We start from the raw sequence: 72,089 nt of genomic DNA on the forward strand, positions 1-72,089 counted from the left end.
TAACACACACGCATATTCCCGTGGAAAATTTTCCTGGAACAGGTCATTAATAACACACTCCTTGCTGTCTGCGGTCCAGAATGTGACTGGAATATATGGTGGTAGACTAGGACCAGTGCCTGCCTTGGACTAGGGGAAAGGGAAGAGGTTGTGGCAATGGCAGACTCAAGGCAAAATTCAGTGAGAAAAACCTTCAAAAGAGACGATCTTATTTCTATCTCATTTTCTCCACTTCTGAAATATATATGAGGATCCTTCTCCAAACCCATGGTTTCCTTAAGAATTTTAGTTTATTTTATTCATTTTTATGATCTCAAATAATTAGTTTTTTCTGACCTCACATTAACTCCTTATAACGAGACACCGCTGATGTCTACTCTTGAAAAAGAATGAAAATCCTTGCTATGACCTTCTTCCCAATTATCTCTTTGGCAATTTGTTCATAGTAGGGTGACAGACCACCCCACCCTGCTCAGGACTGAGAGATTTCCTGGGATACAGGACTTTTAGTGCTAAAAACCAGATAGTCCGAGGCAAACCAGGATGGTTGATCACCTTAGTTCACAACAGTACATAATTTTATCCAGTTGCAATCACTGCACAATGTAATCTTTTTATACTTAAATTTATATCATAAATATGTTTCTTTACTGGTATATAATTTTCTTAAGTATTATTTTTAGTTGCAACTTAGCACTTCACTGAATCAATATAGAATAATTCACCCTTCCTCTATAAATGGATACTTAGCGTATTTCCTTTTTTTCTTTTTGCAAATCACTTTTATAGCTGCAGAAACCATGAGCAAGAAAGAAACATATTTCCTGTTCTCATTATTCAAAATGTGGTTTCACACATTAGGCCTTGTCAAAGTCCACGAATAGGAAGTACTGGCACTTGTTAAAAACCAGGGAATTCATTTTTATTACACTTTGAGAAGAGCAAAATCCAATACACAGAAATGGTAGCTTGGATTTGATTTGTTTTAAATTCTTGGTACATAACCTAAAACACAAATCGGAAATTTTCCTAAGTCTGTAAACCTTAAAGGGGTTTCCTTTCATTCAAAACCTGGTTATATGTTCTGAGCTAAAGAGGACCAAGCAATATAAAATGAATATGGAAGAATCATATGGTGGCAAAGTCAAAGCTAAGCTAGGATTTTCCCATGGAGTCATGTTTGCCCCTTGCTCACCTCTTCCCTTGGTGACTTACTGTAAGAAAATTACTCTTACCTAGTATGCATCCTGCTGCAAGGGAGAACAAAAATCCTAAAGTAAGACACAAACTCATCATTGGGAAATCATTAATTCAATCATCCAAAAGTACTTACTGATCCCAGCCTACCGGTAAGCAAAAATAAGCAAAGTCCTCTCATTTTAGAGCTTACTATCTGGTTGGAAAGACAGACATTAGTAATATATCCATCAGGCACCTACTGTGGGTATGGCATCCTGTTAAGTACAGAGGGTATACCTAAATACAAGAAAAAACCCCTGCCCTCAAAAATCTTACTGCCTAACTAGAGGTGATAAAAACCATATGTGTTAAAAGATAAGCAGTAGGGATCCAAGAAAATTCAATGGGAAAAGAATAATCTTTCAAAAAACTGTGGTGGCAAAACTGGGTAGCCACATGCAAAAAAGAATGAAATTGGACACTTACCTCATATCACATACAAAAGTTAACTCAAAATGGATCAGAGGCCTAAATATAAGAGCTAAAACTACAAAACTCTTAGAAGAAAACATAGGTATAAACTTCATAACCTTGGGTTAGGCAATGGTTTCTTAGGTATGACAACAAAAGCATAAACAAATTAAAAAGTGAACATCATCAAAATTAAAAACTTTTGTGCTTCAAAGGGCACTGTAAAGAAAGTGAAAACAACCTACAAAAGGGGAGAAAATATCTGCAAATTATATATCTGATAAGGGTCTAGTATCCAGAACGTATAAAGAAGGCTTACAGCTCAGCAATAAAAAGACAAATAACACATTTAAACTTGGGCAAAGGATTTGAATATATACTTGTCCAAAGAAAATAAACAAATGGTCAATAAGCATATGAAAAGACGCTCATCACTAGTCACTAGGGAAATGCAAATCAAAACCACAATGAGATATGACTTCACACCCATGGGGATGCTTATAATCAAAAAGAAAGTAACAAGCTTGGTGAGGATTTGGAAAAATTAGAACCCTCATACATTGCTAGTGGTAATGTAAAATGGTGTAGCTGCTTTGAAAAACTGTCTGGCAGTTCCTCAAAAAGCTAAACATAGAGTTACTATAAGGTAAGGCTCATTCTAGCATCAACTTTTTAAAAAATGTCTTAAAAGTACTTATGATTGTTTTTTCTTCTCTTCAAATGTAATACATGCTAGCAACTACACTTCATTAGGGCAGGGGTTGTACCCATCTCTATTTTCTCTTTTATTTATTTATTTTTCAGTGGGCTTTATTTTTCAGAGCAGTTTTAGGTTCATAGCAAAATCGAACAGAAGGTACACAGATTTTCCATTAACCCCCTGTGCCCACACACACACCATTATCAACATCCCCTGCCAGAGTGGAACATTTGTTACAACTGATGAACCTAAACTGACACATCATAATCACCCAAAGTCCATAGATTACATTAGGGTTTACTCTTGGTGTTGTACATTCTTTGGGTTTTGACAAATGTATAAATGCATAATGACATGCACCCACCAATTATAATATCACACAGAATAAATAGTTCACTGCACTAAAAATCCTCTATGTTCTGCCTACTCATCCTTCCTTCCCTCAACCCCTGGCCACCACTGATCTTTTTCCTGTCTCCATAGTTTTGTCTTTTCCAGAACTGTCATATAATTGAAATCATACAGGATTTCTTTTCAGTGCTGAATAGTATTCCATTGTCTGGATGTACCACTGTTTATGTATCCATTCACCTACTGAAGGCCATCTTGGTTGTAACCAAGTTTTAGCAATTACGAATAAAGCTGCTATAAACAAACAAACAAAAAAAAGGTAAGGCTCAGTAGTCCACTACTAGGTATATACCTATGAAAAGTGAAAACACAGGATCACACACAAACTTTTATACAAATGTTCATAGGAGCGTTATTCATAATAGGCAAAAAGTGGAAACAATCCAGAAGTCTATCAACTGATGAATAGATAAAGAAAATGTGGTATATCCATATAATGAAACATTCTTCAGCCATGAAAGGAATGATGTACCGGTACATGTCATAACATACATGAGCCTTAAAAATATCATTTTAAGTACAAGAAGTCAGATATAAGAAACTATATATTATATGATTCCATTTATATGAAATGCCCATAATAGGTAAATCCATAAAAACAAAAAATAGATATAGGCAGGAGACGGGGGGGCAGGAGAAACAGAAAGTGACTGTTAATTAGGTTTCCTTTGGCATGATGAAAATATTCTGTAATTATATAATGGTGCAATGATGGTTGCATAATTTTGTGAATATATTAAAAAAACTTTAAGGGCTTCCCTGGTGGCGCAGTGGTTGAGAATCTGCCTGCTAATGCAGGGGACACGGGTTCGAGCCCTGGTCTGGGAAGATCCCACATGCTGCAGAGCAACTAGGCCCGTGAGCCACAACTACTGAGCCTGCGCGTCTGGAGCCTGTGCTCCGCAACAAGAGAGGCCGCGATAGTGAGAGGCCCGCACACCACGATGAAGAGTGGCCCCTGCTTGCTACAACTAGAGAAAGCCCTCGCACAGAAACGAAGAACCAACACAGCCAAAAATAATTATTTAATAATTTTTTTAAAAAAGTAACAAATGTTCAAGTACAATTGGTGTCTTTAAAAAAAAAAACTTTAAAAGATGTGTGAATTATATTCCAATAAAAATAATTTAAAAAGAGATGATAAGTGACATAAGATAGCCAGGAAGGACTAAATATCAGTAAAAGGCTCTAATGCCTAGCACAAAATAATTGCTCCATAATATTATAGGAACGAGCTCAATGAAGGCTAGGATATTACAAGGAAATATCATGGAATAGAAGGGATTTGAGTTGAATCTTAGAGAATAAGTAGAAATTATATAATAAGAGAAAAAGAACATTCCAGGTAGGAGGAACAATACCTATACAGGATGAAACAGAAACATTCTAGTTGTGTTCACAGCCAATCAGAATAGCCTAGATGGATCATGGTTAAATCAGGGTGTAATTAACTTAAGGCAACAGACAAAGGCTGGAACCACACTATGCAGGGTCTTAAATGCCCATGGCATCTGGACTTTAATCCATAAGCATTAGAGAATCATTGGAGGTGAACTGAGTAGGGAAGAAAGAAATTACAATTAATAGTTTAGAAAACTAGTGAGACAGTAGGAGTAAACAAGGAACTAGACCTGAATTAAAGACTAGAAGTAAAGGTGGGGGGCTATATTTTAGACATTTGGGGGTAGAAAGGACTTAATAAATGTGAAGGAATTTATTAGATATAAGGAGTGACAAAGAGGAAGAAATCAAAACATCTCTCAGCTTTGGGTTTGGATGATGGGAAGTAGGAAGGGCATTAGATGGTGACGATGCTAAGAGAGAGATAGGAAGCTGAGAAAGGAGAAGCATGGGAATTGGATCATGAGCTCAGAAGGGAGCAGTTCTATGATTTCACATCATAGATTGAAGATTCATTATGATATGCATTGCAAATCGTTGGCAATGCAAGCTTGAAAATCAGATGAGAGAACAGGATTGAAAGAACATGGCACTGCATGAGGAATTCACCTAAAATTGGTTAAGTTATGGGAATGAATGAGAGTTCCCAGGGGAGAGTGACACCTTGTAAGGAATGCTCACATCTGGCTGTCTGAGAAAGTGAAATTAGTGAAGATGAAATTGAGGATGTCAAAGAAAGTAGGAAAGGGATTTAAGAGAACGTCCTGTTTTGGAAGCTAAGGAAGGACAAGCATCTCAAAGGGCCAGGAGGAAGCAGAGCAGTGTTGTTGAGAAATCCTAAAGAACAGGGATTGAATAGAGCTCACTGGATACAGCTATCAGGTTGTCACTAGCGGTATTAGGGGAAACAATTTTAGAAAGGTATTAAGATGAGAAGAAAGACTACAATTCACTGAAAATTGAATATGACATGAAAACATTTAAGCTGTGAGAGAAGATTCTGCTTTGGGAATGTTTGGTTGTAAAAGATGGTAGAGAGATGACCGATGGTTTGAGAAACAGGGCAAGAAATAACCTAGAACAGTGTGTGGTCTAAAACCTGCAGACACAGATAGGCACAGGGTACTTTCATTTAACAAATTCAAATATTTATTGCACTTGGAACTGGTTCTAAGTGATGAGGATATAAGCAGTGAACAACACAGACAAAAATTCCTGCCTTTATCGAATTTATATCATTAAATTTCATTAATGCATTAATATGCTGTCACTGGTGAGCAGTCAAGAGGATATTGGAAAGTTTGGACACTACTTTTCACTGAAGAGCTAGGGTTCAGGTGTTTCACTGCCAACTTATTGACATTCTAACAACTTACTGACAACTGTTTGTGGCTTTTACAGTGTTTTTGATCTTCAAAACAATATTTCCTCAGCTTTGATAGGAACAACCAGAACAGCCAATACGGTAGAAACAAATTTGTGGGCTGCAGCATCAGACAGGAGTAGTATTACTCCAGGAACCAGGTGAGATCAAGGAAGGGAGAAGTAACTGGCCCCCTAAAATGTCAAAAAGCACTCATAGCATAACTATTGGGCACCATTTTTCATCAGCTTCTGCAGGGAAAGGGCTGCCCAGGGATCTATCAACAACTCTCTGTGCTTTTATCTGTGCAGGAAATGAAACTTAAAGTTACACTTTTGCATTTTTTCAGGAAACAGCTGGAGTGAATCTACGTTTATGACAGGAACAATCCAAGTCAAAAGATGGTAAAAAACGTCATTAAAACTTATTCAATGAAGCAGACACATAACTTTTCTTTCTTTTAAGAAAACATGAATTTTAAAAAACTCTCATGTGATTCGAATGTGAAGCAGTTTGAGGCCCACTATTCTAAATTCCTTCTATGGAATCCAAATAAGATTTTAAGAAAATAGGTAACTAGTTATCACTTTAAATAACTTCTGAGAGATTGGTTCAAGATGGCGGAGTAGAAGGACATGCTCTCACTCCCTCTTGCGGGAGTGCCGATATCACAACTAACTGCTGAACAATCATTGACAGGAAGACACTGGAACTCACCAAAAAAAATACCCCACATCCAAAGACAAAGGAGAAGCCACAATGAGATGGTAGGAGGGGCGCAATAACAATAAAATCAAACCCCAAAACTGCTGGGTGGGTGACTCACAAACTGGAGAACACTTATACCACAGAAGTGCACCCACTGGAGGGAAGGTTCTGAGCCCCACGTCAGGCTTCCCAACCCAGGGGTCCGGCAACAGGAGGAGCAATTCCTAGAGAATCAGACTTTGAAGGCTAGTGGGATTTAATTGCAGGACGTCGACAAGACTGGGGGAAACAGAGACTCCACTCTTGGAAGGCACACACAAAGTAGTGTGCACATCAGGACCAAGGGGAAGGAGCAGTGACCCCAGGGGAGACTGAACCAGACCTACCTGCTAGTGTTGGAGGGTCTCCTGCAGAGGCAGGGGGTGGCTGTGTCTCACCGTGAGGACAAGGACACTGGCAGCAGAAGTTCTGGGAAGTACGCCTTGGCGTGAGCCCTCCCAGAGTCCACCATTAGCCCCACCAAAGAGCCCGGGTAGGCTCCAGTGTTGGGTCACCTCAGGCCAAACAACCAACAGGGAGGGAACTCAGCCCCACCCATCAGCAGACAAGCAGATTAAAGATTTACTGAACTCTGCCCACCACAGCAACAGCCAGCTCTACCCACCACCAGTCCCTCCCATCAGGAAGCTTGCACAAGCCTCTTAGATAGCATCATCCACTAGAGGGCAGACAGCAGAAGCAAGAACTACAATCTTGCAGCCTGTGGAACAAAAACCACATTCACAGAAAGATAGACAAGATGAAAAGGCAGAGGGCTATGTACCACATGAAGTAACAAGATAAAACCCCAGGAAAACAACTAAATGAAGTGGAGATAGGCAACACTCCAGAAAGAGAATTCAGAATACTGATAGTGAAGATATCCAGGATCTCGGAAAAAGAATGGAGGCAAAGATCGAGAAGATGCAAGAAATGTTTAACAAAGACCTAGAAGAATTAAAGAACAAACAAACAGAGATGAACAATACAATAACCGAAATGAAAAATACACTAGAAGGAATCAATAGCAGAATAACTGAGGCAGAAGAACAGGTGACCTGGAAGACAGAATGGTGGAATTCACTGCTGTGGAACAGAATAAAGAAAAAAGAATGGGGCTTCCCTGGTGGCGCAGTGGTTGAGAGTCTACCTGCCAATGCAGGGGACACGGGTTCGAGCCCTGGTCTGGGAAGATCCCACATGCCGCGGAGCAACTGGGCCCGTGAGCCACAATTACTGAGCCTACGCGTCTGGAGCCTGTGCTCCGCAACAAGAGAGGCCGTGATGGTGAGAGGCCCGTGCACCGCGATGAAGAGTGGTCCCCACTTGCCACAACTAGAGAAAGCCCTTGCACAGAAACGAAGACCCAACACAGTCATAAATAAATAAATAAAAGAACAAAAAAAAAAAAAGAAAAAAGAATGAAAAGAAATGAAGACAGCCTAAGAGACCTCTGGGACAACATTAAACACAACAACATTTGCATTATAGGGGTCCCAGAAGGAGAAGAGAGAGAGAAAGGACCAGAGGAAATATTTGAAGAGATTATAGTCGAAAACTTCCCTAACATGGGAAAGGAAATAGCCACCCAAGTCCAGGAAGCGCAGAGAGTCCCATACAGGATAAACCCAAGGACAAACATGCCGAGACACATAGTAATCAAACTAGCAAAAATTAAAGACAAAGAAAAATTATTGAAAGCAGCAAGGGAAAAACAACAAATAACATACAAGGGAACTCCCATAAGGTTAACAGCTGATTTCTCAGCAGAAACTCTACAAGCCAGAAGGGAGTGGCACGACATATTTCAAGTGATGAAAGGGAAGAACCTACAACCAAGATTACTCTGCCCGGCAAGGATCTCATTCAGATTTGATGGAGAAATCAAAAGCTTTACAGACAAGCAAAAGCTGAGAGAATTCAGCACCACCAAACCAGCTCTACAACAAATGCTAAAGGAACTTCTCTAAGTGGGAAACACAAGAGAAGAAAAGGACCTACAAAAACAAACCCAAAACAATTAAGAAAATGGTCATAGGAACATAGGAACATACATATCGATAATTACCTTAAACGTGAATGGATTAAATGCTCCAATCAAAAGACACAGGCTCACTGAATGGATACAAAAACAAGACCCATGTATATGCTGTCCACAAGAGACCCACTTCAGACCTAGGGACACAGACTGAAAGTGAGGGGATGGAAAAAGATATTCCATGCAAATGGAAATCAAAAGAAAGCTGGAGTAGCAATACTCATATCAGATAAAATAGACTTTAAAATAAAGAATGTTACATGAGACAAGGAAGGACACTACATAATGATCAAGGGATCAATCCAAGAAGAAGATATAACGATTATAAATATATATGCACCCAACAGAGGAGCACCACAATACATAAGGCAACTGCTAACAGCTATAAAAGAGGAAATCGACAGTAACATAATAATAGTGGGGGACTTTAACACCTCACTTACACCAATGGACAGATCATCCAAACAGAAAATAAGGAAACATAAGCTTTAAATGACACAATAGACCAGATAGATTTAATTGATATTTATAGGACATTCCATCCAAAAACAGCAGATTACACTTTCTTCTCAAGTGCGCATGGAACATTCTCCAGGCTAGATCACATCTTGGGTCACAAATCAAGCCTCAGTAAATTTAGGAAAACTGAAATCATATCAAGCATCTTTTCTGACCACAACGCTATGAGATTAGAAATCAATTACAGGGAAAAAACCGTAAAAAACACAAACACATGGAGGCTAAACAATACGTTACTAAATAACCAAGAGATCACTGAAGAAATCAAAGAGGAAATCAAAAAATACCTAGAAACAAATGACAGTGAAACCACGACAACCCAAAACCTATGGGATGCAGCAAAAGCAGTTCTAAGAGGGAAGTTTATAGCAATACAATCCTACCTCAAGAAACAACAAACATCTCAAATAAACAATCTAACCTTACACCTAAAGGAACTAGAGGAAGAAGAACAAACTAAACCCAAAGTTAGTAGAAGGAAAGGAATCATAAAGATCAGAGAAGAAATAAATGAAATAGAAACAAAGAAAACAATAGCAAAGATCAATAAAACTAAAAGCTGGTTCTTTGAGAAGATAAACAAAATTGATAAACCATCAGCCAGACTCATCAAGCAAAAGAGGGAGAGGACTCAAATCAATAAAATTAGAAATGAAAAAGGAGAAGTTACAACAGACACCGCAGAAATACAAAGTATCCTAAGAGACTACTACAAGCAACTCTATGCCAATAAAATGGACAACCTGGAAGAAATGGAGAAATTTACTTAATCTAGAGGGTGTCATACAGAGTGACATAAGTCAGAAAGAGAAAAACAAATATCATATATTAACGCATATATGTAGAACCTAGAAAAATGGTACAGATGAACCAGTTTGCAGGGCAGAAATTGAGACACAGATGTAGAGAACAAACGTATGGACACCAAGGGGGGAAAGTGGTGGGGGGATGATGGTATGATAAATTAGGAGATTGGGATTGACATATATACATTAATATGTATAAAATGGATAACTAATAAGAACCTGCTGTATAAAAAAATAAATAAAATTCAAAAAAAATAAAATAAAAAATAAATACCTTCTGAAATATACTTTTGAATTGTAAAAACACTGAAGAATTTTGAAGACATGACAGAGAAAAAGAAACGACAAAAAACTCCTTCAAATGGCCTTTTCTGACTGCCCAACTTCACCTTGTTCTCTGGACACTCCCTCCCACTTCATCTTAATTCTCTGCCTGGCACTCACTTATCACAATCTGATGTTTCTATCATTTATTTGATTGTTTGCTTCTCCTGCTTAGAATACAAGTTCCTGAGAGTTGGTACTTGTCTATTGTGCTTACCACTAAGACTGCAGCACCTAAAAGACTATGACACATAGTAGGTCCTCAAACAACACTTATTAAATGATGATGGTTAAAAATCAGTTCTGTTTATGGTTACTTACATTCATACTAATCAACAGACATATTCTTTTCTCTACATAACATTTATAATGGGTTTTGTGTATGTATTTTTAGCTTTCCATATTCTCATTTTCATGATTGCATAATAGTCCATCATGAGAAATACCAAAATTACCCATTTACCCTGTTGGTGAACTATCTCTACCTATTTGATTCTGACTGTATATACCTACCTACCTATCTACATATCTGTCTGTCTTTTCATTTATCAATTAAAATATGAACATTCAGTTTTATTCTTTCTATCCCTTTATTAAAGTTTACATTAGAAGTCAGTGAAATATACTGAATCAAAGGGATTCCAATAATTTATTTTCATGTGTGACAGTTTTTTCTATATAGTTTTTAGTTAAGATATACAGTCCCCCTAAAAAGACAGGTGTGCCCTGTTCACTAAATTTCGAATAATTTTAATAAATTACCACTCTCTCTTTCACACCCTCCTCAATTCATTAAACACAAAATTGTGTCATCTTGATAAGTTCTTATTGCTAGTGAATAGAATAGCATTCTCATACAATAAATGAATTTCTTTTTATTTTCTGTTCATATTTGCTGCCCTCTAAAATATGATTTACCTTTGTTTATGCTTTTACTAAATTAATAATATCAAATATTCAAAACACAGTAGAAATGCAAGACATACCAAACCACAAAACCCAGACAGAGTAGAAAGAAGTTGCTTTCCTGTCTTCCTTCCTTCCTCCCTCCCTCCCTTCCTTCCTTCATTTCTTTCTTTCTTTGCATTTCTTTGGTTTTATTTTTTGGAGGGGGCACCTTTAGAGAAGGTGGATGCTGTAATTTCTGAAGCAATGAAATAAAGTGAATCCCTTTGAAGAGGTAATTTCATAAAGACAGTAGAGTTGGTGAAGACACAATGAAGTTAGATGAAGTCAGAGAAGATACACTGAGTTAAAGAGAATATGATTATAATATTATTGGAGAAAAACAAGAAGATGAACAGGCAAAATTCAACAACAGTCTACAGCATTATGTAAGAGGAAGACACCGAATATGGGGAATAACCTTGTTGAGCCAAGCTACCTTCCATAATAGGAGAAATGAGAGGTGCTCTTTTTGTGATCATATGTGGATATTCAACCAAGCATAAAATTAGGGGCCCATAAGAGATTTACAGGCAATCCGAGGTGAAGATGGAAGCAAAAGGGGGACTTCCCTGGCGGTTCAGTGGTTAAGACTCCATGCTTCCACTGCAGGGGACACGGGTTCGATCTCTGGTCAAAAGGAGGTAAAATCAAAGACTAGATGAGATATCCAGAGGCAAATGACCCCACCCTGCATAGGTCTTGGTGCAAAGCAGTCCGAGTAATGAATCACTGAAGTCTACATTTCCACCAGCAGGGTGGAAACGAGGACAAAGAACAAGGAGACAGCAACGGTAAGAAAGAGCAATGCTCTGCTCTAACCAAAACTCCTCAGTATAAGGCATCTCCATGTGGAACCATGCCTACATGTCAGAGGACTGAAACAAGAGGAAACTGATCGATATTAATACTAAAAACAGATTGGTTTAAATAAGGGGAAGAGAAACTAATTTTTGTTAAATATACACCATCTGACAGGCATTAGGGTAGAAGCATTATACTCAGTAAATTGTTTATTCTTCACCTCAACCTAGTTGAGGTGGGTGTGATTTCATTTTACAGATGAAAAAAAAAAAAAAAAACAGAGTTTAAAGAAACATCACTTCCCAGAGTCACATGGCTAGTAAGAGCAGGGTGGGATCAAACTTCAGCCTAACCCCGAATTCCTCATCCTTTCTCCTATTGAATCTTTTAAGACTAAAAAGGAAAATCTCTGCCTTCCATCTAAAGATACACCATTTTATATCAATTCTATAATTCATTTTTTTTTCCACATTATAACATCTCTGAAATCTCATGGTATCATAGGTTAAGTGGCAGCGTTCTTCTTCCTTAGTGTTATATAAAATAGTGGTGCATCCTACCAACAAAGATGTGACAGATTCAGTGAAACACTTAGACATATGACTGGCTCTTGATAGAAGTTCTGGCAGAGATATTTTTTAAAATAATAAAGTTTTTAGATTTGAATATTCACTCTTGGATGGACAGCAGGCATCAGGAATATAAAATTTCCAAGAGGTGGCTCCTTTGTTTAGCTTAAATAAATGATGGCTGTGTCTCAGAAATATTCTACCTTCCAACACGACAAAAATCATTTTTTAAGGAAGCACTTTTGCTTTGCTTGTCTGAAAAATATGAACATTATATGACATACTGTACCCACAAAAAGAATTTCTCATTAATAATGCAAAAGCTAAGGTGTGTTTGGGGGTGTCTTGTAAAATTAGAGAAGGATCATGGAGAAAAAAAACTCAGGGACTCTGAGAGATTAGGCCCATAATGCACCTCCTTCACCTCTTACTCCAGAAAGCAATAACTTTGGGGGAGAAGAGGAAGAGAACAGGATGTCCATCTGGTGATGGAGACTGGGGCAGGCCAGTCCTATGTTCCCCACTCCCCCACCTCTGCTTGCTAATGTCAGGATGGGGTCAGGCTCCAGTTTTCCCACGCACAACCCCCAGTGTGCATATAAAAGGTAACCACCAAACATGACCAGGGTGCGCATCCTTTCTGATATGTGGGACCCAGATCTGGGGAAGAGTCAATGAGTGACCACGAAGACACCATTAATGAATGGCCCATGTTTTAGTGGCCCACAGTATTGGCCAAAATTAAACTCTCATGCTGCTACTTTTTTTGAAAAATTTAAGTATAACTGACCTACAACACTATATTAGTTCCAGGTGTACAACATAATAATTCAATATTTTTATACATTACAGAATGATCACACAATAAGTCTAGTTACCATCTGTCACTTCACAAGGTTATTACAGTATTACTGACTATATTCCCCATGCTGTACATTTCATCCCCATGACTCATTTATTTCATAACTGGAAGTTTGTAACTCTTAATCTCTCTCACCTATTTTACTCATCCCCCCACCCAACTCCCCTCTGGCAACCACCTGTTTGTTCTCTATATCTATGATTCAATTTCTGTTTTGTTATGTTTGTTCATTTGTTTTGTTTCTTAGATTCCACATATAAGCAAAATCATATGGTATTTGTCTTTCTCTGCTTGACTTATTTCACTTGGAATAATACCCTTTAGGTCCATCCATGTTGTCTCAAATGGCAAGATTTCATTCTGTTTTATGGCTAATATTCCATTGTGTATACATGCCACATCTTCTTTATCCTTTCATCCATCAGTCAACACTTAGGTTCCTTCCATCTCTTGGCTATTGTAGCTAATGCTGCAATGAACATAGGGTGCACAAATCTTTTCAAATTAGTGTTTTTGTTTTCTTTGGAAAAATATCCAGAGGTGGAATTGCTGGATCATATGGTAGTTCTACTTTTAATTTTTTGAGGAATCTACATACTGTTTTCCATACTGGCTGTACCAATTTACATCCCCATCAACAAAGCATGAAGATTCCCTTTTCTCCACATCCTCACTAACACTCATAACTTGTAGTTTTGAGAAGAGCCATTCTCAGAGGTCTGAGATATCTCATTGTAGTTTTTACTTGTATTTCCTTGATGATTAGTGACATTAAGCATCTTTTCCTGTGTCTGTTCGCATTTTGTATGTCTTCTTTGGGAAAATGTCTCTTTAAGTCCTCGGCTCATTTTTCAATCGGGTTGTTTGTTTTCTGATGTTGAGTTGTAAGAGTTTTTGTATATTTGGGGTATTAACCCCTTATCAGATACATTGTTTGCAAATCTGTTCTCCCATTTCGTAGGCTGCCTTTGTATTTTGTTGATAGTTTCCTTCACTGTGCAAAAGCTTTTTAGTCTGATGTAGTACCATTTGTTTATTTTTGCTTTTATCTTTCTTGCCTGAGGAGACATACTCAAAAAAATATTGCTAAGACCATGTCAAAGAATATACTGCCTATTTTCTTCTAGGAGTTTTATGGTTTCAGATCTTACATTTAAGTCTAATCCATTTTGAGTTTATTTTTGAATATGGTGTGAAAAGGTAATTTGATTTTTTTGCAGGTAGCTGTACAGCTTCCCAACACCATTTACTGAAGGGGCGGTCTTTTCCCCTCTGTATTATTTATTCTTGCCTCCCTTGTTGTAGATTAATTGACCATAAATGTGTGGGTTTATTTCTGAGCTCTCTATTCTGCTCCACTGATCTATGTGTCTGGCTTTGTGCCAGTACCATACTGCTTGGATTACTGTAGCTTTGAGGTATAGGTTAAAGTTAGGGAGCATGATACATCCTGCTTTGTTCTTTCTCAAGATCGTTTTGGCTATTCAGGGTATTTTGTGTATCCATACAAATTTTAGAATTATTTGCTCTAGGTCTGTAAAAAATGCCATTGGTATTTTGATAGGGATTCAGGGTGCTACTTTTATTTTTTTTACTTTTTTTAACATCTTTATTGGAGTATAATTGCTCTACAATGGCGTATTAGTTTCTGCTGTATAACAAAGTGAATCAGCTATAGGTATACATGTATCCCCATGTCTCCTCCTTCTTGTGTCTCCATCACACCCTCCCTATCCCACCCCTCTAGCTGGACACAAAGCACCGAGCTGATCTCCCTGTGGATGAGGCTCCTTCCCACTAGCTATCTGTTTTGCACTAGGTAGTGTATATATGTCCATGCCACTCTCACGTTGTCCTAGCTTACCCTTCCCCCTCCCCGTGTCCTCAACTGCATTCTCTACGTCTGCATCTTTATTCCTGTCCTGCCCCTAGGTTCTTCAGAACTTTTATTTTCGATTCCATATATATGTATTAGCATACGGTATTTGTTTTTCTCTCTCTGACTTACTTCACTCTGTATGACAGTCTCTAGGTCCATCCACCTCACTACAAATAACTCAGTTTCATTTCTTTTTATGGCTGAGCAACATTCCATTGTATATATGTACCACATCTTCTTTACCTACTAATCTGTCGATGGACATTTAGGTTGCTTCCATGTCCTGGCTATTGTAAATAAAGCTGCAGTGAACATTGTGGTACATGACTCTTCTTGAATTATGGTTTTCTCAGGGTACATGCCTGGTAGTGGGATTGCTGGATCGTATGGTAGTTCTATTTTTAGTTTTTTAAGGAACCTCCATACTGTTCTCCATAGTGGCTATATCAATTTACATTCCCACTAACAGTGCAAGAGGGTTTCCTTTTCTCCACACCCTCTCCACCATTTACTGTTTGTAGATTTTTTGATGATGGCCAGTTTGACTGGTGTAAGGTGATACCTCATTGTAGTTTTGATTTGCATTTCTCTAATGATTAGGGATGTTGAGCATCCTTTCATGTGTTTGCTGGCAAACTGTATATGTTCTTTGGAGAAATGTCTATTTAGGTCTTCTGCCCGTTTTTGGATTGGGTTGTTTGTTTTATTGATATTGAGCTGCATGAGCTGCTTGTATATTTTGGAGATTAATCCTTTGTCTTTTCTTCACTTGCAAATATTTTCTCCCACTCTAAGGGTTGTCTTTTCATCTTCTTTATGGTTTCCTCTGCTGTGCAAAAGCTTTTAAGTTTCATTGGGTCCCATTTGTTTATTTTTGTTTTTATTTCCCTTACTCTAGGAGGTGGGTCAAAAAGGATCTTACTGTGATTTATGTCATGGAGTGTTCTTCCGATGTTTTCCTCTAAGAGTTTTATAGTGTCTGGCCTTATATTTAGGTTTTTAATCCATTTTGAGTTTATTTTTGTGTATGAGGTTAGGGAGTGTTCTAATTTCATTCTTTTACATGTAGCTGTCCAGTTTTCCCAGCACCACTTATTAAAGAGGCTGTCTTTTCTCCATTGTATACTCGTCTCCTTTATCAAAGACAAGGTGACCATATGTGCGTGGGTTTATCTCTGGGCTTTCTACCCTGTTCCATTGATCTATATTTCTGTTTTTGTGCCAGTACCATACTGTCTTGATTACTGTAGCTTTGTAGTATAGTCTGAAGTCTGGGAGCCTGATTCCTCTAGCTCAATTTTTCTTTCTCAAGATTGCTTTGGCTATTTGGGGTCTTTTGTGTTTCCATACAAATTGTGAAATTTTTTGTTCTAGTTCTGTGAAAAATGCCAGTGGTAGTTTGATAGGGATTGCATTGAATCTGCAGAGTGCTTTGGGTCATATAGCTATTTTCACAATGTTGATTCCTCCAATCCAAGACCATGGTATATCTCTCCATCTGTTTGTATCATCTTTAATTTCTTTCATCAGTGTCTTATAGTTTTCTGAGAATAGGTCTTTTACCTCCTTAGGTAGGTTTATTCCTAGGTATTTTATTCTTTTTGTTGCAATGGTAAATGGGAGTGTTTCTTTAATTTCTCCTTCAGATTTTTCATCATTAGTGTTTAGGAATGCAAGAGATTTCTGTGCATTAATTTTGTAACCTGCTACTTTACCAAATCCATTGATTAGCTCTAGTAGTTTTCTGGTAGCATCTTTAGGATTCTCAATGTATAGTATCATGTCATCTGCAAACAGTGACAGTTTTACTTCTTCTTTTCCGATTTGGATTCCTTTTATTTCTTTCTCGTCTCTGACTGCTGTGGCTAAAACTTACAAAACTGTGTTGAATAATAGTGGTGAGAGTGGCAACCTTGTCTTGTTCCTGATCTTAGTGGAAATGGTTTCAGTTTTTCACCATTGAGAACGATGTTGGCTGTGGGTTTTTCATACATGGCCTTTATTATGTTGAGGTAAGTTTCCTCTATGCCTACTTTCTGGAGGGTTTTTATCATAAATTGGTGTTGAATTCTGTCAAAAGCTTTTTCTGCATCTATTGAGATGATCATGTTTTTTCTCCTTCAATTTGATAATATGGTTTATCACATTGATTGATTTCCATATACTGAAGAATGCTTGCATTCCTGGGATAAACCCCACTTGATTATCGTGTATGATCCTTTTAATGTGCTGCTGGATTCTGTTTGCTAGTATTCTGTTGAGGACTTTCGCATCTATGTTCATCAGTGATATTGGCCTGTAGTTTTCCTTTTTTGTGCCATCTTTTTCTGGTTTTGGTATCAGGGTGATGGTGGCCTCATAGAATGACTTTGGGAGTGTTCCTCCCTCTGCTATATTTTGGAAAAGTTTGAGAAGGATAGGTGTTAGCTCTTCTCTAAATATTTGATAGAATTCGCCTGTAGCCATGTGGTCCGGGGCTTTTGTTTGTTGCCAGATTGTTAATCATAGCTTCAATTTCAGTGCTTGTGATTGGTCTGTTTATATTTCCTATTTCTTCCTGGTTCAGTCTCAGGAGGTTGTGCATTTCTAAGAATTTGACCATTTCTTCCAGGTTGTCCACTTTATTGGCATAAAGTTGGTTGTAGTAATCTCTCATGATCCTTTGTATTTCTGCAGTGTCAGTTGTTACTTCTTTTTCATTTCTAATTCTGTTGATCTGAGTCTCCTCCCTTTTTTTTTTTTTGATGAGTCTGGCTAATGGTTTATCAATTTTATCTTCCCAAAGAACCAGCTTTTAGTTTTATTGATCTTTGCTATTGTTTCCTTCATTTCTTTTTCATTTATTTCGGATCTGACCTTTATGATTTCTTTCCTTTGCTAACTTCGGGGTTTTCTTGTTCTTCTTTCTCTAATTGCTTTAGGTGTAAGGTTAGGTTGTTTATTTGAGATGTTCCTTGTTTCTTCAGGTAGGATTGTATTACTATAAATTTCCCTCTTAGAACTGCTTTTGCTGCATCCCATAGGTTTTGGGTCATCGTGTTTTCTTTGTCATTTATTTCTAGGTATTTTTTGATTTCCTCTTTGATTTCTTCAGTGATCTCTTGGTCATTTAGTAGTGTATTGTTTAGCCTCCATGTGTTTGTATTTTTTACAGATTTTTTCCTGTAATTGATATCTAGTCTCATAGTGCTGTTGTTGGAAAAGATACTTGATATGATTTCAATTTTCTTAAATTTACCAAGGCTTGATTTGTGACCCAAGATATAATCTATCCTGGAGAATGTTCCATGAGCACCTGAGAAGAAAGTGTATTCTGTTGTTTTTGGATGGAATGTCCTATAAATATCAATTAAGTCCATCTTGTTTAATGTGTCATTTAAAGCTTGTGTTTCCTTATTTATCTTCATTTTGGATGATCTGTCCATTGGTGAAAGTGTGGTGTTAAAGCCCCCTACTATGATTGTGTTACTGTCGATTTCCCCTTTTATGGCTGTTGCATTTGCCTTATGTACTGAGGTGCTCCTATGTTAGGTGCATAAATATTTACAATTGTTATATCTTCTTCTTGGATTGATCCTTTGATCATTATATAGTGTCCTTCTTTGTCTCTTGTAATAGTCTTTGTTTTAAAGTGTATTTTGTCTGATATGAGAATTGCTACTCCAGCTTTCTTTTGATTTCCATTTGCATGGAATATCTTTTTCCATCCCCTCACTTTCAGTCTGTATGTGTCCCTAGGTCTGAAGTGGGTCTCTTGTAGACAGCATATATATGGGTCTTGTTTTTGTATCCATTCCGCCAGTGTATGTCTTTTGGTTGTAGCATTTAATCCATTTACATTTAAGGTAATTATTGATATGTATGTTCTATTACCATTTTTTAAATTGTTTTGGGTTATTGTAGGTCTTTTCCTTCTCTTGTGTTTTCCCTAGAGAAGTTCCTTTAGCATTTGTTGTAAAGCTGGTTTGGTGGTGCTGAATTTTAGCTTTTGCTTGTCTGTAAAGGTTTTAATTTCTCCATCGAATCTGAATGAGATCCTTGCTGGGTAATCTTGGTTGTGGGTTTTCTCCCTTTCATCAGTTTATATATGTCCTACCACACCGTTCTGGCTTGCAGAGTCTCTGCTGAAAGATCAGCTGTTAACCTTATGGGGATTCCCTTGTGTGTTATTTGCTGCTTTTCCCTTTCTGCTTTTAATATTTTTTCTTTGTATTTAATTTTTGATAGTTTGATTAATATGGGTCTTGGTGTGTTTCTCCTTGGATTTATCCTGTATGGGACTCTCTGTGCTTCCTGGACTTGATCGACTCTTTCCTTTCCCATATTAGGGAAGTTTTCAACTATAATCTCTTCAAATATTTTCTCAGTCCTTTTCTTTTTCTGTTCTTCTTCTGGGACCCCTATAATTCGAACGTTGGTTATTTAATGTTGTGCCAGAGGTCTCTGTGACTGTCCTCAATTCTTTTCATTCTTTTTTCTTTATTCTGCTCTATGGTAGTTATTTCCACTATTTTATCTTCCAGGTCACTTATCTGTTCTTCGGCCTCAGTTATTCTGCTATTGATTCCTTCTGGAGAATGTTTAATTTCATTTATTGTGCTGTTCATCATTGTTTGTTTGCTCTTTACTTCTTCTAGGTCCTTGTTAAACGTTTCTTGTATTTTCTCCATTCTATTTCCAAGATTTTGGATCATGTTTACTATCATTACTCTGAATTCTTTTTCAGGTAGAATGCCTGTTTCCTCTTCATTTGTTTGGTCTGGTGGGTTTTTACCTTGCTCCTTCATCTGCTGCATATTTATCTGTCTTCTCGTTTTGTTTAACTTACTGTGTTTGGGGTCTCCTTTTCACAGGCTGCAGGTTCGTAGTTCCCGTTGTTTTTGGTGTCTGCCCCCAGTGCGTAAGGTTGGTTCAGTGGGTTGTGTAGGTTTCCTGGTGGAAGGGACTGCTACCTGTGTTCTGGTGGATGAGACTGTATCTTGTCTTTCTGGTGGGCAGGACTGCATCCGGTGGTGTGTTTTGGAGTGTCTGTGAACTTATTTTGATTTTAGGCAGCCTCTCTGCTAATGGGTGGGTTGTGTTCCTGTCTTGCTAGTTGTTTGGCATGGGGTGTCCAGAAGTGTAGTTTGCTGGTCGTGGAGTGGAGCTGGGTCTTATCGTTGAGATGGAGATCTCTGGGAGAGCTTTCTCCATTTGATATTATGTGGTACCGGGAAGTCTCTGGTGGACCAGTGTCCTGAACTCGGCTCTCCCACCTAAGAGGCTCAGGCCTGACACCCAGCCGGAGCACCAAGACCCTGTCAGCCACATGGCTTGGAAGAAAAGGGAAAAAGGAAAAGAAAGAAAAATAAATAAATAAATAAAATAAAGTTATCAAAATAAAAAAAAATTATTAAAAAAATAAAAAGTAATAATTAAAAGAAAGAAAGAAGAGAGCAACCAAACCAATAAACCAATTCATCAATGATATCATGTGCTAAAAACTATACTAAAAACAAAAAGAAAAATGGACAGACAGCACCCTAGGACAAATGGTAAAAGCAAAGCTATATAGAGAAAATCACACAAAGAAGCATACACATACACACTCAGAAAAAGAGAAAGGGGGAAAATATATATATATGTATATATATATATACGTATATATATATATATATATATATATATATATATATATATATATATATATGTATATATATATATATAAAGGAAGATAGCAACGAAATCAATAAACAAGTCTACCAATGATAATAAGCTCTAAATACTAAACTAAGATAAACATAAAACCAGAAACAAATTAGATGCAGAAAGCAAACTCCAAGTCCACAGTTGCTCCCGAAGTCCACTGCCTCAATTTTGGGATGATTTTACTCAGGTATTCCACAGGTGCCAGGTACATCAAGTTAACTGTGGGGATTTAATCCCCTGCTCTTGAGGCTGCTGGGAGAAATTTCCCTTTCTTTTCTTTGTTCGCACAGCTCTTGGGGTTCAGCTTTGGATTTGGCCCCGCCTCTGCGTGTAGGTCACCTGAGGGCATCTGTTCTTTGCTCAGACAGGACAGGGTTAAAGTAGCAGCTAATTAGGGGCTCTCACTCACTCAGGCTGGGGGGAGGACCGGGTATGGAATGAGGGGTGAGCCTCCGGCGGCAGAGGCCGGCATGACGTTGCAACAGCCTGAGGTGTGCCGTGTGTTCTCCTGGGGAAGTTGTCCCTGGATCACAGGACCCTGGCAGTGGTGGGCTGCACAGGCTCCCGGGAGGGGAGGTGTGGATAGTGACCTGTGCTTGCACACAGGCTTCTTGGTGGCTGCAGTAGCAGCCTTAGCGTTTCACTCTGGTCTCTGGTGTCCACACTGATAGCCACAGCTCATGCCTGTCTCTGGAGCTTGTTTAGGCGGTGCTCTGAATCTCCTCTCCTCGTGCAGCAGGGTGCTACTTTTAAACTGAAGGTTGTTTCTTAGCCCCAGAGACCCCACAGACCCTCTCATCTCAGAGGAAGTCCTGCTCAAAGGCAGGTTCAAGGATGGCATCTTCTATGAAGCCTTTCCCCATCAAGCACTTTAAATTCTTATCTCATGGATTAAATATTGTAATAACTTGTATTTCTTTGACTTTCATTCACTGATTCTTTCATCAGGATATGAGGTTTTAGAAGGTAAAAAACATTTTTTACTCACCTCAACATCCCCAGTTTCCTGCTCAATTAATATATTTTTTTAATAGGAACAACCATTAAGGAGAACAGTATGGAGGTTCCTTAAAAAACTAAAAATAGAGCCACCATATGATCCAGCAATCCCACTCCTGGGTATATATCTGGACAAAAGTATAATTCATAAAGATACATGTTCCCCAATGTTCATTGCAGCACTATTTACAATAGCCAGGACATGGAAGCAACTTAAATGTCCATCGACAGAGGAATGGATAAAGAAGATGTGGTACATATACACAGTGGAATATTACTCAGCCATAAAAAAGAATGAAATAATGCCATTTGCAGCAATGTGGATGGACCTAGAGATTGTCATAGTGTGTGAAGTAAGTCAGACAGAGAAAGACAAATATCGTATGATATCACTTATATGTGGAATCTAAAAAAATGATACAAATGAACTTATTTAAAAAACAGTAGTCACAGATGCAAAAAAACCAACTTATGTTTACCGTGGGGGAAGGGAGGGAGATAAATTGGGAGATTGGGATTGACAGATATACACTACTATATATAAAATAGATAACTAATAAGGACTTACTGTATGGCACAGGGAACTCTACTCAATACTCTGTAATGACCTATATGGGAAAAGAATTTAAAAAAGAGTGGATATATGTATATGTATAACTGATTCACTTTGCTGTATAGCTGAAACTAATGCAACATTGTAAATCAACTATACTGCAATAAAAATTTTAAAATAAAAATATGTTTTTTAAGTAATTATGTTAGACTTTATTCTTTAAGAACTTCTTGAAATTGTCTCTGACACAATTTCCATCAGCAACACTGACTTCGCAAGGTACTCGGATTAGAACAAAAGTAAACATGTCTTTATCTTCTACACAACTTTACTTTCCTCCAAATATTCCAGAGATCAGTACCCAGCCCTTCAGCTTTCATTCTTTTGGCTCAAACTTTCTGAGAGGGGAGAGGTAGTTCAAATCCCCATTTGTAGGGAATCCTCTTCTCTGTATCTTCTAATGTCCTGTCCCCCACACCAGCTGGTGAGTCCCATTTGTGTCTTCTATATGTCAAGCATTCTCCTCCAATGAACAGTAATCCTGACCCAGTCTCTCCATGACGATTCTGCCACTGCTCTGGGATTCTGCACTTGCCCTTTTTCCCACGGCCACTTAACCTGAGCCTTGACGATACTTTCCCCACATCTAAGCAACTAAGGAAAGTTTTTTGAGTCTTTCCCATGTGTCAAACACTATACTTTTTTACATACATATTTGCATGTCCCCTTCACAATAACCCTTTCTTTGGCATAGATACTGCTATTTCCTCATTTCAAACACAAGTTGACTAAAGCACGGAGAAGTTAACTAATCTGCCCAGGGTCATGTGTAGCAAGAGGCAGAGTAGGAATCTGAACCAGCATGTCTGCATTATATTCCATCATGTTGTTAACCTCTACAGGCTCTAACTTCCCTTTCTCTTTTTCAAACACCATCTTTAATCCTTACATTTACAACCTCACATCCACCTAGGTTTGTTTTGTTGTTATTTTTACTTTTTATTTTGAAATGAATTTAGATTCACACAGAAGTTGCTAAAATAGTACAAAAGCTCCTGGGTACCCTTCTCTCAGCTTCCCCGATGTTCATATCTTACATAATCATAATACAATTACCAAAACCAGGAAATTAACATTTGTATAGTATTGTACAATTAACTAAACCTTAGAACTTATTTGGATTTTATCTGCTTTTACAGTACATACACTTGAGTGTGTGTATATTGATCACATGTATAGATTCATGTAATGACCACCACAATCAGAACTCAGAACAATTCTACTATCCCAAAAAATACTCCCTTGAGACTACAGAACGCTTCCATAACGACAAAGAAACTCCCTTGTATTATCCCCTCATAGTTGCACCCCCACATCTGACCTCTGGCAATAACCATTATATATTTTGTCATTTTAAGAATAGTTAATAGATGAAATTATACAGTGTGTAGCCTTCTGAGATTGGCTTTTTTCATTCAACATAATACCCTTGCAATCTATCAGTGTCGTATGTACCAACAGTTTGTTACTTTTTATTGTTGTGTAGTATCCCACTGAATGAGTACACAGTATTTTTTTTGTTGTGTTTTGTTTTTGAATTTTATTTATTTTTTTATACAGCAGGTTCTTATTAGTCATCAATTTTATACACATCAGTGTATATATGTCAATCCCAATCTCCCAATTCATCACACCACCACCCCCACCCCCCACTGCTTTCCCCCCTTGGTGTCCATACATTTGTTCTCTACATCTGTGTCTCAACTTCTGCCCTGCAAACCGGTTCATCTGTACCATTTTGCTGGGATCCACATACATGCGTTAAAATACGATATTTGTTTTTCTCTTTCTGACTTACTTCACTCTGTATGACAGTCTCTAGATCCATCCATGTCTCAACAAATGACTCAATTTCATTCCTTTTTATGGTTTAGTAATAGTCCATTGTATATATGTACCACATCTTCTTTATCCATTTGTCTGTCCATGGGCATTTAGGTTGCTTCCGTGACCTGGCTATTGTAAATAGTGCTGCAATGAACATTGGGGTGCATGTCTCTTTTTGAATTATGGTTTTCTCAGGGTATATGACCGGTAGTGAGATTGCTGGGTCGTATGGTAGTTCTATTTTTAGTTTTTTAAGGAACCTCCATACTGTTCTCCATAGTGGCTGTATCAGTTTACATTCCCACCAACAGTGCAAGAGGGTTCCCTTTTCTCCACACCCTCTCCAGCAATTATTGCTTGTAGATTTCTTGATGATGGCCATTCTGACTGGTGTGAGAAGATATTTCATTGTAGTTTTGATTTGCATTTCTCTAATGATTACTGATGTTGAGCATTCTTTCATGCGTCTGTTGGCAATCTGTATATCTTCTTTGGAGAAATCTCTGTTTAGGTCTTCTGCCCATTTTTGGATTGGGTTGTCTGTTTTTTTAATATTGAGCTGCATGAGCTGCTTTTAAATTTTGGAGATTAATCCTTTGTCAGTTGCTTCATTTGCAAATATTTTCTCCCATTCTGAGGGTTGTCTTTTCGTCCTGTTTATGGTTTCCTTTGCTGTGAAAAGCTTTGAAGTTTCATTAGGTCCCATTTGTTTATTTTTGTTTTTATTTCCATTTCTCTAGGAGGTGGGTCAAAAAGGACCTTGCAGTGATTTATGACATAGTGTTCTGCCTATGTTTTCCGCTAAGAGTTTTATACTGTCTGACCTTACATTTAGGTCTTTAATCCATTTTGAGTTTATTTTTGTGTATGGTGTTAGGGAGTGTTCTAATTTCATTCTTTTACATGTAGCTGTCCAGTTTTCCCAGCACCACTTATTGAAGAGGCTGTCTTTTCTCCACTGTATATTCTTGCCTCCTTGATCAAAGATAAGGTGACCATATGTGCGTGGGTTTATCTCTGGGCTTTCTATCCTGTTCCATTGATCTATATTTCTGTTTCTGTGCCAGTACCATACTGTCTTGATTACTGTAGCTTTGTAGTATAGTCTGAAGTCTGGGAGCCTGATTTCTCCAGCTCCGTTTTTCTTTCTCAAGATTGCTTTGGCTATTCGGGGTCTTTTGTGTTTCCATACAAATTGTGAAATTTTTTGTTCTAGTTCTGTGAAAAATGCCAGTGGTAGTTTGATAGGGATTGCATTGAATTTGTAGATTGCTTTGGGTAGTACAGTCATTTTCACAATGTTGATTCTTCCAATTCAAGAACATGGTATATCTCTCCATCTGTTGGTATCATCTTTAATTTCTTTCATCAGTGTCTTATAATTTTCTGCATACAGGTCTTTTGTCTCCCTAGGTAGGTTTATTCCTAGGTATTTTATTCTTTTTGTTGCAATGGTAAATGGGAGTGTTTCCTTAATTTCTCTTTCAGATTTTTCATCATTAGTGTATAGGAGTGCAAGAGATTTCTGTGCATTAATTTTGTATCCTGCAACTTTACCAAATTCATTGATTAACTCTACTAGTTTTCTGGTGGCACTTTTAGGATTCTCTATTTATAGTATCATGTCATCTGCAAAGAGTGACAGTTTTACTTCTTCTTTTCCAATTTGTATTCCTTTTATTTCTTTTTCTTCTCTGATTGCCATGGCTAGGACTTCCAAAACTATGTTGAATAAGAGTGGGGAGAGTGGACATCCTTGTCTTGTTCCTGATCTTAGAGGAAATGCTTTCAGGTTTTCACCATTGAGAATGATGTTTGCTGTGGGTTTATCGTATATGGCCTTTATTATGTTGAGGTAGGTTCCGTCTATGCCCACTTTCTGGAGAGTTTTTACCATAAGTGGGTGTTGAATTTTGTCAAAAGCTTTTTCTGCATCTATTGAGATGATCATATGGTTTTTATTCTTCAATTTGTTAATATGGTGTATCACATTGATTGATTTGCATGTATTGAAGAATCCTTGCATCCCTGGGATAAATCCCACTTGATTATGGTGTATGATCCTTTTAATGTGTTGTTGGATTGTGTTTGCTAGTATTTTGTTGAGGATTTTTGCATCTATATTCATCAGTGATATTGGTCTGTAATTTTCTTTGTTTGTAGTATCTTTGTCTGGTTTTGGTATCAGGGTGATGGTGGCCTCGTAGAATGAGTTTGGGAGTATTCTTTCCTCTGCAATTTTTTGGAAGAGTTTGAGAAGGATGGTGTTATCTTTTCTCTAAATGTTTGATAGAATTCACCTGTGAAGCCATCTGGTCCTGGACTTTTGTTTGTTGGAATATGTTTAATCACAGTTTCAATGTTATTACTTGTGATTGGTCTGTTCATATTTTCTATTTCTTCCTGTTTCAGTCTTGGAAGGTTATACCTTTCTAAGAATTTGTCCATTTCTTCCAGGTTGTCCATTTTATTAGTATAGAGTTGCTTGTAGTAGTCTCTTAGGATGCTTTGTATTACTGTGGTGTCCATTGTAACTTCTCCTTCGCTTCTAATTTTATTGATTTGAGTCCTCTTCCTCTTTTTCTTGATGAGTCTAGCTAAAGGTTTATCAATGTTGTTTATATTCTCAAAGAATCAGCTTTTAGTTTTATTGATCTTTGCTACTGTTTTCTTTGTTTCTATTTCATTTATTTCTGCTCTGATCTTTATGATTTCTTTTCTTCTGCTAACTTTGGATTTTGCTTGTTCTTCTTTCTCTAGTTCTTTTAGGTGTAAGGTTAGATTTTTATTTGAGATTTTTCTTGTTTCTTGAGGTAGCACTGTATTGCTATAAACTTCCCTCTTAGTACTGCTTTTGCTGCATCCCATAGATTTTTGATAATCGTGTTTTCGTTGTCATTTCTCTCTAAGTTTTTTTGTCTTCCTCTTTGACTTCTTCAGTGATCTCTTGGTACTTTAGTAACATATTGTGTACCCTCCATGTGTTTCTGTTTTTTACGTTGTTTTCCCTGTAATTTATTTGTAATTTATCTCATAGCATTGTGTCAGAAAAGCTGCTTGATATGATTTCAATTGTCTTAAATTTACCAAGGCTTGATTTGTGACCCAAGATGTGATATACTCTGGAGACTGTTCCTTGTGCACTTGAGAAGAAAATGTAATCTGCTGTTTTCTGATGGAATGTCCTATAAATGTCAATTAAATCCATCTAATCTATTGTGTTTCCTTATTAATTTTCTGTCTGGATGATCTCTCCATTGGTGTCAGTGAGGTGCTAAAGTCCCCCACTATTATTGTGTTACTGTGGAGGTCCTCTTTTATAGCTGTTAGCATTTGCCTTATGTATTGAGGTGTTCCTATGTTGGGTGCATATATAATTGTTATATCTTCTTCTTGGATTGATCTCATGATCATTACACAGTGTCCTTCTTGTCTCTTGTAACATTATTTTAAGTCTATTTTATCTGATATGAGTATTCTTACTCCAGCTTTCTTTTGATTTCTATTTGCATGGAATACCTTTTTCCATCCACTCACTTTCAGTCTGTATGTGTCCCTAGGTCTGAAGTGGGTCTCTTGTAGACAGCATATAGACGGGTCTTGTTTTTGTATCCATTGAGCAAACCTGAGTCTTTTGCTTGGAGCATTTAATCCATTCACATTTAAGGTAATTATCAATATGTATGTTCCTATTATCAGTTTCTTAATTGTTTTGAGTTACTTTTTGTAGGTCCTTTTCTTCTCTTGTTTTTCCCACTTAGAGAAGTTCGTTTAGCATCTGCTGTAGAGCTGGTTTGGTGCTGCTGAATTCTCTTAGCTTTAGCTTTTCTGTAAAGCTTTTGATTTCTCTGTCGAATCTGAATGAAATCCTTGCTGGGTAGAGTAATCTTGATCGTAGGTTCTTCCCTTTCATCACTTTAAATATATTGTGACACTCCCTTCTGGCTTGTAGAGTTTCTGCTGAGAAATCAGCTGTTAACCTTATGGGAGGTCCCCTGTATGTTATTTGTCGTTTTTTCCCTTGTTGCTTTTAATAATTTTTCTTTGCCTTTAATTTTTGTCAATTTGATTACTATGTGTCTCAGTGTGTTTCTACTTGGGTTTATCCTGCCCAGGACTCTCTGCGCTTCCTGAACTTGGGTGGCTATTTCCTTTCCCATGTTAGGGAAGTTTTTGACTATAATCTCTTCAAATATTTTCCCGGGTCCTTTCTCTCTCCCTTCTCCTTTGGGGACCCCAATAATGTGAATGTTGGTGCATTTAATGTTGTCCCAGAGGTCTCTTAGGCAGTATTCATTTCTTTTCATTGTTTTTTCTTTATTCTGTTCTGCGGCAGTGAATTGTACCATTCTGTCTTCCAGGTCACTTATCCATTCTTCTGCTTCAGTTATTCTGCTATTGATTCCTTCTAGTGTATTTTTCCTTTCAGTTGTTGTATTGTTCATCTCTGTTTGTTTGTTCTTTAATTCTTCTAGGTGTTTGTTCTTTAATTCTTCTAGGTCTTTGTTAAACATTTCTTGCCGCTTCTCGATCTTTGCCTCCATTCTTTTTCTGAGGTCCTGGATCATCTTCACTATCATTATTCTGAATTCTTTTTTTGGAAGGTTGCCTATCTCCACTTCATTTTGTTGTTTTTCTGAGGTTTTATCTTGTTCCTTAATCTGGTACATAGCCCTCTGCCTTTTCATTTTGTCTGTCTCTCTGTGAATGTGGTTTTCATTCCACAGGCTGCAGGACTGTAGCTCCTCTTGCTTCTGCTGTCTGCCCTCTGGTGAGTGAGGCTACCTAAGAGGCTTGTGCAAGCTTCCTGATGGGAGGGACGGGTGGTGGGTAGAGCTGGCTGTTGTTCTGGTGGGTAGAGCTCACTAAAACTTTAATCTGCTTGTCTGCTGATGGGTGGGGCTGAATTCCCTCCCTGTTGGTTGTTTGGCCTGAGGCGACCCAGCACTGGAGGCTACAGACTCTTTGGTAGGGCTAATGGCAGACTTCAGGAGGGCTCACGCCAAGGAGAACTTCCCAGAACTTCTGCTGCCAGCGTCCTTGTCCCCACGGTGAGCCACAGCCACCCCCTGTCTCTGCAGGAGACCCTCCAACACTAGCAAATAGGTCTTGTTCAGTCTCCTATGGGGTCACTGCTCCTTCCCCCTAGGTCCTGATGTGAACACTACTTTGTGTGTGCCCTCCAAGAGTGGAGTCTCTGTTTTCCCCAGTCCTGTCAAAGTCCTGCAATCAAATCCCACTAGGCTTCAAAGTCTGATTCTCTGGGAACTGCCCCTCCCATTGCTGGACCTCCAGGTTGGGAAACCTGATGTGGAGCTCAGAACCTTCATTCCAGTGGGTGGACTTCTGTGGTATAAGTGTTCTCCAGTTTGTGCATCAGCCACCCAGCAGTTATGGGATTTGATTTTATTGTGATTGTGCCCCTCCTACCATCTCACTGCAGCTTCTCCTTTGTCTTTGGATGTGGGGTATCTTTTTTGGTGAGTTCCAGTGTCTTTCTGTAGACGACTGTTCAGCAGTTAGTTGTGATTCTGGTGCTCTCACAAGAGGGAGTGAGCACATGTCCTTCTACTCCACCACCTTGAACCAATCTCCTAGTTTTTAATAATTGTTATCTACATTATCATAATAATAATAGTCACTACTATTAAATACCCCTTGTTTAATTGGAAGTTCATTATCTACTGATAAAACGTCCATACTTTCTCTGCAGATCCTTCCAGTCACAGGTCATATAATTGCAATCCCAAACCTGCAGGTTACCACCATGGGTATAACTTTCTCTCAGCTAGTTGTGAGGATCACAAAAGGTGGGGAACATAATTTTCTAGAACACTTACAGTTACTGGTAGCCCTTATTTCCAAACTCTAAACTCTGAATAATGAGCTCCATAGTGGCTTAAGAAAGAAGCTCTCTTCCGTTATAAAAATGAATCATTATATTTCAAAAATTAATGTTTAATTAGTAACATTAGTCACTTTTCTGTAAAGCTCAGTTTTACGAACATGCTCCTAAACTAATGATGCAAAAGAGATTACAAAATGATACTCCAGCCCCTGCCTTCTTACAAGCTATAGGGTGGCTGAAGAAATAAGAATCAAAATAATACATGGTACAGTCACATCACTATTGGCGCCAACCACACAGTTATAAGACCAGGAAGGAGAGAGAACAATGCAGAGGTCTTATTAGCAAGATTCACTGCATGGAGCTGGGTCTGGAAGGTCACCAGAAGAGAGGTCATTCTGGGCTTAAAAAAACACCATTCATAGAGTGTTCTGCCTATGTTTTCCTCTAAGAGTTTTATCGTGTCTGGCCTTACATTTAGGTCTTTAATCCATTTTGAGTTTATTTTTGTGTATGGTGTTAGGCAGTGTTCTAATTTCATTCTTTTACATGTAGCTGTCTAGTTTTCCCAGCACCACTTATTGAAGAGGCTGTCTTTTCTCCATTGTATACTCTTGCCTCCTTTATCAAAGACAAGGTGACCATAGGTGTGTGGGCTTTATCTCTGGGCTTTCTACCCTGTTCCATTGATCTATATTTCTGTTTTCGTGCCATCACAGCAAGATCCTTTTTGACCCACCTCCTAGAGAAATGGAAACATAAACAAATGGGACCTAATGAAACTTAAAAGCTTTTGCACAGCAAAGGAAACCATAAGCAAGACAAAAAGACAACCCTCAGAATGGGAGAAAATATTTGCAAATGAAGCAACTGACAAAGCATTAATCTCCAAAATTTACAAGCAGCTCATGCAGCTCAATAGCAAAAAAAACAAACAACCCAATCCAAAAATGGGCAGAAGACCTAAATAAACATTTCTCCAAAGAAGATATATAGATTGTCAACAAACACATGAAAGGACGCTCAACATCATTAATCATTAGAGAAATGCAAATCAAAACTACAATGAGGTATCACCTCACACCAATCAAAATGGCCATCATCAAAAAAATCTACAAACAATAAATACTTGAGAGGGTGTGGAGAAAAGGGAACCCTCTTGCACTGTTGGTGGGAATGTAAATTGATACAGCCACTATGGAGAACAGTATGGAGGTTCCTTAAAAAACTAAAAATAGAACTACCATACGACCCAGCAATCCCACTACTGGGCATATACCCTGAGAAAACCATAATTCTAAAAGAGTCATGTACCACAATGTTCACTGCAGTTCTATTTACAATAGCCTGGACATGGAAGCAACCTAAGTGTCCATTGACAGATGAATGGAAGAAGGAAATGTGGCACATATATACAATGGAATATTACTCAGCCATAAAAAGAAACAAAATTGAGTTATTTGTAGTGAGGTGGATGGACCTAGAGTCTGCCATACAAAGGGAAGTTAGTCAGAAAGAGAAAAACAAATACCGTAGGCTAACACATATATATGGAGTCTAAAAAAAAAAAAAAAAGGTTCTGAAGAACCTAGGGGCAGGACAGGAATAAATACGCAGACGTAGAGAATGGACTTGAGGACACGGGGAGGGGGAAGGGTAAGCTGGGACGAAGTGAGAGAGTGGCATGGACATATATACACTACCAAATGTAAAATAGATAGCTAGTGGGAAGCAGCCGCATAGCACAGGGAGATCAGCTCTGTGCTTTGTGACCACCTAGAGGGGTGGGATAGGGAGGGTGGGAGGGAGATGCAAGAGGGAGGTGATATGGGGATATATGTATTTGTATAGCTGATTCACTTTGTTATACAACAAAAACTAACACAACATTGTAAAGTAATTATACCCAATAAAGATGTTAAATAAATTAATTAATTTAATTAAATGCAAAAAAAACCCCACCATTCATTTTACCATTCTCCTTCTGCTGCCTGGATAACATGAATCACATCAATCATGAGTTACCATGATTCTGTGGTCTTTCTAAAACAAAGCTGAGTTCGTGTTTTCTAAATTACCTTCAGCCTTTGAGCAGTATTATTGCCTGAAATTGTCACTTTCTAAAGCTCAAAGCGTTAATAAATCTTCAGTATCTTTTTTGTCCATTTTACATAAGGGAAAAAAAACATGGAAGGGGAATCTGTATTCACCATAACTTGTTCAACATACATTTAATGAGTCTACCACATCTGAGACACTACAGAACACAGGGTGGGGGTGGGGACAGACATCAGCCCTGCCCCAAGGATCTCTGCCCACAAGACATTTATTTGTATCTGTGAAACAGGACTGAAAATAAATAATTGGAATGTAACAGGACACTTCCAAAAAATGGAATAGCATGCCACTGTTAAAAATGTAATGTACAGCACAGGGAACCCAGTCAATATTTTATAATAACTTTGTATGGAGTGAAATCTATACAAATGTCAAATTACTATGTTGTACACCTGAAACCAATATACTACTGTAAGTCAACTATACTTCAATTAAAAAAAGAATTATAATAAATATTTATTGACATGAAAAAGGTGTTTAAAAGACATTAAGCTAAACAACATGATCCTAATTTGCTGATTTTCAAAATCATATGTCTCCATGTGAAATACATATTGACATACAAACGTTTAAAAATCTAAATAAAAGGGCTTCCCTGGTGGTGCAGTGGTTGAGAGTCTGCCTGCCAATGCAGGGGACACGGGTTTGAGCCCTGGTCTGGGAAGATCCCACATGCCGCGGAGCAACTAGGCCCATGAGCCACAACTACTGAGCCTGCACGTCTGGAGCCTGTGCTCCGCAACAAGAGAGGTCGCGACAGTGAGAGGCCCGCGCACTGCGATGAAGAGTGGCCCTCACTCGCCGCAACTAGAGAAAGCCCACGCACAGAAACGAAGACCCAACACAGCCATAAATAAATAAATAAATAAATAAATTAATTTTTTAAAAAAAATCTAAATAAAAATATTACCATTGAGTTGTGGCACTACGGATGCTTTTTTTTTCTTTCTCTTGTTTTTTTATTATCTATATTTTCCAATTTTGTTTAGTTAACATATAGGGCATTAAAAGGCAATAGGATGCTGCACTAATGAATATCAAAAAGTGCAAAGAGGTTGGAGAAAATGAGCACTTAAGGGTTTGGGGGTTTCAGAAAAGGCTTCCCAGTACAAAGGAGAGGAAAGTGTGAAAGCACAGCATGTTCCAAAATTTACAAATGGGCCTATGTATCCACTTAGGGTAGAAGAGTCAATGGTAAAAGGACTTTGGAATTAAATAAAGATAGGAGACAGGTTGGTTTGAAACAAGGAAGTTTAAAAGTACTAATAATTTCCAAGTTAAGTATCTCAGACCACCTCAGAGCTTGGAGAACAGAAAGACAGAAAGCAGAGAGGTGCCAAAGGAACGGAGTGAGTTCACTGACACTTCTTTACCTATTTCTTCACTCAAATCAATGGGCATCAACGGTGGGGCTGGTCTACCTGCGTGGGTTCTCTGCAGCGTTCCACTTTCCAGGCTGGAGAAATGGTGCCAACTCTTGACTCTCTGTTGGGCGAGTAGATAAGAAACCATAAGAGGGATGAAGCAGGAAAGAAATGAAACAAGGGAGGAAAGAAAACCAGGAGAGGAATGAAAGAGAATGGCAGGTACTATAAAACAGGTAAGAGATACTTCAAGAAAAAACAATCAAAAGTTAATGCTAAAAAAGGTGACAGGAGGTTCAAATGTATGCCATTCCATGAAGATTAATCAAGGAGGGAGCAACGTCCCGCTGGGAGCAAGTGACGATGATGTGCAGATCACCCAACGACACAGCACCAGCAGAAAAACTGCAGCACTTCGTTTTGTAATACATTTTAATTAAGGTGCTTTTTTTTAATGGCAAAAACAAAAACAGGTGGGGAAAATCACTCATTTTGACTAGGTCAGTATTGTTATTTGCAGATATACTGGGTGATACTGTGGAAATGATTTGGTATTATGTTTCACTATATGCTACAATGTCTTCTCACAGATAGTAGTCATCTTCACCCTATAATGTTAAAAGTGGTATTAGTGTGGAAGGGAGGTAGAAAGAAACTAGAAAAAAGTAAATTTTTCCAACTTTTATTTGAAATTATCTAATCAGAGCAACTTGCTGAGCTTTTGTCTTATTGCTAACAGTCCTGCCTTTTTATACCATTGGACCTTCTGTTTTTTGCTGTGTTCCTTGTGCTTAAAAATAAATATATTTGCTCTAATTTTTAGGTGGAAAAAAAGGCAACCCAACAGTAAATATTTTACCAAAGTTTAAGAGAAAAATTGTACTAAACCAGTAGGTGGAATCTAAGAAAAGAGCTTATTCAATGGTTTTCCTTCTCTTCTATCATTTACAGGATTATCCTCATTTCAACTGAATAATTGCTTAGTTATTCCCCCAAGCATTTTTCCCTCCCTTTGTACCAAACTATATAGCCATTAAGGCTGTTTACACCTTAAGTCACTTTGGCATAAACTAAAAGAATTGAGACTGGCTCAGCTCCTTAATCCTTTTTATAAAACCAGAACTTGACCCAGGAAAAAAATGCATCTGAGACCAGTGTAATCTTTATAAAACTATTAATAATTTGGGTTCTATATGGAACTCATAGGCCTTGGTCTAGGAACTTAAACAGCAGATATGAAGTTTAAAAATGCTGATAAATAGATGACAAGTCTAGAGTTTTCTTATCAAATTATTCAATGAGACAAAAAAATTACAGTGATCAATCACCAAAAAAGGAGGTAATGAGATCACATACATGTAGAAATAGTTGGTTTCTTTTATTTTTGGCCACACCATGTGGCTTGTGGGATCTTAGTTCCCCGACGAGGGATGGAACCTGTGCCCCCTGCACTAGAAGCGTGGAGTCATAACCACTAGATCGCCAGGGAATTCCTGAAACAGTTTGTTTTAATACTTTTAAAAAAAACTCAAGAAAATTCTTCTTCTGGTTAATTATTGTACTGTGAGTCCCCACCTCCTATCTCCTTGATCTTGGCATTGACCTTTTGAAGTTCAATTTCTATGATAAACTTTCCATATGGCACATCCATTGTTTAAAGAGGGATAGAAGACTTTTGGCTCTAATAATAGAATGACAGTTACCTTTTCTCAAGCTCTTGCCAACAGTGCTGGGCACTGTTCCAACAGCTTCACAGGAATTAGGATTATCTGATTTTCCCACCAGCCCCTTTGAACGGCATCATTAACCTCACTTTACAGTTGCGTCACAGGGACTAACAGGGATCTAGTTAAAAAGTTAAGTTCCCAGAGTTAGTGAAGTAGCAGATTAGGAGAGTTTGAACACTAACTGGCCACAGGAACCAGATCCATGGGATATAAAAACTTCATATTCTCAAATGTCACTTGAGAGCTACAGTGAGTCACTCCAAGAATCACAGCTGTGGAACTGATTATTTTTCCATGTTTAAATAACCATCTGCAGATTAAAATGTTTCCACTTTGAAAAAGTAGTCCCTTTGGCATCAGATGTTTCCAAAATGTGTTTTCTGCCTTTATAGTGAGTGTTCAACCTTTTTCAATTGTATCCAGCATCTGAGCAGCTTAGGGTAAGGGTTATGAGTATAGGTTCTGGATTTAATTATCTCACTGTGAAATGGGGATGATGTTAGTACCTACCTCATGGGTGTTTGTAAAAACTTAGAGAGATAATATATCTCACCTATTTAACACAGCAATAATAATACAGCCAACCCGTGCAGTTGTAACAGGTACAATTCTAAAAACTTTACATGGAATAACTCTTTAATACTCAAAGTGACCCTATAAGGAGTATATTCTTATTATCCTCATTGTACAGACAAGAAACTAAGGCAGAGAGTGGTTAACAAACCTGCCAAAGACAGAGCTGGTGTTGGAGCCAGAATGCTAACCCCAAGCTCATGCTCGTAACCGTGACACTAGACAGCCCTCACTGTACCTACGGTAAGCGCTTAATGAAATGCTAGCTCTCTGGACAGCTTACCTGAGGCTCGCTGGGCAGAGGCCTTGCTAACTTAATTACTGAATCACCGAGAAGTCAGTCTGGTTTATAAAGTCCTCTCCACAGCAGCAGAAACCAGTAGTTTTGTTTGCTGCGTAGTTACAGGTGCAGCATCAATCCCCTGTCACTAGGTGGCCTGGAAGACAAGCTCTGTAAGCCTCCTGGGTGAGCAGAGTGGCTGGAGGGGGCTCCCCACCAGCACTCAAGAGCCCATATTGTAGTCCTGACTCTGCCACACATGTCCTGTGTAACCCTGACCCATGCATTTCACCTGTCGTGGCTTCAATGTCTCCTCTGTAAACCAAGGGGAATGGGACAGGGTAATTGGAAAGGCTCTTTCCTACCCTGAAATTTCAGGATTCTATGAGGACAAGGTCTGAATAAGTGTTCCTGTTAAAACACCAGTGGTGCAAAGCTCCAGTAGGCTAATCACACTTCATAACAGGGATGAGGGCATCCAGAACTCCTACCTTCTTGAGATTGATGATGTACAAGAAAATGGTTTGGGGAGGAGGTCTCAAAAAAGGAATCTAAGGACAAAGAAGACAATTTTTTTGTGTGTCATGATTTTTTTTTCAAGGATTAATAATGATTTCTGTCCATATCTAATTGTGCTGATTTATTTCCAACAAAATTCCCACCAAGGACTTAAGATACTCTATGCTTCCAGAAGGACAAAAATGAATAGGGAATCTCAAGGGTACTTTTCTTAAAGAATGAGAGAATCAACTTAATTGGTCATATGTGAATTATCTACTGGAAAAGTATTAACAAATAATTTTAAATCTTGGACTGTCTTTCTTACCATCCAATCATATTCTTGACCCCTATATTCATTTTCTATTTATTGATATAACAAATTATCAGAAACTTAGTGGCTTAAAACAACACAACTTCATCATCTTGACAGTTCTGTAGGTCACAAATCCAACACCAGTTTCATTGAGCTAAGATCAAGGTGTCAGCAGAGCTGCATTCCTTTCTGAAATCTCTAGGAAAGAACCTGCTTTCCTTGTTTTCTCTAGCTTCTAGAGGCCACCATATCCCTTGGCTCATGGTTCACTTCCTCCTCTTTAAAGCCAGCAGCACAGCATCTCTCTAACTCTACCTCCATCACCACATCTCTTTCTCTGACTCTCTTCTACCTCCCTCTTCCACTTTTAAGGACCCTTGTGATGGCACTGGGCCCACCCAAATAATCCAGGAAAATCTCCCTGTTTTAAAGTCAGCTGATTATCAATCTCAATGCCATCTGCAACCTTAAATACCTCTGCCATGTAACCTAACATATTCACAATTTCCTAGATTAGAACGTGGACATCTTTGGGGAAGGGAGAAGGGTGCATTATTCTGCCTACCACCATCTCTTCCCTTGTTCTGTTGTCCTTCAGATGCAATGAACTCACAGAAGATCAATATATATAAACACTTTACAAAATCAAATGGGAATTGGAAAGTAAATGTATCCTCATCTTCCCCTCCTTCTCTTCTTTCAAACTGTAGGATGTATAGGATTCCAAAGTCAAATAAGTATCATTCATATTGGTTGTCATTGCCCATTAACTGCTCACTTGCTTTCCTTCATTTGCATAGATAATGGACATTTGACAAGATTTTCTTTAGTTTCCTTTCTGGGTAAATTTATCATTTTGCTATGTTTTGTAATACTTAGGACATAATGATGTCATCCAAGCCAACAGCCTACCTCAGAATATGTGAAACCAAACCTAATCCTTACCCACCAAGCTACTCTATGGCTCCTGGGTCTCAACAACCTCTGAGTTTCATCAGCCTAGGAAACCAAGCGCAGAGTGGTCAGCCTGCCTTCATCACTTCTCCAGGAACCTTCACCAACAGTCGGCAGGGTCCAGGAAACATACAAATGGTAAATTCAGCTAGAGGAGAAGCAGCTACAAACTTTAAAGAAGAAGCAAAGACACTAGGGGTAAGTCTACTTACTACTAGAATTTTTATTTTGCATTTGTAAGGTTTTATTGTGCTTATAAGCTATAGGTGGAGAGAAGTTTATGATCTCATGACATACGCCCAATCATTAGAAAGGTTGGAATGCTACCCGGAAACAGTATCCCTTTTAGGTAGAAATAATTAGTCTGCATATAGATTTTACCCCCAAATTCATTTTACTTTGGATTCAAGCAAAAATCTAATGGGTGACAAAGGATTCTTCGTAGCAGGATGATTCAGTAACACTGACATTCTGGAAATGCCACCACTTCTAGCTTGATCTCACTTTTGCAAAGGATATTTTGGGTACCCTCAATCCTGTCTCTGGATTAGTTTCAAGTCTGGTATTTGTACAGAGGCAAACTCATTTTGAGGGCTGCCTTAAAAACAGAAGGAACTACAAATGGGCTGTCTGGGGAAACTGGGTGTGAAAGAACTAGGGGCCATTCCATCTGCTGTCCCCTCACCCAGTGCCCATGGAGATGTTATGACTTAACTGCATGTCAATTCTATAAGGGGCACTTTGACCATTCCTAATCTAGTTTATGGAGGCATTGTAAATAAAATATGCCCTACATGTACATGAAGACTCCACTGGCATAGGTGGCATTATTAGTTCCTTTGCTGTGCTTTTGAAGAACCTCTTTCACGCCACTAACACAACTCCTCCAAATGGTACTGTCCCTCCCTGTGTGCAGCTCTAACTTCTCTGCTAGAGGGTTCCACAAATTATATTGAGTGCCCATTATATGCCAGAACTCTTCTAGCCATCACAGGAAAGTAAAACTGAGCATTGGTCCCCCTGCAGCAGGCAGATGTAAGCTGGGAGGTGGCCTCTCAGATCTTCCTCCTGCCAGACAGAGGAAGTTCCCTGTTCCCATTGGGCCACGGGCACAAACTAGCACACCACACAGCTGGCCCCATACAGGTGCTGGGAATACGGCAGAGAACAAACCAGGCATAATCTCTGCCCTCATGGAGCTCAGAACCTAGTGGCAGAATCAGACTACACACATAATAAAGAATTAAGGTACACAGTGTGTTGGAAGTTGATAAAAGATATGGAAAGAATAAAGAAGTGTGAAAGGGATAAGCAGTTCCAGGCAGTGAGGGGGTAGCAGTTTCAAGCTGGTCAGAGCAGGCTTTCCTTAGAAGACGACATTTGAGCAAAGACATGAAGTGAGGAGTGAGCCTTGTGGATGTCAGGCAAGAGGTTCCCGGTAAAGTCAGAAGGTCTTTCGAGGAAAATGTGGCATGTTTGAAGAACAGGGAGGAGGCAAACAAAGTAGAATAGAATGGCAGACGGAGGGAGTAGTGGGAAAAAGGGCAGAGGGGCGGTAGAGCCAGATCCTTTGAGGCTGGGAGGACTGGAAACTCTGGCTTTTAGTCTGAGTGGAGTGAGCGGCCACTGGAGCCGTCTGACCGGTACCAAAGACGTGCTCAAGAGAAATGCTTTAAAGTACCCTTGGGTTTTTTAAAAGCTCCAGTTGGCAGAAGCTACTTCCTCTCCCTGAAGACTGACCTTCTGTGCTGTTAGTAGCCTCCAGTCACCACAACAGTGCAGGGGCCTTGGGGGCGGTGGGGGCAGGGGCGTAGGATGTGAGTGGACCATCTGTTCCAACTGACTCAGAGCTTAAAATAGTTCTGCGGCCAAAAATCCAGAATGAACTAAATGACCAAATTACTAAGTCTGGCCAATATGCAATTGTGATCAGTAAATGGTACATCCAGGGTTCTACCAGGAGAAAGGAAGGCCGGTATTAACCCAGATCTAACTGCTCCTCATCAAAATGATGGCAAGGATGAGGGTGGGAAGCTTATAGCCAGGTGCTTGAATTGCTGCTCTGGAGAAGAGGTAGTTAAAAAACAAATGATAATGTCTAATGCAGGAGTTCTTCAACTGAGACCCACAACTGGCTAAAAGAAGCCCATGACACCTCTGAAGTTGTATGCAAATGTGTGGTGTGTGTATGGATGGATACGGAAGAACAGTTTTTTAGGGGAGAAGACTCACAGCTTTTATCAGAGTCTCAACTTCATTATTCAAAAAATATTAATCTCTTAGCATTGTTTAGGAAGCTGTGGGGTTTTCTTCTAATCCTGATTCAATTTAATTGTATTCGGTAGCTACGTGTTGAGGAAATAAACACAGCAATCACTGTATTTGCAGTATTCCTGGACAGATAAGATGTAAACTTTGGAAGAAACAATTAACTTCCGGTCCAACCTAGCAACAGTTATCTCTCATGAATCTGTTTATCAAGGATGAAGGAAGGTATACTAAGAGGTACTAAGATGTATCCACTGTCTGAGAATACATGATGGGCCAATAAGGAAATGTTTGCATACCTGCAATTTGAAATCGAACAATATAAATGAGTACAAAACTAAGAAATAAGGTGTGTGATTTATATCATAAGATACAACAGAATTTAAAAAAGAAAAACAAGATAGCTTAAATTCACTGGTATAATCAAGAAGAGTTCATGGAAGAAGTGAAGCTGAGCCTGAGGGGATAGTTAAGACATGGGCTCTGGAGTCAATTTGCTGCATTAAATTCCCAGGTCTGCCCCTCAGTAATTGTGTGACCTTGGGCACTGCTATGGTCTGAATGTTTCTGTCCCCCTCCAAAATTCATATGTTGAAATCCTAACTCTCAAAGATCATAATATTAGGAGGTAGGCCTTTGGGAGGTGCTTATTAGGTCATGAGAGTGGAGCGCTCATGAATGAGATTATTGCCTTATAAAAGAGACTCCTAAAAAAAAAAAAAAAAAGAGACTCCTGAGAGATCCCTCGCCCTTTGCACCATGTGAGGACACAGAGGCACAGGCTATGAACAGGAAGAGGGCCCTCACCACAAGGTGACTGTGCTAGAATTTGAACTTGGACTTCCCAGCCTCCAGAACTGTGCACAATAAAATTCTGTTGTTTATAAACCACTCAGCCTGTGGTATTTTGTTACAGCAGCCTGAACAGACTAAGACAGATACCTAATTTCTTTAAGTCTCTGTGTCTCCATCCCGTTGTTTGGGAGGATTACACGTACAATAAGTGTAAAGTGCTTAGAAATTATCAAGCATATTGTTAATGCCTAATAAATTGTTTTTTCTTCATTGATACTTTCCCCAGAACTCGGATTACCCAAGCAGAGAACTGGTCCATTTGCAAAACACAGTCATTGAAGTCACAGTTACAGCATTTTTTTCTAAGAGTCTTGGAGGCTCTCAGGGGATGCTCATGCAAGCAGTAGTACGTTTTGAAGAATCCTTGGGACACCTGAACAAGTCTCCCCAAATACCTCAAACAAGGCTTTACTGAAAACTTCCCTAATATGGGAGGGAAAGAGTCAATCAAGTCCAGGAAGCGCAGACAGTCCCAGAAAGGATAAATCCAAGGAGAAACATGCCAAGCAAGACACATACTAATCAAAGTATCAAAAATTAAATACAAAGAAAAAATATTAAAAGCAGCAAGGGAAAAACAACAAATAGCATACAAGGGAATCCCCATAAGGTTAACAGCTGATCTTTCAGCAGAAATTCTGCAAGCCAGAAGGCTGTGGCAGGACATATTTAAAGTGATGAAAGGGAAAAAACTACAACCAAGATTACCCAGCAAGGATCTCATTCAGATTCAACAGAAAAATTAAAACCTTTACAGACAAGCAAAAATTAAGAGAATTCAGCACCACCAAACCAGCTTTACAACAAACGCTAAAGGAACTTCTCTATGCAGGAAACACAAGAGAAGTAAAAGACCTACAATAACAAACCCAAAACAATTAAGAAAATGCTCATAGGAACATACATATTGATAATTACGTTAAATGTAAATGCACGAAATGCTCCAACCAAAAGACATAGACTGGCTGAATGGATACAAAAACGAGACCCGTATATATGCTGTCTACAAGAGACCCACTTCAGACCTAGGGACACATACAAACTGAAAACGAGGGGATGGAAAAAGATATTCCATGCAAATGGAAATCAAAAGAAAGCTGGAGTTAGCAATACTCATAACAGACAAAGTAGACTTTAAAATAAAGACTATTACAAGAGACAAAGAAGGACACTACATAATGATGAAGGGATTAATCCAAGACAAAGATGTAACAATTGTAAATATTTATGCACCCAACATAGGAGTACCTCAATACATAAGGTGAATGCTAACAGCCATATAAAGGGAAATCGACAGTAACACAATCATAGTAGGGGACTTTAACACCCCACTTTCACCAATGGACAGACCGTCCAAAATGAAAATAAATAAGGAAACACAAGCTTTAAATGATACATGAAAAAAGATGGACTTAATTGACATTTATAGGACATTTCATCCAAAGACAACAGAATACACTTTCTTCTCAAGTGCTCATGGAACATCCTCCAGGATAGATCATATCTTGGGTCACAAATCAAGCCTTGGTAAATTTAACAAAATTGAAATCGTATCAAGTATCTTTCCGACCACCACGCTATGAGACTAGATATTAATTACAGGAAAAATTCTATAAAAAATACAAACACATGGAGGCTAAACAATACACTACTAAGTAACCAAGAGATCACTGAAGAAATCAAAGAGGAAATAAAAAAATACCTAGAAACAAATGACAAAGAAAACACGACAACCCAAAACCTATGGGATGCAGCAAAACCAGTTCTAAGAGGGAAGTTTATAGCAATACAATCCTACCTCAAGAAACAAGAAACATCTCAAATAAACAACCTAACCTTACACCTAAAACAATTAGAGAAAGAAGAACAAAAAAATACCAAAGTTAGCAGAAGGAAAGAAATCATAAATATCTGATCAGAAATAAATGAAAAAGAAATGAAGGAAACAATAGCAAAGATCAATAAAACTAAAAGCTAGTTCTTTGAGAAGATAAACAAAAGTGATAAACCATTAGCCAGACTCATCAAGAAAAAAGGGAGAAGACTCAAATCAATAGAATTAGAAATGAAAAAGGAGAAGTAACAACTGACACTGCAGAAACACAAAGGATCATGAGAGATTATTACAAGCGACTCTATGCCAATAAAATGGACAACCTGGAAGAAATGGACAAATTCTTAGAAAAGCACAACCTGCCGAGACTGAACCAGGAAGAAATAGAAAATATAAACAGACCAATCACAAGCACTGTAATTGAGATTGTGATTAAAAATCTTCCAACAAACAAAAGCCCAGGACCAGATGGCTTTACAGGCGAATTCTATCAAACATTTAGAGAAAAGCTAACACCTGTCCTTCTCAAACTCTTCCAAAATATAGCAGAGGAAGGAACACTCCCAAACTCATTCTACGAAGCCACCATCACCCTGATACCAAAACCAGACAAAGATGCCACAAAGAAAGAAAACTACAGGCCAATATCACTGATGAACATAGAGGCAAAAATTCTCAGCAAAATACTAGCAAACAGAATCCACCAGCACATCAATAGGATCATACACCATGATCAAGTGGGGTTTATCCCAGGAATGCAAGGATTCTTCAATATATGCAAATCAATCAACGTGATACACCATATTAACAAATTGAAGGAGAAAAACCATATGATCATTTCAATAGATGCAGAAAAAGCTTGCGACAAAATTCAACACCCATTTATGATAAAAACTCTCCAGAAAAAAGGCATAGAGAGAACTTAGCTCAAAATAATAAAGGCCATATATGACAAACCCACAGCCAACATTGTTCTCAATGGTGAAAAACTGAAAGCATTTCCTCTAAGATCAGGAACAAGACAAGGTTGTCCACTCTCACCACTATTATTCAACATAGTTTTGGAAGTTTTAGCCACAGCAATCAGAGAAGAAAAAGAAATAAAAGGAATCCAAATCAGAAAAGAAGAAATAAAGCTGTCACTGTCTGCAGATGACACGATACTATACATAGAGAATCCTAAAGATGCTACCAGAAAACTACTAGAGCTAATCAATGAATTTGGTAAAGTAACAGGTTACAAAATTAATGCACAGAAATCTCTTTCATTCCTGTACACTAATGATGAAGAATCTGAAAGAGAAATTAAGGAAACACTCCCATTTACCACTGCAACAAAAAGAATAAAATACCTAGGAAAAACCTACCTAGGGAGACAAAAGACCTGTATGCAGACAATTATAAGACACTGATGAAAGAAATTAAAGATGATACCAACAGATGGAGAGATATACCATGTTCTTGGATTGGAAGAATCAATATTGTGAAAATGACTATACTACCCAAAGCAATCTACAGATTCAATGCAATCCCTATCAAATTACCAGTGGCATTTTTTACGGAACTAGGACAAAAAATCTTAAAATTTGTATGGAGACACTAAAGACCCCAAATAGCCAAAGCAGTCTTGAGGGAAAAAAACGGAGCTGGAGGAATCAGACTCCCTGACTTCAGATTATACTACAAAGCTACAGTAATCAAGACAATATGGTACTGGCCCAAAAACAGAAATATAGATCAATGGAACAGGATAGAAAGCCCAGAGATAAACCCACACACATATGGTCACCTTATTTCTGATAAAGGAGGCAAGAATATACAATAGAGAAAAGACAGCCTCTTCAATAAGTGATGCTGGGAAAACTGGACAGCTACATGTAACAGAATGAAATTAGAACACTCCCTAACACCATACACAAAAATAAACTCAAAATGGATTAAAGACCTAAATGTAAGGCCAGACACTATAAAACTCTTAGAGGAAAACATAGACAGAACACTCTTTGACATAAATCACAGCAAGATCTTTTTGACCCAACTCCTAGAGTAATGGAAATAAAAACAAAAATAAACAAATGAGACCTAATGAAACTTAAAAGCTTTTGCACAGCAAAGGGAAACATAAACAAGACGAAAAGACAACCCTCAGAATGGGAGAAAATATTTTGCAAATGAAGCAACTGACAAAGGATTAATCTCCAAAATTTACAAGCAGCTCATGCAGCTCAATATCAAAAAAACAAACAACCCAATCCAAAAATGGGCAGAAGACCTAAATACACATTTCTCCAAAGAAGACATACAGTGGCCAACAAACACATGAAAGGATGCTCAACATCACTAATCATTAGAGAAATGCAAATCCAAACTACAATGAGGTATCACCTCACACTTGTCAGAATGGCCATCATCAAAAAATCTACAAACAATAAATGCTGGAGAGGGTGTGGAGAAAAGGGAACCCTCTTGCACTATTGGTGGGAATGTAAATTGATACAGCCACTATGGAGAACAGTATGGAGGTTCCTTAAAAAACTAAAAATAGAACTACCATATGACCCAGCAATCCCACTACTGGGCATATGCCTTGAGAAAACCATAATTCAAGAAGAGTCATGTACCACAATGTTCGTTGCAGTTCTATTTACAATAGCCGGGAGATGGAAGCAACCTAAATGTCCATTGACAGGTGAATGGATAAAGATATGTGGCACATATATACAATGTAATATTAACCTGCCATAAAAAGAAACGAAATTGAGTTATTTGTAGTGAGGTGGATGGACCTAGAGTCTGTCATACGGAGGGAAGTTAGTCAGAAAGAGAAAAACAAATACCGTATGCTAACACATATATATGGAATCTAAAAAAAAAAAATGGTTTTGAAGAACCAAGGGGCAGGACAGGAATAAAGACACATACGTAGAGAATGGACTTGAGGACACGGGGAGGGGGAAGGGTAAGCTGGGAAGAAGTGAGAGAGAGTGGCATAGACATATATACACTACCAAATGTAAAATAGATAGCTAGTGGGAAGCAGCCGCATAGCACAGGGAGATCAGCTCAGTGCTTTGTGACCACCTAGAGGGGTGGGATAGGGAGGGTGGGAGGGAGATGCAAGAGGGAGGCGATATGGGGATATATGTGTATGTATAGCTGATTCACTTTGTTATAAAGCAGAAACTAACACACCACTGTAAAGCAATTATACTCCAATAAAGATGGGAAGAAAAAAAAGGAAAAAAAAACAAGGCTTTATGCTGAGGCCCTGGTCCTAGCGTATGTCAAAATCTTAATGGCCCACCTCCTGTAGAGGTATAGCTAAATGACACCCATGGATCTTGACAGAGTTGATGATAAATAAGGAGCAGCAGCAATGATAGTGATGTTTCAGTGGTGCCTGAAGAAGAAGAAGCAATTTTTAAATGTCTGTTTCCTTTTTTCAGGCAATGCAGATCATGATTGGATTGATGCACACTGACTTCGAAATTATTTTGGGTTTAATGGCCTCCATTTATAACCAAGTTTTGGGTTTTGCTTCCTTGTCTTTTACTGGCGGATATCCATTCTGGGGCGACCTCTCTGTGAGTAGCCTGCTGCAACAGCTGTCCTTCGCAGTTTATCAAGTATAGCTGTCCCCAGTCTATGTACAACTCATCTTTTAATAAGCCCTGCATCTGACCAGCTGGAGAATTTAGATACTAGATATTAATATTAGATATTAATTAGATAGAGAATTAAATAAAGAAGAGCTTTTGTTCTCCATTTTAACTTGCAGCCTAAACTCACACCCTAATGTTTACACTGATCAAGTAACCAGCAAACCAAAGTTTTATTTCCCTATTACATTTTAGATGGAAATGTATGTGCTGGGTGGACAGTGGCAAAAAGAGGTGATCGGGAACATGATTAAAAATATGCAGTTGATCATGAGAAGAGACTGAGCAGTGAGGTCAGAAGTCATCAGAACAAGGAAAACTTACAAGGGAATGAGGTCTTTTTATGCGAGAAGCTAAGGAGGAAAAAGAAAAGGATGTCAAAAGGACATAGTAACCTCGAGAGTTACTCCAAAAAATTGAGAAGTACGAGAGGAATTTTTGAGAGGGAAATATAAATAGGTCAACCTTTCATCATATAAAGAGAAGTATTTCCCAGGAACAATCAAAGGACCCATCATTTCACAAATAAATTTGTTTATTTCTACAGTTCACTATTACTGGAGCACTGTCTATTTTGGCATCCAAGCAGTTTTCCCCTTGTCTGGTAAGTTAGAATGTTTCTACTTTTTAAACCCCTTTAAAGATTAATTTATTTGGGTAAGAAAATTGAGAAGGCAGATTCAGAAAATGAGAAAGGGAGCATTTTTTTCCCAAAAGTATCTGTGGGTTGCCTCCATGGTATGTATGCCCTCACATGGTCTACACAATTTGCCACTCAGAAATGGCAGAGCTCAACATCCCGACTCTTTAATTCACAAGAGGGGAAATTGGTAAAGATGGGGTTGTTTACTTCCAAGGCTCCCTGGTTCAGTGGGGTCACACTGCACCGGGGAAACTCCAAGCGGAAACAAAGAAGCCAGGGAACACCCTCTTGCCACTTCAGTATCAAACACTCTACTCTGCATTTGCTATTTCTCAGTTCTGCCTTGCCTTGTATTGTTATTTTTTCTTTGTGCGTATCTCTTAGTCTTATTCAGATTTGACTTTTGTTTTATAGTTCTTTAGATCATCATGAAAAACACCTAGCTCAGTACCTAACAAGAGTCCATAAATCACTGAGACAGGCCTTTCAATTCTCTCTGTCACAGCACTCCACGTTTTGCAATCTCCTGGTCCACTTTTGAAACAGGAGAAAGAAAATGGTTTGCCAAGAACTAGAGACAACTAGAACAGAAGTGGTTTCAAGATTACATTTAATCCAGCACAAGAGGGAAGAACGGGAAAATAGGAACACAGAGTCATGTTGCTCATACTTTCCCAGACTAGACTACACTAGACTAAAAATAAAATAAAATAAATCAGTCTAATCTTGACTAACGACTCTTGTAATACAAAAACAAAATAAAACATCCTTTCACTGCATGATTTAGAGATCCTTCCCTCTAACTATGCTTGTCCAAGCATAGAATCTGTCCATTTGGAGAAGAGAGCTAAAATTATACCTAAATCGATTTCTCTAGGAGCCCTTTAGAGGCCTTCAGAAGACTATCTAAGGCATGCTGAAGCAGTAGCACATTCCAAAGAACTCCTAACAAGTCAGCTGAGGACTTGGTTTCACAATAATTCTGCTGAATTTCAAAGTCTTCTTGTAGAAACTGGGGAACATTTTATACTCTGCCCATTTACCCCTACCCTCAAAAGCCGACCAAGTTCCTCATTCTAAATCTGTCTAGTCCTTAGAAAGACAAGGGTTTCATTAATTCCTAAATTTATCAGCACAGATTTTTTTGTGTATATACTTTTCCATCTATAAAATTGGATGCTATATAGTACTACCTCATAGAGTGGTTGTAAGAGTTCTACGAAATAACGCATTTACATGATTTAATACAGTGACTGTCACAGAAAAAATGCTCATTATAAGTCTGTCATTTTATTGTTTTAAAAAGGGAATATAATTGTTATTGTGCATGAGGCTTAGACAAATATAATAATGAGCTTCTGCTTTGTATTATTTACATTTTTCTACAGATTTTAGAAATACCCTACATTTAGGAGGCATATAGAATAGTTCTCATGGTAACTATCCAGAAGGGCAGAGGAAAAAAATCATTTCAACTTCAAAATTTTTTTCAAGATTTCAAAGATTAAGAACCATTAGATTTAATTGCTTCTTATTTCATTTAATTTCACTCATCTTACGTATGATTTACTTTTCCTGCCATCTCCATCAGATAAAAGGCAGCCTAGGAATGAACATTGTTAATTCTGTCTTTGCCTTCATTGGGGTGATTCTGTTGCTGGTGGATGTGAGCATTAATGGGCTGCCTAATCAAGACTACTGGGCAGTGGTAAGTATCCCATCACCTACCATGTGCTTCCTCTCTTTCCACTCACTTAGAGTGGATCTATTTTTTATTTCTTATTACTGTACAGCAGCTCTAGTAGTAAATCCCTTTTTCTATTCCAGCCCTACTCCTGGTCATGTGATCTCTAGGACTAGAGAATAAAGTGGGAGAGTCACCTCTGTAGATGGACTATGGCAGAAAGGGCACCCCTTAGTGGTCCATCTCACAGGTAGTCACATAGGGAAGACTCCTAAAGGGTATACAGAAATACTGGGAAAAAAAGCTCCCGGAAATAAAAGAGTAACTGAACTTGCACACTGAATGAGAATAACCTATACTAGGAGAAAGAGATGCAAAATAAGTGAGATACAGATATAGATACATAGATATAAGTATTGATATTGATACATATTGAAATATATGTATCCTTGTTAAGGCATAAGATATAGAAAAGGATTTTTTGAGGTTTTAGGAAGAAAAATCAAATTACTTACAAGCAGGAAAAAAAATCAGCTTGACTCAGTCTCTACTACAAAAACATTCAGTGAGGGAAAATCATGGAGCAATATCTACAGAGTTTTGATGAAAAGAAAATGTGACTCAAGAATAACAAGTCCAGGGACTTCCCTGGTGGCGCAGTGGTTAAGAATCCGCCTGCCAATGCAGGGGACATGGGTTCGAGACCTGGTCCGGGAAGATCCCACATGCTGTGGAGCAACTAAGCCCCGTGCGCCACAACTACTGAGCCTGCGCTCTAGAGTCTGCTATCCACAACTACTGAGCCCACGAGCCACAACTACTGAAGCCTGCATGCCTAGAGTCCATGCTCCACAACAAGAGAAGCCACCGCAATGAGAAGCCAGTGCACCGCAACAAAGAGTAGACCCCCACTCGCCACAACTAGAGAAAGACCGCACGCAGCAACAAAGACCCAACGCAGCCAAAAATAAATAAATAAAAATTTTTTTTAATTTTAAAAAATTAAAAAAAGAATAACAAGTCCAATAAAATCCTTGTGAAAGTATAAAAGCAACAAGAAGATACTCTCAGTAAAACAACAATAACACACATGGGTATTGCTGCTAAAAAAAAAAAAAGAATAGTAATATTCAACCATACACGAGGTAGATTAAATCAAGAATGTAGAAACGCAAGGAGAAGCTGTGTAAGGAGATTCGTGAAAAGCACAAAAACTGGAAGTTGAAGAGAGAAGATAAGAGGTAAAACAAGCATGTTAATCTCTCATTTTTCATAATAAACAATCATCTAATACTGCCTCAAATTGAAACCTGTAGGTTTAAAATGATGTCAACTTCTTCATGGATTTCGTAAAATTGACTTCTTTTTGTTCTTTTAAAATCAGGTAATACTTTTATTTCAAAATAGGAAGTAAAAATGATTCCATTATTTAAAAATGGTGTTTCCCTCTATTGCTCTCTCATTCCCTCCCTTGCTTGCTCTCTTTTTTTCTCTCTCTTGCTGTCTCTCCATGCATCCACTTTTCTTTTCTTTTTTTTTCTTCTATTTTTTTGTCTGCCCTACGCAGCATGCCAGATCTTAGTTCCCCGGCCAGGAATCGAGCCTGCGCCCCCTGCAGTGGAAGCGCAGAGTCCCAACCACTGGACCGCCAGGGAAGTCCCTGCACCCACTTTTCTATTTGCCTTTTGCCCATACATAGAGTTCTAGAATAACAGGTCTCAGATGTTAATTTAGCTCATTTCTGGGCAGTGGCATTTGGGATGATTGGCTGTGTTCTATGTTGCTTGATTTATATTTTTATTTTAATGAGTAAGTAAATTTTTATTAGAAAAAAAAAAAAGAAAGCCACTGCAAAGAAATAAACTCTACTTCCTTTCTAATGTTTCTAAATAAAACAGGCTACTGGCAAAAGGGGAAGTTTTCTGGCATTTTAAAGAAATTCCGAAGTTAATTTACATTCCCCTGAAATAAGCATGTGATGACAGAGAAATGGTCCCAGAGCTAGGTGAGTACAAGCAATAGTACATTTGATCAATCAGAACTTTTTGAAGCCTGGGTGAAGCCCTCCTGATTTAGTCAACATTTCAGTGTGTTTATTCCTGATTTCAGCTTGCTGGGAAAGGAATTTCAGCCATGCTGATCATCTTCTCTCTTTAGGAGTTTTGCATAACTTGTGTCACAGCCCATTTTGCCAGCCAAGCAATCACCAACACCAGTGGGGTGAGTTGGGCCTCTTCTCTGGAAAATAATCTGAGTATGTGCTGAAGAAATACAGACTTCAGTGTCAGCTCAGTCCCACTGTGGGCTTACCAGCGTGCTATTTGTCCTCTTCTCCGATGGGACCAGAGGGGTTACTGAACAGGATTAGAGTAACAATATTGTTTGCTTTATTCATTCTTTCCAGTCTGTCCCGGCTATTCCAACTGTGTATGCAAATAGTCCCTTGACCACAGGGTGGTCCTCAGTTCCTCCCAGAAATGATGGCCACCAAGCTCATACCACCTAATACCACTAGGTGTTAAAAGAAAAAGGAGGATCATGCAATCTCACGGGGTAAAACTACCTGCAGAAACTTCTTAGGAAGCTGGCCTCTACTCTCCACGATGATTGCTGATCTTTAAAGACTGTGTTTCAGATTTGTTCTTAGTTTATCACGAACGATAACTGCATGGATCTCCCTGCCACTGTTTCTTCCTACATGCCGCTACCACTCACTGGCAAAGGTGAAGGGCCAGAGGACCAGAAATGACTGCAACTCGCTTAAAGTTAGAAAATTTCCTGTTAATGTTACCCTTTCCTCAATAAAATGTTACTAGGAACATAAGCCTTTTTTGGTATTTTTTTATTCATTTGGTTTGTTATTGGTTGTTAAGTAGGAGATCTGACAAAATACTGCAAAGCAGACTGATAAAATTTCTTTGATGATGATTTACAGGGTGTCCAAGTAGAAATGTTATATCCTACCACAGAAGTCATATGCCTATTATTAATATGATCCTATTTAAAGCCCTTACGGTAGTTTCATTCTGGAATATCTAAAAACGTATTCATTAATTCATTCATTTGCTCAAAAAAAGGTATTACACTACTACTTTGTGACCAAACACTGTGCTATTCAATTACATAAAATAAAGATTTTACATATTTTTTATTTGGGGTAATAGAAAATGGGATAAAGTGGGCTTTATTGAAATGCCAGTGTACACATGTTTTTTTTTCAGGTTCAAGTAACAAATGCTGGGTTTAAGTACAAAGACTTCACCCCAAAAATATAATTTAAACTGTATGAGAAAAACCAAAGTGCATCCTATATTTAGTCTCTTCCTTCCTCAGAAGAATACAAGTTATTATTAGACCTCTAGGGTGTCTTCCAATTCTAAACTCTAAGGTTAATAATTCATCATGAAATACATGGGTTCAAGAATTATCTTTCCACCCTTGTACACTGTTGGTAGGAATGTAAATTGGTGCAGCCACTGTGGAAAACAGTACAGAGGTTTCTCAAAAAACTAAAAATAGAACTACCATATGACCCAGCAATTCCACTCCTGGGTATATATCCAAAAAAAACCCCCAAAACACTAAATCAAAAAGATACATGCACCCCAATGTTCACAGCAGCATTATTTGCAATTGCCAAGACATGGAAACAACCTAAGTGTCCATCAACAGATGAATGGATAAAGAAGATGTGGTACATATATATACTATTCAACCATAAAAAAGAACAATATTTTGCCATTTGCAGCAACATGGTTGGACTTGGAGGGTATTACGCTAAGTGAAATAAGTCAGTGAAAGATAAATACTGTATGATATCACTTATATGTGGAATCTAAAAAATATAACAAAACTAGTAAATATAACCAAAAAAAAGCAAACACAGATATAGAGAACAAACTAGTGGCTACCAGTGGGGGGAGGGGGAGTGTGCAATATAGGGGTGAGGGAGTGAGAGGTACAAACTATTGGGTGTTAAGATAGGATCAAGGATGTATTGTGCAACATGAAGAATATAGCCAACAATTTTGTAATAACTGTAAATGGAAAATGACCGTTAAAAATTACATAAAAATTAAAACTTTAAAAAAATAATACTTAAGCCAGAAACCAAAAAAAAAGAAAAGAATTACCTTTCCAAAATCCATAAATGTATCTTAGATACATACATATCATTGATTCACACCAGGCCTACACAACATTTCAGGAAGCTCTTTTTCCCAGAGCGTGTTTTGCATTTGTCACATCCCACTAAAAATCAATCAGTCACAATTGTCCCCTTCTCCCATGGAGCTGGCCAAACCTATCCTGAATTTGGGTGATTGGGAGGGGGCGCGCAGGGAGTCCCTAGGCATCTATGTGCAGGAGTGATTTGAATCAGGGGAAAGATCTGGAGGAAGCTGTGAGTTCAGGTATGTGAAGTTTGAGCTGAAAGACCAGGAAGTGAGGTCCAGTTCCCAGCCTGGCCTCTGTGATGGGTTGGATCCCCTGGGAGAAAGGCGTAGTCTCTGCATTTGTGCCCGGACTATAACGAGGTTCCTGCTCTGTAAGGAGGACTGAAGAAAATGCAAGGCTGTCTGAATACCCCCAGGGCTCGGAGCTTGAGGAGAGCTGGGAGATAGCACCTGGGGTCACGCGGCCTTCTCCCAGAGAAGCAGCTGCAAAACCCGAGAAGGCTAAGATGTAGAAGGAAACCGGGTGCCCCACACACGCGGCAGAGGCTCAGCAGAGGCCTGCTGTGCTAGAGAACAATGTGAAAATTCTGGGGACTCCCAGAAATACTTCGGAAGTGGGGATGGGCAGAGAGCTGAGGTGTGCCTGGGCAGGTAGGGGTGCAAGCCAGGCAAGCGTGGCCATATCGCCACTGACTCCTCATTCCCACAGGCTGAAGAGGTCTCAGACAGCAGCATTTCCCTAAAACTGGCTGTTACTGCCTTTCTCCCTTCATTTCATAATGAAAACAAACAAAGCCTTTCTCTCTCCAAACTATTCTCTACAATGTATCATGTAGAAATGTTGTTCCTCTCCTCAAGCCCACCTCTTCTCCACGCCTCAGTACCCTGACTTCACCCTAAAACTGGGTAGCTGTTTACTCAGTTCTACCAACTCAGCAGTACTCAGTCAGCTTCACTCAATCTCTCTCTCCACATGTGGTCTCCACCCAGTTTAAGCCTCACTCACTATTTTATTTTATTATTCACAACTCCTCTCACTCCCCCAAATATTTAGAAACACTTTAAAATACGGTACAGGGATCGCTCAAGATGGTGGAGTAGGAGGACATGGAGGTCACCTCCCACCATAAACGCATCAAATATACATCTACACAGGCTTCCCTGGTGGCGCAGTGGTTAAGAATCTGCCTGCCAATGCAGGGGACACTGGTTCGAGCCCTGGCCTGGGAAGATCCCACACGCCGCGGAGCAACTAAGCCTGTGAGCCACAACTACTGAGCCTGAGCTCTAGAGCCTGCAAGCCACAACTACTGAAGCCTGCCTAGAGCCCGTGCTCCGCAACAAGAGAAGCCACGACAATGAGAAGCCCACACACCGCAACAAAGAGTAGCCCCCGCTCGCTGCAACTAAAGAAAGCCCTCGCACAGCAACGAAGACCCAACACAGCCAAAAATAAATAAATAAATAAATTTATTTAAAAAGAAATACATCTACACGTGAAAAGATGCTCAACATCACTAATCATCAGGGATATACAAATCAAAGCCCCAACGAGATCTTTTTGATCTGTCAGAATGGCTATGATCAAAAAGTCTACAAATAACAAATGTGGCTGAGGATGTGAAGAAAAGGGAACCCTCGTGCACTGTTGGTGGGAATGTAAATTGGTGCAGCCGCTGTGGAAAACAGTATGGAGGTTTCTCAAAAAACTAAAAATAGAACTACCATATGATCCAGCAATTCCACTCCTGGGTATATATCTAGAAAAAAACAAAAACACTAATTTGAAAAGATATATGCACCCCAATGTTCACAGCAACATTATTTACTATTGCCAAGATGCGGAAACAACCGAAGTGTCCATCAACAAATGGATGGATAAAGAAAATGTTGTATATATACATACAATGGAATACTGCTCAGCCATAAAAAAGACTGAAATTTTGCAATCTGCAGAAACATGGATAGACTTGGAGGGCATTATGTTACGTGAAATGTCAGACAAAGATAAATACTGTATGATATCACTTATATGTGGAATCTAAAAAATACAACAAACTAGTGAATATAACAAAAAAGAAGCAGACTCTCAGATATAGAGAATAAACTAGTGGTTACCAGTAGGGTGGGGAGGAGGGGTTATATAGAGGTAGAGGAATGGGAGGTACAAACTACTGGGTGTAAGACAGGCTCAAGGATGTAGTGCACAACACGGGGAATACAGCCAATACTTTGTAATAACTGCAAATGGAAAGTAACCTTTAAAAATTGTATAAAAATTAAAAAAAAATTTTTTTTGAAAATCTCCATGTGGAACAATCCTCACTGAAAACTAACTGGAAACTGGCAGAAAGACCCCTGTACAACCAAGGCTGTAAGACAGATACATATGTAATCAGGTAAAGGAAGAGAAGTGATCAGGTCAGGATCTGGGACCCCAGGAGGCAACTCAGAGGAAAAGGGAGATTACATGGGTGGACACCCACCCTGGGGAGTGAGGGTGCGAGCCACTTACTGGGCACCACAGCCCAGAGGTCTGACACGGGGAAGATGAGCCCCCTTGGCTGGTTGGAGAGCTTCCGGGACTAACAGGAAGGCTGTGGGAAGCCTGAACTCTGTTTGTGAGGAGGACCAGAGCACTGGCTTGCCCCCGAGGACTGCTCTAGTGCATGTCCGGTGTCCCGCGACTGCCCCTCCCAAGCACCCCAGCATGAGCCGAGTGAACACTCCAGCCCCTCTTACTCCACATCACAGCTCTGCACTGGACCTAGGGCGGCCACAACCAAGGAGAGAGCTTGGTCAGGGACTCAGACCCGGGGCTGCACCTGAGCAGGGCGAGGGCAACAACTGCTGGCACCTGCGGAGGTGGCACATCGGAGGCAGCTGAGACCTCTGTCTGTGGCCGACCCTCCATAGCCCATACCCTGTCACGAGCAGAGAGCCTGGGTGTCCCCCTCTTGCTTCAGCACTGCTCCACCGTGGGGCAAGGGTCCCAGTGCTGGGAGAGAGAAAGCACACACCTAAAGAGAACAGAGCCGACCCTGGGCTCAGAGCTTCTGCCCCAGCAACTTGGGATCTGACCCCCTCACAGGGCATTGTCAGCCACTGAGTAGAGGGGAACCCCACCTCACACACAGCAATGGCTCTAGTCCCTCCATCTCCAGCGTGCCAAGGCTAAACCAGGAAGAAACAGACAATTTGAACAGGCCAATCACTAGGAATGAAATTGTATCTGTAATTTAAAAAACTCCCAGCAAACAAAAGTCTAGAGCCAGATGGCTTCAAAGGAGAATTCTACCAAACATATAAAAAAGTGATAATAACTATCCTTCTTGAACTGTTCCAAAAAACTGAAGAGGATACAACACTCCCAAATTCATTTTACAAAGCCACCATTACCCTGATACCAAAAACAAAGACACTATAAAAAAAAAATTACAGGTCAATAGCTTTGATGAATATAGATTCGAAAATGCTCAACAAAATATTAGCAAACTGACTGCAACAATACAGAAAAAAGGATCATCCGCCATGTTCAAGTGCGATGTATTCCAGGGATGCAAGGATGATGGTTCGATATTTGCACATCAACCAATGTGATACACCACATTAACAAAAGGAAGGATTAAAATCACATGATCAAACAAAGAAGAAAAGACACATGATCATCTCACTAGATGCAGAAAAAAGCATTTGACAAAATTCAACACCCAGTCATGCTAACAACTCTCATCAAAGTGGATATAGAGGGAACATATCGCAACATAATAAAGGCCGTTTATGACAAACCCACAGCTAACATCATACTCAACAGTGAAAAGCTGAAAGCCTTCCCTCTAAATTCAGGAACAAGACAAAGATGCCCACCTTCGCCACTTTATTCAACATAGTATCTGAAGTCCTAGCCACCCACAGCAATGAGACAAGAAAATGGAATAAAAGGCATCCAGATTAGAAGGGAAGAGGTAAAACTGGCACTATTTGCAGATGACATGATATTATATATGGAAAACCCTAAAGTCTCCACCCAAAAACTATTAGAACAAATAAATGAATTCAGCAAAGTTTCAGGACACAAGATTAATATACAGAAATCTGTTGCATTTCTTTACACTAACAATTAACTTTCTGAAAGAGAAAGTTAAAAAAAAAAAAAAATCTCGTTCAAAATCACATCAAAAAGAATAAAATACCTAGAAATAAACTTAACCAGGAGGATTAACCAAGATGGCGGAGTAGAAGGACGTGCTCTCACTCCCTCTTGCGAGAGCACCAGAATCAAAACTGGCTGCTGGACAATCATTGACAGGAAGACCCTGGACTTCACCAAGGAGGCTACCCCACGTCCAAGGACAGAGGAGAAGCCACAGTGAGACGGTAGGAGGGGCGCAATCAGAGTAAAATCAAATCCCATAACTGCTGGGTGGGTGACTCACAGACTGGCGAACACTTATACCACAGAAGTCCACCCACTGGAGTGAACGTTCTGAGCCCCACGTCAGGCTTCCCAACCTGGGGGTCCGGCTACGGGAGGAGGAATTCCTAGAGAATCAGACTTTGAAGCCTAGTGGGAATTGACTGCAGGACTTTGACAGGACTGGGGGAAACAGAGACCCCACTCTTGGAGGGCACACACAAAGTAATGTGTGCATCAGGACCCAGGGGAAGGAGCAGTGACCCTGGGGGAGACTGAACCAGACCTACCTGCTGGTGTTGGGGGGTCTCCTGCAGAGGCGAGTGGTGGCTCTGTTTCACCGTGGGGATAAGGACACTGGCAGCCGAGGTTCTGGGAAGTTCTCCTTGGCGTGAGCCCTCCCAGAGTCTGCCATTAACCCCACCAAAGAGCCCGGGTAGGCTCCAGTGTTGGGTTGCCTCAGGCAAAACAACCAACAGGGAGGGAACCCAGCCCCACCCATCAACAGTCAAGTGGATTAAGGTTTTACTGAGCTCTGATGCCACAGCAACAGGGAGGGAACCCAGCCCCACCCATCAACAGTCAAGTGGATTAAGGTTTTACTGAGCTCTGACCGCCACAGCAACAGTCAGCTCTACCCACCACCAGAGCCTCCCATCAAGCCTCTTAGATAGCCTCAACCACCAGAGGGCAGACAACAGAAGCAAGAAAAACTACAATCCTGCAGCCTGTGGACCAAAAACCACAGTTACAGAGAGATAGAGAAGATGAAAAGGCAGAGGGCTATATACCAGATGAAGGAACAAGAAAAAACACCAGAAAAACAACTAAATGAAGTGGAGATAGGCAACCTTCCAGAAAAAGAATTCAGAATAATGATAGTGAAGATGATCCAGGACCTCGGAATAAGAATGGAGGCAAAGATTGAGAAGATGCAAGAAATGATTAACAAAGACCTAGAAGAATTAAAGAACAAACAAACAGAGATGACCAATACAATAACTGAAATGAAAACTACACTAGAAGGAATCAATAGCAGAATAACTGAGGCAGAAGAACGGATAAGTGACCTGGAAGACAGAATGGTGGAATTCACTGCTGCGGAACAGACTAAAGAAAAAAGAATGAAAAGAAATGAAGACAGCCTAAGAGACCTCTGGGACAACATTAAACGCAACAACATTCGCATTATAGGGGTCCCAGAAGGAGAAGAGAGAGAGAAAGGACCAGACAAAATATTTGAAGAGATTATAGTCGAAAACTTCCCTAACATGAGAAAGGAAATAGCCACCCAAGTCCAGGAAGCGCAGAGAGTCCCATACAGAATAAACCCAAGGAGAAACACGCCGAGACACATAGTAATCAAAGTGGCAAAAATTAAAGACAAAGAAAAATTATTGAAAGCAGCAAGGGAAAAACGACAAATAACATACAAGGGAACTCCCATAAGGTTAACAGCTGATTTCTCAGCAGAAACTCTGCAAGCCAGAAGGGAGTGGCATGATATACTTAATGTGATGAAAGGGAAGAACCTACAACCAAGATTACTCTACCCGGCAAGGATCACATTTAGATTTGATGGAGAAATCAAAAGCTTTACAGACAAGCAAAAGCTAAGAGAATTCAGCACCACCAAACCAGCTCTACAACAAATGCTAAAGGAACTTCTCTAAGTGGGAAACACAAGAGAAGAAAAGTACCTACAAAAACAAACCCAAAACAATTAAGAAAATGGTCATAGGAACATACATATCGATAATTACCTTAAACGTGAATGGACTAAACGCCCCAACCAAAAGACATAGACTGGCTGAATGGATACAAAAACAAGACCCATATATATGCTGTCTACAAGAGACCCACTTTAGACCTAGGGACACATACAGACTGAAAGTGAGGGGATGGAAAAAGATATTCCATGCAAATGGAAATCAAAAGAAAGCTGGAGTAGCTATACTCATATCAGATAAAATAGACTTTAAAATAAAGAATGTTACAAGAGACAAGGAAGGACACTACATAATGATCCAGGGATCAATCCAAGAAGAAGATATAACAATTATAAATATATATGCACCCAACATAGGAGCACCTCAATACATAAGGCAACTGCTAACAGCTATAAAAGAGGAAATCGACAGTAACACAGTAATAGTGGGGGACTTTAACACTTCACTTACACCAATGGACAGATCATCCAAAATGAAAATAAATAAGGAAACAGAAGCTTTAAATGACACAATAGACCAGATAGATTTAATTGATATATATAGGACATTCCATCCAAAAACAGCAGATTACACGTTCTTCTCAAGTGCGCACGGAACATTCTCCAGGATAGATCACATCTTGGGTCACAAATCAAGCCTCAGTAAATTTAAGAAAATTGAAATCATACCAAGCATCTTTTCTGACCACAACGCTATGAGATTAGAAATGAATTACAGGGAAAAAAACGTAAAAAAGACAAACACATGGAGGCTAAACAATACGTTACTAAATAACCAAGAGATCACTGAAGAAATCAAAGAGGAAATAAAAAAATACCTAGAGACAAATGACAATGAAAACACGACGACCCAAAACCTATGGGATGCAGCAAAAGCGGTTCTAAGAGGGAAGTTTATAGCTATACAAGCCTACCTAAAGAAACAAGAAAAATCTCAAGTAAACAATCTAATCTTACACCTAAAGAAACTAGAGAAAGAAGAACAAACAAAACCCAAAGTTAGCAGAAGGAAAGAAATCATAAAGATCAGAGCAGAAATAAATGAAATAGAAACAAAGAAAACAATAGCAAAGATCAATAAAACTAAAAGTTGGTTCTTTGAGAAGATAAACAAAATTGATAAGCCATTAGCCAGACTCATCAAGAAAAAGAGGGAGAGGACTCAAATCAATAAAATCAGAAATGAAAAAGGAGAAGTTACAACAGACACCGCAGAAATACAAAACATCCTAAGAGACTACTATAAGCAACTTTATGCCAATAAAATGGACAACCTGGAAGAAATGGACAAATTCTTAGAAAGGTATAACCTTCCAAGACTGAATCAGGAAGAAACAGAAAATATGAACAGACCAATCACAAGTAATGAAATTGAAACTGTGATTAAAAATCTTCCAACAAACAAAAGTCCAGGACCAGATGGCTTCACAGGTGAATTCTATCAAACATTTAGAGAAGAGCTAACACCCATCCTTCTCAAACTCTTCCAAAAAATTGCAGAGGAAGGAACACTCCCAAACTCATTCTATGAGGCCACCATCACCCTGATACCAAAACCAGACAAAGACACTACAAAAAAAGAAAATTACAGACCAATATCACTCATGAATATAGATGCAAAAATCCTCAACAAAATACTAGCAAACAGAATCCAACAACACATTAAAAGGATCATACACCACGATCAAGTGGGATTTATCCCAGGGATGCAAGGATTCTTCAATATACGCAAATCAATCAATGTGATACACCATATTAACAAACTGAAGAATAAAAACCATATGATCATCTCAATAGATGCAGAAAAAGCTTTTGACAAAATTCAACACCCATTCCTGATAAAAACTCTCCAGAAAGTGGGCATAGAGGGAACCTACCTCAACATAATAAAGGCCATATATGACAAACCCACAGCAAACATCATTCTCAATGGTGAAAAACTGAAAGCATTTCCTCTAAGATCAGGAACGAGACAAGGATGTCCACTCTCACCACTATTATTCAACATAGTTCTGGAAGTCCTAGCCACGGCAATCAGAGAAGAAAAAGAAATAAAAGGAATACAAATTGGAAAAGAGGAAGTAAAACTGTCACTGTTTGCAGATGACATGATACTATACATAGAGAATCCTAAAACTGCCACCAGAAAACTGCTAGAGCTAATTAATGAATATGGTAAAGTTGCAGGATACAAAATTAATGCACAGAAATCTCTTGCATTCCTATACACTAATGATGAAAAATCTGAAAGAGAAATTATGGAAGCACTCCCATTTACCATTGCAACAAAAAGAATAAAATACCTAGGAATAAACCTACCTAGGGAGACAAAAGACCTGTATGCAGAAAACTATAAGACACTGATGAAAGAAATTAAAGATGATACCAACAGATGGAGAGATATACCATGTTCTTGGATTGGAAGAATCAACATTGTGAAAATGAGTATACTACCCAAAGCAATCTACAGATTCAATGCAATCCCTATCAAATTACCAGTGGCATTTTTTACGGAGCTAGAACAAATCATCTTAAAATTTGTATGGAGACACAAAAGACCCCGAATAGCCAAAGCAGTCTTGAGGCAAAAAAATGGAGCTGGAGGAATCAGACTCCCTGACTTCAGACTATACTACAAAGCTACAGTAATCAAGACAATATGGTACTGGCACAAAAACAGAAACATAGATCAATGGAACAAGATAGAAAGCCCAGAGATTAACCCACGCACCTATGGTCAACTAATCTATGACAAAGGAGGCAAAGATATACAGTGGAGAAAAGACAGTCTCTTCAATAAGTGGTGCTGGGAAAACTGGACAGCTACATGTAAAAGAATGAAATTAGAATACTCCCTAACACCATACACAAAAATAAACTCAAAATGGATTAGAGACCTAAATATAAGACTGGACACTATAAAACTCTTAGAGGAAAACATAGGAAGAACACTCTTTGACATAAATCACAGCAAGATCTTTTTTGATCCACCTCCTAGAGTAATGGAAATAAAAACAAAAATAAACAAGTGGGACCTAATGAAACTTCAAAGCTTTTGCACAGCAAAGGAAACCATAAACAAGACGAAAAGACAACCCTCAGAATGGGAGAAAATATTTGCAAACGAATCAACGGACAAAGGATTAATCTCCAAAATATATAAACAGCTCATTCAGCTCAATATCAAAGAAACAAACACCCCAATCCAAAAATGGGCAGAAGACCTAAATAGACATTTCTTCAAAGAAGACATACAGACGGCCACGAAGCACATGAAAAGATGCTCAACATCACTAATTATTAGAGAAATGCAAATCAAAACTACAATGAGGTATCACCTCACTCCTGTTAGAATGGGCATCATCAGAAAATCTACAAACAACAAATGCTGGAGAGGGTGTGGAGAAAAGGGAACCCTCTTGCACTGTTGGTGGGAATGTAAATTGATACAGCCACTATGGAGAACAATATGGAGGTTCCTTTAAAAACTAAAAATAGAATTACCATATGACCCAGCAATCCCACTACTGGGCATATACCCAGAGAAAAACGTAATTCAAAAAGACACATGCACCCGAATGTTCATTGCAGCACTATTTACAATAGCCAGGTCATGGAAGCAACCTAAATGCCCATCAACAGACGAATGGATAAAGAAGTTGTGGTACATATATACAATGGAATATTACTCAGCCATAAAAAGGAACGAAATTGAGTCATTTGTTGAGACGTGGATGGATCTAGAGACTGTCATACAGAGTGAAGTAAGTCAGAAAGAGAAAAACAAATATCGTATATTAATGCATGTATGTGGAACCTAGAAAAATGGTACAGATGAGCCAGTTTGCAGGGCAGAAGTTGAGACACAGATGTAGAGAATGGACATATGGACACCAAGGGGGGAAAACTGCAGTGAGGTGGGGATGGTGGTGTGCTGAATTGGGCGATTGGGATTGACATGTATACACTGATGTGTATAAAATTGATGCCTAATAAGAACCTGCAGTATAAAAAAACAAACAAAACAACTAATACTAAACTTTCATTGGGTTATTTGTATGGAAATATGTTAATATAAATGTTTCAGACATTACATGAAATTTCTAAAAATCTTATATTTGTATTTGTATGGAAATATGTATGGAAATATGTTCATATAAATGTTTCAGACGTTACATGAAATTTCTAAAAATCTTGTATTTGTATGGAAATATGTATGGAAATATGTTAATATAAATGTTTCAGACATTACATGAAATTTCTAAAAATCTTATATGTTCTGGTATAATGTTATAAGTAATAATCCTAGTTATTACTTTAAAATGTATATCTCAGAAATAACTAATTTTCTTGTCAACTGCATTATTATGAACTTTCATCAAATCTTTTACCATGGTCATTTTTAAGTCTTTTGTCATTTACAGACAGTTCTGGGTGTACTCTGATGATTTTGCAAATATGTTCCTATAAAAGGGTTTCATCTTCAAGAAATTCATGGAAAAGACTCTGACAAGTACAGGTTTCTGGTAACTGACTGTACTGCTGAACTGAATGAATAAGCATTTTCAGAACTCTGATGAAAAACTGATGAACTCATAAAAGTGCTAACAAAAGATCAAGATGAAAAAAAAAAAACAACAATTAATTACATGGGACTGAGTGAACTGATGAGGATGAGTATAATTTTTGTGACTTTCTGTCTGAATTTAAAAAAAAAAAAAAATCCCACAAGGACTCAGAGGCAGGGAATATACAAATCAATTTTCACTGCAAAGTAAAGGAGCTGTTACAGTGGAGGATTACTGGACTGAATGGCAATATTATGACATAGTATGAGTGTGTTTCATGTTTGGTAATTGCAATCATTGTTGCTTTTGTTGTGGTCATCCATGTACAATGCTTGGTGTCAGTCTATTTATCTCTTGTAAAAATAAAATACAGTGTGTGTGTGTGTGGAAAAAAAAAAAAAAAAATTCAAAATTTTACATAATATCTCTCTGCACACATTATTAAATCACACATTTTCAAACACTGTTACTTCCTTACATGCGTTCACCTCCCACATCTGTAATACTAGTCATGGACTTTTTTTCTTCCCCAAAACAAAGTAAACTTTTGTGTTGTTATTTATCTGTATGTCCAATTCCACCTGCTATACTCTTTCTGTGATGCTGAGGCTGGGTCTCTACAAGTTCTTCTTCTTGGACTCCTTCTCAGCTGACTTCTAATTAGGTGGGGCATAGGGAAGCATAGGCTGTAGGTTGAGAGTGGGAAGGTACTTTCTTCATAGTCCAGCTTCTGTCCGTGGCTCTTCTGCAGCAAAAGGCAGCTATGATACAAACCTCCAATGTCTTTGGCACTCCCAGCCACGGCCACCCAGACATACCAGCACCAGCTAGCTGTACCCACCTTGATAACTCAGGCACCAATTGCACTACACCCCATTTATGTTTAATAAATATGTCTCAGAAAAATTACAAGCTACTTTAGTCCATGGACTTTAGTGATCACTTGGGTAATAAAATAGAGCTGTTGAAATTGCAAGCATCTATGGTATTCCAAAAGAAGTTTGAATTATGATTGCCATGTTTCCTTCCACTTTTAGGAAACAAATATAATACATTTAACTAATATTCCTAGTAGGTTCATAAAATGCCAAATAGAAGTAACTCCATTAACAACTGGAATATGTAACCAGAAATACATTTTTACCAAAGTTTTAGAATGTGTCTTTGAACTACATTTGAAAAGTTAGAAATAGCAAATAATCACATAAATATCATCATTTACATATTTCTAAGTAAAGAATATACTTGTGAATCCTCACAGACTTTCAGCTATATGTCAACTTTGCTTTTGGAGACCTGACTTTCTCTCTGTTTTGTATTTTGTATTTCACCTAAGACTAGAAACCTCATCAATCTTTCCCTCATTCATCATTTTTGCTTTCTAATTTACCTCAAACTCTTAGCCTCCCAACTACTTATGTATCCGTTCTGTCTTCATGGAATTACTAATAATGATAAATGATTCAAAATAACTTGAAATACTTTATATGTTGTACTTTCCCTGTTTATATACAAAAGATGGAATTGCTCCTCCACCCATAAAAACACTTTTACTAAAATAAAACTGATTTAAAGATAAAAAAAAAAAAAAAAAAAAACTTAACCAAGGAGGTAAAAGACCTATATTTTGAAAACTGTGAAACACTGATGAAGGAAATTGAAGATGATACAAAGAAATGAAAAGATATCCCGCCGTGTTCCTGGTTTGGAAGAATTAATATTGTTAAGATATGCTATACTACCCACAGCAATCTACAGACTTAATGCAATCCCTATCAAAATACCCATGACATTTTTCACAGAACTAGAACAAATAATCCTAAATTTTATATGGAACCGTAAAAGTGCAGTATGTGCAGTGCAGTACATGCAGACTAGAGCTGAGAACCATCCCTAGACCTTGTGATTTTGCCAACAGAATTCTTCATGCATTCTCATGACAGTCCTGGACAGAGTTCTTCCTGAACGAGGCCTGGAGAAAGCAAGTGAGGTGCAGATTCTGGAGCTAGACTGCTGGAGTTAGAATCACAACTCTCCAATTTATAAGCTGTGAACATGAACAAGACCCTTAACCTCCCCAAGCCTCAGTATTCTCAGCTGTTAAAACAATGACTAACAGGGAGTTCCCTGGTGGCCTAGTGGTTAGGATTCAGGTCTTTCACTGCTGTGGCCCAGGTTCAATCGCTGGTGGGGGAACGGAGATCCCGCAGGCCGCACGGTGCAGCCAAAAAATACATACATAAATAAATAAATTAAAAAAATAATAATAATGACTAACAGTGGTATGTACATCATAGGCATATTGGAAAGTTTAAGAAAGATAAGCTAATGTGTTGAAGTAATTAAACAAGGAGTCCATTAGACTGGGGTGGCTTTGATGCCTTGGTAGCCTACATCAGCAAACCGAAACCTAGACCAGAGTAAACATGCTCGAAAACGAAACTTAAGAACAGCTAATCATAAACATCCAAGTAGACTTTCCCAAATAAGGCAACCATTTAAACTATAGCCAATCAAATAATTTCCTTGCTTTGCTTCTGTGTCTCCTCTATAAAAACCTTTCCCCTAGTTCCTGTTGGCAGAGTGCTTCTAGCCACCTTTGGTTTGGTGCTGTCAGCTTCGAATCAATGTTTGCTCAAACAAACTCTTCAAAATTTTAATGTATTTTAGCTTATCTTTAAACAACTGTTAGCCATATAACATTGCCTGGACATAGTAAATGCAGGGGAAAAAAAGAAAACTAATTTTTAAACTACAGTTGACCCCTGAACAACACAGTCTGAACTGCATGGGTCCATTTATACACAGATTTTTTTTCCAATACATACACAATCCAGCACTACACAATCTGTGGTTGGTTGAATCCATGGATGCCAAACCTTGGAAATGGGGGGGCTGACTACAACGTTATAGGTGGATTTTTGACTGTGTGGCGGTCCCCCACCTTGTTCAAGTGTGAACTACATAAAAACTTAAATCTACTACATAGGTATGTATGTGCGTGTATGTGTATACATACATATATATTTAATTTATATAAATATTTATACATATTGCACTTCTACAATAAACTCAGTTGCTTCGGTGCCCCAGCGTTACAGAGATTTATTTCCATTTTTCTTACTAGAACAGTTTGATTTTGGAGAGAGGAAGCATCTGTTTTCTCCTGAGTATAAGTAAAATGAAATTCCTTGTAGCAATTTGGACAAGATATTTTATCAGGGCTTACAGAGTCCTTGGAATGATCCCCAACAATGGTTTTAACAGCATTATATCAGGCACGGTGGTCTCACCACATTTCCACATAATGCCTTTTGTATCCTGAGAACCAATTCAAGGGAAATTAACAGCATAATCTGCATGGAGAAAAATTTTAGACAACAAAGATTAAAAGCCAAATGGGATGTGAAACCATGACTATCTCTTCATTGTTGAAGGACGCAAAATTATTGAGGACCAAAGGATAAAAATTAAAAATAAATGAATTCTGAATTTCTAAATCCAGGTTATAGGGACAGAGAAAAGTAAGGTTGGGGCTTCCCTGGTGGCGCAGTGGTTGAGAATCTGCCTGCCAGTGCAGGGGACAAGGGTTCGAGCCCTGGTCTGGGAAGATCCCACATGCCGCGGAGCAACTAGGCCCGTGAGCCACGGCTGCTGAGCCTGCGCGTCTGGAGCCTGTGCTCCGCAACAAGAGAGGCCCCGATGGTGAGAGGCCCGCGCACCGCGATGAAGAGTGGCCCCCGCTTGCCGCAACTAGAGAAAGCCCTCGCACAGAAACGAAGACCCAACACAGCCATAAATAAATAAATAAATAATTTTTTAAAAAAATTTAAATTAAAAAAAAAAAGTCAATGACTCAGCTACTTGCCTTTTTCAATATGTAAACCTTCTAAAGTGCATTTGTGGCCAAAATTTTTCTTGAGAACGGTAAAGGACTGACTTTTCATCAGAGATCCTGGTCGCTCTGCAGCGGATGTACATATAAGAAACGCACCAGAAAAGCAAATACGAGAAACGGTGCTTTGGAGCAGCCATTTCGAGAGACACCCAGCGCTGGTCGGCTCGGCTCTGATCACATGGCCCGCCAGACGCTAGTGAGTCTGCGCACGCACACTCCCCCTCCCCCACACCCGGCTCCCTCGCAGGCGCGCAAGGATCGCACGGCGGCTGTGCCGTTGGAGGCCTGCGCCACCCGAGGAGCCTCAGGGCCGGCTGGGTCCTGGGTGCCTTGCGCTCTCCCTGATGACGGCTGGGCAGGGTCTCGGGACCTGGGCCTGAGGGGGCCGCCAGCAGAGATCCGCGTCCTCAGCCGGGCCTGGGCACTGGTGGGAGGACCCAGTCTGGACGAACGCTCAGGGGCAGCGCTATCGCTTTCGGTCGGGTCGCCGCAAGGACCCCACCCCCACCCCTTAGCCAGGACCTGGACCTCGGAGGGCGAAAGGACCTTGAACAAGTAAAATGAGGGGTAATGATGTCGCTTTGCTTTCGGGGTTTGTTAAGTGTTAAAAGCTCCAGCGAGGCATGGAGACCAAATTCAATGCCTCCCCACCCTCACCCGCCTTTTCTTGTCTCTTCCTTCCCTCCCTTTGCAGGGTCTGGACTCACCCACCCACCTGCCCGACCAGTCTTTTTGTTTTGTTTGTTTGATTTACTGTAGTTGATTTACAATATTGTGTTGAGTTTCAGGTGTACAGAGTCTTATTGTTTTCCATTATAGGTTATTATAAGATATTGAATTTAGTTCCATGTGCTATAAAGTAAATCCTTGTTGTTTATCTGTTTTATGTATAGTGGTGTGTATCTGTTAATCCCATACTCTTAATTTATCCCTCCCCCTCTCCTTTCCCCTTTGGTAACCAACAGTTCGTTTCATATGTCTGTGAGTCTGTTTCTGTCTTGTAAATAAGTTGATTTGTATTATTTTTTTAGATTCCCCTTAGAAGTGATATCATATAATATTTGTCTTTGTCTGACTTACTTCATTTAGTATGATAATCTCTAGGTCCATCCATGTTGCTGCAAATGCATTATTTCATTCTTTTTTATGGCTGAGTAATATTCCATAGTGCATATGTGTGTGTGTGTGTATACACACACCACATCTTCTTTATCCATTCCTCTGTTGATGTACACTTAGGTTGCTTCCATGTCTTGGCTATTGTAAATAGTGCTGCCATGAACATTGGGCTGCATGCATCTTTACGAATTAGAGTTTTCTCCAGATATATGCCCAGGAATGGGATTGCTGGATCATATGGTAATTCTATTTTTCGTTTTTGAAGGAACCTCCAGACTGTTCTCTATAGTGGCTGCACCAATTTACATTCCCACCAACAGTGCAAGAGGGTTCCCTTTTCTCCACACCCTCTCCAGCATTTATTATTTGTAGATCTTTTGATGATGGCCATTCTGACTGGTATGAGGTAATATCTCATTGTAGCTTATTTCATAAAGGCTGAGTCTCTTGGTTGCAATGCAGGACTGGCCCTGGACACACAGAAATGAATTCCTAGACTTCTGGGAGCTCACACTGACTTGGAAGCCAGTCCTGAAAATCAAAAGTTAAGACTACACCCTGATAGGAAGAATGCACAGAATGTTAGGGGGTCAACGAGAGGAGTATCTAACAGACTTATGAGGCAGAGGAGGCTTCCCAGAGAAGGTTGCTGTGGCCCCTGTTAGGGCTGAAACCGAGGGAGTGGCCAGGAGAAGGCCGATAAGGTGGACAGGGAGCAGTTCATGAAGGGCTTTATGGGCCCTGCCGAAGAATTTGCACTTTATTCTGAAGACAGTGAGTTGCACCCCTGCTGAAGATGCTAAAGACGGAGAAGTGGTTTCTAGACATGAGCTCTCTGTGATTGTTCCAGAATTTCTATGTAACGCAAGTTTAGGGGAGTGAGGATAGGGTTGAGAATAAGGGCTAGGGGCTTTCCTGCAGCTGCTGTTTGGTTTAGTGATGGGATCACCAGAAGATAAAAACAAATAAATGATTAATTTTATTTTTATACTCTACTTTTGGTTTTTAACTGGGTTGTAGAGTAACCCAATGCAGAATTTTTTTTAAACTTCTAACCATCATTTATTGCAGGAATATATTGTAGCATTTATTAGTTTCTTCCTACTGTCAATTAAATTGACGATTTTAAACACACACACACACACTTTTTTTCTTAGTATTTTAATGAATACTTCATTTGAGGTAGTTTTGGTGGGAGCCTGATGGAGAGTATAGTGATGCTAAATGTTCTACTTCCCAAGCACTCATGGTGCTTCCACCATAAACTATGAATGTGAAAAACTTTTTCTATATACACAAAAGGGCTTACTATTTTTATTATTTTCCTCTTATCTGAAAAGTGACAAATAATAGCAATCTAGGTATGAATTTTCTTCATTACTCTATATATGAATTCTGTAATTCTATGTCTTTTAAACCTGACAGAGTGGTTAATCTTGGTTGCCTATTAATCCTGGTTGCCTTTCTTTGGTATTTCTCAAAGGTGATGTTTGAATATATAAAGCTTACTAGTTATAATTCAGTTATTAACATATTGTGTTCTCTATTTGCTTTCACCAGCTCTTGTATTCTTACCTAGCTTTTTCTGTTTCTATAATTTGTAGAATTAAGAGACATTCAGGAAATCAATTTTAGAAACCAAGGACTCATTAAAATAATCAAATCATGAGATTTTAAGGGTGCAGCAAATGACGATCATTTAGTCAAACTCCTCTTTAGTTTCTGGAAGGTCCAAGGCTCAAGTTTTGAGATCATTCGTTAGATGATCACCTGGATGGCTAAATGGTGTAACTCATGTTATTGACCTAAGTATGCCATGTTAGAAGATGCTAAACAATGTAATTTCAGATCCACAAGTGGATAAAATCCCAGAAGGGGATACAATTATTAGCCAAGTTTTTAATGTTCACGTAAGTAAGAAGGTGATTTAAACATCAGGGGAAAATGCAGGAATAACAGGAAAAAAAAAAAAAAAACAGGAAGAGCCTTTAGGATTGTGGAAGCAACTTTGATAAGCTGTCTCATGGAGGAAAAAGTTAATCTTATAGAAAGACGAACTAGGTAGCAAGTATGTGTCAGAAAAAAATCACAAGCCCATGATGAGTTTAAGTCCAAGAATTTGGTTTTAAAAATGCAAACATGGCGTTATGAGTTACACTGAATTGATTGTGAACTGCAAATGAACTGTGAACAGCTTTACTGAAAATCCTCTAACACTATTCCTTAGGTGTTCTTTATACTTTATCATCCAGAGACACTGTTCACTACTCAGAGAAAATATCTGTAATGTACCGATATTTTTTAGTCATAGAGGGAGGCTTTTCTGTTATGGAGACTGTTATTCAGAACAGGTGGATACAAATTGCCTCTAACAATTAAGCCGTGGAAAAGCGATTGCTTCAGAGTTTGGGGAGGTGGTTGCAAAACCATAAGAAAAGAAATAAACTTAAGTACTTTCTTTTGAGGAAAGTGTGTATATGTGTTTTGTACTGTTTTATAGACGTTTGCTAATAAAGATATCGCCAAAGATTAGAGACATAATCATCTAGAGGCAATGCTGGTAGTATGGCTCTATGTGCGTGTTGTTCAAAAGTCTCTACAGCAGATTCTCTTGTTTTAGGGGTAAGTAAGATTTCAATATATTCCTGCATGTAAGAACATTTAATAAGGAATATTCTTGAATCTGGAGGGCGGCAGATTTGGTTAAGTCAAAAGGGTAAAAGTTTTTGGGTTTTTTAAAAAATATTGATAGCCTTCTACAAATTTGATCTCATTGCCCTTTATAAACAGATATGTGCTTAGATATGTGTACTGACTAAATCAATACACACAAAGTAATGGATAAATCAAAAAAGTAATAAAAGAAAAAAAGATTTTTTTAACTGTGAGAGAGATGTATTGCTGATCTTTTTAATTACTATATTGGTATCTATGCAGTAGGACTATTATTAATTTGTCTTTTCTATTAAAGTATAAACAGAGTTTATCTAGCTCTCTTAATAAACACCAAGGAATTTCAAAGATCACTTCTGAAGGGGAAAAAAATTTTTCCCACTGGATGTGAACTTCTCCTTTGAATTTGGCTACTGTGTAGACCAGTTGTCTAAGTCTCCTACCTGACTTGTTCAGCAGAGATTCTTAACCTCTTTCAAGTCACAGACTTCTTTGGGCATAGGAAGAAACCTCTAAATCTTTTCCCCAGACTCATATACATATCATAATCCTTTGCACTCACTTATGTGTGTGGAAAGGGAAGCATATGACCTCCTAGAACCCGTTCATTGGCTCTAGGTTAAGAATACTTTTTAAATGAGAAAAGTCATTTTGTCCTTCTCCAGATACTAGCAGCCTTGCTTTCTTGTAAGAGCCCTTTACAAGATTTGGCTTCTTAGGTATTTCATAGTTTCATATAGAAAAGCT

The 72,089-nt window shown here is 38.8% G+C and overlaps 3 protein-coding genes across 3 annotated transcripts in view; all 3 read left to right on the forward strand.

Annotated features, from left to right (window-relative positions):
- The first annotated feature begins 8,358 nt into the window (after positions 1–8,358).
- On the forward strand, positions 8,359–51,274 carry LOC309667855 (membrane-spanning 4-domains subfamily A member 12-like). The gene is given in 6 exon segments (XM_082476794.1): positions 8,359–38,059; positions 46,223–46,364; positions 46,987–47,043; positions 48,674–48,790; positions 50,876–50,920; positions 50,924–51,274. Coding segments are annotated over 6 exon segments (774 nt in total). The 5' UTR covers positions 8,359–37,754; the 3' UTR covers positions 51,032–51,274.
- A 16,454-nt stretch (positions 51,275–67,728) lies between these two features.
- The window catches only part of LOC309667856 (uncharacterized protein), a gene marked incomplete at its 5' end in the record, with an annotated part of 22,996 nt that continues 18,635 nt past the window's right edge, over positions 67,729–72,089 (forward strand). Inside the window, 2 exons of the mRNA XM_082476795.1 lie at positions 67,729–67,826; positions 67,910–68,105. Of these exons, the coding sequence (XP_082332921.1) occupies positions 67,729–67,826; positions 67,910–68,105 (294 nt within the window). The remainder of the gene's footprint in view (positions 67,827–67,909; positions 68,106–72,089) is intronic.
- The window catches only part of MS4A13 (membrane spanning 4-domains A13), a 9,054-nt gene continuing 4,990 nt past the window's right edge, over positions 68,026–72,089 (forward strand). The window contains exon 1 of the mRNA XM_082477866.1: positions 68,026–71,291. Within this exon, the coding sequence (XP_082333992.1) occupies positions 71,235–71,291 (57 nt within the window). The 5' untranslated portion in view covers positions 68,026–71,234. The remainder of the gene's footprint in view (positions 71,292–72,089) is intronic.

This window comes from Balaenoptera physalus (genome assembly GCF_965194825.1).
Source record: "Balaenoptera physalus genome assembly, chromosome: 10".
Lineage (NCBI taxonomy): Eukaryota > Metazoa > Chordata > Mammalia > Artiodactyla > Balaenopteridae > Balaenoptera > Balaenoptera physalus.